Raw genomic sequence first — 72,089 nt, forward strand, 5'->3', positions numbered from 1 at the left:
GAGCTTTGCTCATGGTGTATGCTCTGCGGGCTCACAGATGCCTTGGAACGGAATGCATGGCTTCCTTCACGCTCCCGCCGTAGGCCCGGCGTCTCTATTTAAATTTTATCTATGGGACCAGTAAGGTGATTTTCCCATCTTGTTTTCAGGATACCATAAAACATATTTTTTTTCCTGTTTAATTTTCCTTGTATATTTGTTAGCTGGAATGAATCATACATTGTAAAATCTTTGAGGCAAGGGTCTGTGTCTTCTAAATTTACTAACTCTTCCCAGTGTCTTTTATATACTACCTTCTCATACATCTCTGATATCCAGTGGTCATATGAAAGTTGAACAATAGATAAGAAACATTTGCATAATGAGAATATTGATCAGTCCTGTTAGTAGTAGACATTTCAAAGGAAGTAATTAGAAAGAATTGCCCAACATTGCCTTATCAGCCTTTTCCACCTGAGTGGTTATAAAGGTAGACTAACATAGAGATGGGGGAAATTTCTTATTGGAACTTAGTAGCATTGCTTTTTCTCCTTTACCAGTATGGTATAAAGAAGAATCTACTTGGCTCAGTTTTTCTGAGGAAAACAATATTCTTTTGTGATTGGATATATTCCAGGAAAATAAACTCAAATCATATAATGAAGAGTTATATATTCAGTTTCTCCCTTTGACAGATATTGCAATCAGCAGCTCTTTGTACTTGCCAAATTTATTATTAGTTATGTCTAGCCCTTGTGATGGAGATAAACATTTCAAATAATAAAAGTTGTAGCGTACCCTAGTGAGAAATAAGAGCTAGAAAAGTTATCAATATGTTTTCATTTTAGTTTGTGGTAAAAAATAGACCTACCAAATGTATAATGGTAGAATACAACAGAACTTTATTGCTTGTATATGCAAGAGTTTGAAAAGGGTGTTTTTCCCTGGTCTGGTGGGTTTCCTTTACAGTGACCTGGGGACTCAGACTCCTTCCGTCTAATGGATCTGCCCTTCCCACCAGGGCATCACTGCATTCACTTGCTTGAAAGTGTGAGGGGGAATAGTGGGGGATTACCTTCTTTTTTTAAAAGTCTGAGCCTGGAAATAGCACACAGCATTACTGCTCATAGTCTGTTGATTAAAACTCAGCCACATGGCAAAACCTGACTGTAAAGGATGGTGGGAAATATAGAGTAGCCATGTGCCCAGGGAAAAGATGTCATGGATATTTTTCATGATTTTCCTTCCTCCTTTCCCTTTTCTTTCAATTTTTATTTTGAGATAATTTTAGACTTTAGAGTTGCAGAGATATTCCCTGAATAACTTTCTTTCAGCTTATCCTTATGTTAACATCCACATAATGATAAAAGAATTTTCAAAACCTGGCACAATACTATAAACTATAAACCTTACTCAGATTTCACTAGTTTTTCCTGTAATGTCATTTTTATGTTCCAGGATCCAATTCATTTAATTGTCACATTTCCTTAGTCTCCTCCAATCTGTAATAGTTCTTGTCTTTCTGTTTTTTATAATCCTGTCACTTTTGAAGAGTCAGTAATTACTGTTCAGTAGTTTGGTAAAATGTCACTCAATTTGTTTTTTTTTTTTTATGTTTTCTCATGATTAGATTGAAATTAAGCATTCTAGGGAAGGCTACCATAGACTGGATGGGATCTGCCCTTCTCAGTGCACCAAATTGTGGGTATGTGATGTCAATGTGTATTATAGGTGATGTTAACCTTGATGACTTGGCTAAGGTGGTATCTACCAGAATCCTCCACTATAAAATCACTATTTTCCAGACAGGTGCAGTGGCTCACTAGAAGTGCCAGGCATGGTGACACTAAAGTGCCTGGAATCCCAGCACTTTGGGAGGCCGAGGTGAGAAGATCACTTGAGCCCAGGAGTTCAAGACCAGCCCAGGCAACATGGCAAGACCCTATTTCTACAAAAAGATTTTTAAAATAAAATAAAATTACTATTTTCCCTTGGCAATTATCAGATATTTTGGAGAGATAATTTAAGAATATGCAAGTATTGTTTACAGTTTACCTTTCAATTAGTAATTTTAGCACCCATCAAGGGATCTTGCCGCAGCAATTTTTACTGTGATATTCTAATGATAATTTTCTGTTTCCTTCATTAAAAAATAAAATTTTGGTGGCTATCTGACAGTTACATAGATATTAAAGATCCTTGCCCTCCTCTCCATGCCCCCCATTTTGGAGATTAAAGGGACTGTGGTTTAAATGATGTTAAGCCATCATTTAAAGATGACAAAAGGGTTAAAGGATAAGGGACACTGCCACAGCTCTGTAGTGCTTAGATGTGGTCCAAATGGGAAGCTTCCTGGAATGGCAGTAAGAAAGCCAGGGTTTCAGTTACAACTCTCTTATTAGCTGAATGTAAGGAGCTGTTTTTACTCTAATTTTCTAATTTGTAAAATAAGAGTAATTCTATACATTGTCCAAAGTAATGTGTAAGGATGCAGTACTTTGAATTACTAGGAAGGGTAATATCTGTTTTATGAATTTGGAGCGTCCTTATTATACCAATTAAAATATAGGTATTATCGAAGTGGAGCAAGCCTACTTGTGCTTATTGAAAAGGAACAAGACTAACATTTGTTGTACATTTACTATATGCAGGCCCAAGCTTTGAATCCATTAACTAATTTAATCCTCTCAGACTTTTATGAGAGCAATGTTATTAGCCCCATGATATAGATGAATAACTTGAGGCCCAGAGAGGCTAAATAACATGCCCCAGGCCACACAGTCACTAAATGGTGGGGTTAGGAATTGAACCATGGTGGTCCAGCTCCAGAGTTTGGACTCTTCACCACTTCACTATGTACTTGTGCCCTGGTTGCAGAACGGATGTTCATCTAGTACATGCTAGCGTGGCCATATCAGCTAACTGCTTCTGTTCTGAAGTATTTAAGTTCTTGAATATTTAAGTAAATATTTTGTTAAAAATTTATATTTAACAAGGTTGTTAAATAGGTTGTTAAATATTTTGGGCATAAGCCTGGGTACTGGTAAATAAAAATATTTGTATGTCCTAGTTATGTTTGAACTGAGCATGTATTCCATTTGAAATAAGTGAACCTCAGGAAATATTTTTGGTGTTTATGATTGGAAGGACAATAATTTAAACATTGAAGTGAAAACAGAAGTATTGGACATGTATTTGTTAATTGTTCTTCCCAATTTTGAGGCATTAGTCCACGTTTGTCCATGGCCACAGCATATAAGTAGTATGGCTCTTGTTTAAAGGTAATTATTAGGTGGGTGATTGGATATGTTACAAGGAAATCTAAGTAGGGTCACCAGTTTTCTATTCTTTCTGTACATCTGGCACTTGCTTGGTGATTTGGCTCCTATTGTAGAATCTGGTTCAGTTTACAATTCTGCCTATTTTCTTAGCAGCCTGCCAAGCATTTCTGAGTGGTCTAAAGAACTCACTGCATTTCTCTGGTTTATGTGAAGAACTGGTGTCCCCTTTATTGGTGGTGGTGCAAGAGTCCTCTGCACTACACCATAGAATTAACTTCATGTGCATTAAAATGATTTAAAAAATATTCCTGCTTTCAGCTGTATGGCTTCAATTCACCATGAACCATTTACATGTATGTCAAAGGCATGAAGTTCTCCTGCAGCAAATAGAAATTGTAGGGAAAGCTCTGGCTGACAGTGGGAGAGCTGGGCTTTTGTTTTGGCTCTGCCAGTGACTTACTTTGTTACCTTGGGGAAAATCCTTAGCCTCTTTGGGCTCCTTATCTGCAAAGATCAGCCAGGCACAGTGGCTCACACCTGTAATTCCAGCACTTTGGGAGCCGAGGCAGGCGGATCGCAAGCTCAAGAGATTGAGACCATCCTGGCCAACATGGTGAAACCTCATCTCTACTGAAAATACAAAAATTTTCTGGGCATGGTGGCACGTGCCTGTAGTCCCAACTACTCAGGAGGCTGAGGCAGGAGAATCGCTTGAACCCGGGAGGTGGAGGTTGCAGTGAGCCGAGATTGCACCACTACGCTCCAGCCTGGGCAACAACAGCGAAACTCCGTCTCAAAAAAAAAGAAAAAAAGATCAAAATGACCTTATCCAGCTGCAGCTTTCTCTGATTCAGTGCTTCAGTGAGTTTTAGTGTAGTTTAGTTAATGATTTGTTTGTCTTGCTATTTAAATGAATACTAAGCACAGCCCCCAGATAATGCTTATGACAGAAGGCTGCATTTTCACATTTCCAAGAAAGAACAGTAAATGGTGAAGTTGTGTTAAACTTGTTTTGAAGATTCACATAGTACTATTGTCAGATAAGACCAAAGAAAAGTGGTCACACTATATTTCATGGAGTCAAAAAGACCACTCACTTTAAAACATATCTCATTTTCAGAGATATTAAAATGTGGAAAAATATGTATTTTAGATTTGATCAAATATGATATGAAAGCCCCAAGGTCATCTCTCCATCACTTGATCATAGATTAACCTGCAGCCTTTCTTGGAGCCTAGGCTGCCTGATACAGATAGGGTCTACATTCTTGCCATATGGTCTGTCATAGAGCTGCTTAGAGGCAAGTCAGAAATTTGGACTAGAATGTAATTGACTAAGTGTGCCCACCTAGTGTGGCCATGTTGGGATGTGAAGGCTCAGCTCACAGTTGCAATTTCAGTGAAGACTTGCCTTCTTACTTTCTCGATACAATCAGTCTTCTGTATACTCACAGGACTTTGTATATATTTCTACATAACACTTAGCACATTTTGTTGTAGTTATTTGCTTTCTTTTCTGCTTCTCCTAAATTATGAGCTACTCAAAATTCTCTTAATGTTGTACAGGAGTGGTGTACAGCCTGCAATATAGTAGGCACACATCATGTTTATTGAAGGAGTAAAGGTCCAAAGGTATGAAGGAAAGAAGGGTGGCTGACTGTTTTGTGGATTATAGTAGGGGTTTTTAGATTACTCAGCCACCATTCATCACCAGGAAAAAAGATGCAAAATGAATTTTATGTAAAGATTAACTTTTAGGTAACAGGATTATTTCATAAACTATTAGGAAAACTACATTATTAAGAAATAAGACTGATTTGAGTAAAAAAGAAAGAGTTTACTAGGCTAAGCCCCCACCATCAGATGCCAAAAAGAACCAATGTCATGGAAGAATATTATGACAAAAGGTGCTTTGCTCCAACACTAAACTGGCTCTGTCTGTGATTTGGGGCAGTTACCACACCTCCCTATACCTCAGCTTCCTCTTCTGTAAAATGGGAATAATAATAGCACCTGATAATCACTGTAAGAATGATATCACATAATGTTTGTAAAACACTCAGGACAGTACTTAGCACATAGAGAAGGAGATAAGTGTGAGTTATGATTGTTACTATCTCTATATGTGTCATCAGTGGGCAAAGAGTTGGGAACCAAAGGATGTGTTTTATTGGTCTTTCATTTGGCAATTCTTTCAAGGATTTTTTTTTAACCCAAGATTATGATTGAATAGATAGTTTACTTATTTCATGTCCTTCACTTTCAGCTCTATACAAGTATGCCCTTACTTAAGAATCCTCATTCTTCTCCTCTGGGATCTCCCAGTTTGCTAGAGCTATCTTTTCCTCTCCCCTCCTTTCTTTTTCAGTGAATTGATTGTTCCTCTTTGCCAATGGACAGCTCAGCATTTGAAATGCATGAAGATGCAACACAGAATAGTTTGTCTATGGGGACGATAAACACTATCTCTAGAACGGTAAGGTGGAGATTTATATCTTGTGATTAGTTCCCTCCAAGACCTTACACAGAGCTCAGGCAAGAACCCCTCTTTAGATCAGTTCTTCTTAAGTGACCCTCTTCAGAAAGATAGGCTCTCCTCTTATGAACATTTCTTGATTTGCCCCCTCTCATAAACTCTAAACTCACACCCATTTAGCTCTTTTTTAAATTTTATTTTATTATTATTATACTTTAAGTTTTAAGGTACATGTGCACAATGTGCAGGTTAGTTACATATGTGTACATGTGCCATGCTGGTATGCTGCACCCATTAACTCGTCATTTAGCATTAGGTATATCTCCTAATGCTATCCCTCCCCCCTCCCCCCACCCCACAACAGTCCCCAGAGTGTGATGTTCCCCTTCCTGTGTCCATGTGTTCTCATTGTTCAATTCCCACCTATGAGTGAGAACATGTGTTTGGTTTTTTGTCCTTGTGATAGTTTACTGAGAATGACGATTTCCAGTTTCATCCATGTCCCTACGAAGGACATGAACTCATCATTTTTCCTGGCTGCATAGTATTCCATGGTGTATATGTACCACATTTTCTTAATCCAGTCTATCATTGTTGGACATTTGGGTTGGTTCCAAGTCTTTGCTATTGTGAATAATGCCACAATAAACATACGTGTGCATGTGTCTTTATAGCAGCATGATTTATAGTCCTTTGGGTATATACCCAATAATGGGATGGCTGGGTCAAATGGTATTTCTAGTTCTAGATCCCTGAGGAATCGCCACACTGACTTCCACAATGGTTGAACTAGTTTACAGTCCCACCAACAGTGTAAAAGTGTTCCTATTTCTCCACATCCTCTCCAGCACGCATTGTTTCCTGACTTTTGAATGATTGCCATTCTAACTGGTGTGAGATGGTATCTCATTGTGGTTTTGATTTGCATTTCTCTGATGGCCAGTGATGGTGAGCATTTTTTCATGTGTTTTTTGGCTGCATAAATGTCTTCTTTTGAGAAGTGTCTGTTCCTATCCTTCGCCCACTTTTTGATGGGGTTGTTTGTTTTTTTCTTGTAAATTTGTTTGAGTTCATTGTAGATTCTGGATATTAGCCCTTTGTCAGATGAGTAGGTTGCCAAAATTTTCTCCCATTTTGTAGGTTGCCTGTTCACTCTGATGGTAGTTTCTTTTGCTGTGCAGAAGCTCTTTAGTTTAATTAGATCCCATTTGTCAATTTTGGCTTTTGTTGCCATTGCTTTTGGTGTTTTAGACATGAAGTCCTTGCCCATGCCTATGTCCTGAATGGTAATGCCTAGGTTTTCTTCTAGGGTTTTTATGGTTTTAGGTCTAACATTTACGTCTTCAATACATCTTGAAATAATTTTTGTATAAGGTGTAAGGATTAATACAATAACAAATATTGTTTTGTGAAACTTTTGTTTCAGTAGTGTGTATTTACATGTGTGTGTGTTTGTGCATGTATATCTGTACATGTACTGGATCACGGGGGAAATGTATTTCTTGATGTGAATGTGGTAAAAAAAAAAAAAGTTTGAGAAACACTGATCAAGGCCAGTGATTAAGGAAGAAATACTAATGTCTAGCAAAGCATTACTCTTAGATATACAAAGTTATATGCTATCATTTTCTTTTAAAAATGTAAATGTGACCTTACAGTTGTGTGTAAATGTAAGCTTTCCTTTGAGAATGCTGGATCATGAGTATTACATTTTAATGATCTGGTTTGGTGTTGTGCACTTATATAGTCCCAGCTACTTGGGAGGCTGAGGCAGGAGGATCTCTTGAGGCAGGAGTTTGAGGCCAGCCTAGGCAACACAGCAACACTTGATTTCTAAAACAAAAAAGAGAATTTAATGATCCTGAAATGATATGTAGTGATAGTACTTTGATTTAGTGGAATAACAGAGGAATCAGGAGAAATTCTTTCTACACCTACAATTACAGATAATAGTGTGGCTTTCCACAAGTCATTGCTCCACCCTGGGCTTCAATTTCCTCATCAGGAAAATGAGACATAGAAGCTAAGCTGGAATCTTTAGTATTCTTTACAATGCAGCATTTCGGTGTTTATATCTTGAGGCTAGTTCCCCTTAAGACCCTTAACACAGAGCTCAGGAAAAACTCTTTAAGCCAGCTATCATCTTAAGAAATGTAGTACCCGCTGCTCTGATCATGTCCTGATTTAACGTGAAATAATTAAAAGATACATTTTAAGTATACTTTAAAAAATAGCTCTTTTCATCATGTTTGTCAGTGAATTTTTAGTTGAAGTTAGTATAAAGAAAAATTTAAGAACCGAGAAAGGAGGCAATATTTCTAATGTGTCTTAAGTAGAGAATAATGGCTTTCTAATTTTCCCTAGGCAAAGAACAGGCTGTGGTCACGGGTGAGCATTTTCCTGGTGTGTCTCTTGGCCTGCATCATTACCACAGCAGTAGGAGTGCTCATGCTCTCCTTGGTCTATATTAGCAACTCATGCAGACATTCATTTCAAACCTGATGCCTGGCCTCTGCAAACGATGATTCCCATAGTATCAAAAGCTATTGATCCAGAATTTCAGTTTCTTAATCACTTACCTAAATCTAAAGTATGAATTACACACATTAGGAAAAATAATTATTCTTAATGGCAACTTTAAAACCACCTTCTCATTGTATGTTTACTAAGCTTTATTCTCTATTGGAAGGGATGAACTGTGAGCCAGGATGAAGGAAGGTGAGAGATAGAGAAGAGGGGAGAGTTGCGTTGTTGTTGACCTCAGACAGAAATGTTCTTCAGTAGACAGTTCCATGTCTGACTAGAGTAGAGAATTGCACGTGGACAAATGGAAATTCCCCTATTCTCTTGCCACCCTAGGTGTCTCTTTAAATGTCTAACAGGGTCTAGACTGATAGCACTGCATGTGTTACTATTGCCATTCCTGGACTCTTACAGACCTATTCCTCCTCTTCCTTTCTGGGACTCCAAAACTCACCTCACCACCATTGCCTTTTCCCTTTTGCCTCCTTCTTACTCTATAGGCCCCATGCTCTTAGGAGGTGGCCTCCATGCTTATGGTGGCTTGTTTATGGTTTTCCGGGTGTTTGACTTCCTTGATGGTACAATCCAGTGGGCCTGGTACAGGAACAATGTCAAAGACTATCTCAGCAATGAAGAAGAGGCCTTTGGCACCAGCTTGAACAGTCAGAGATCACAAATGACTCTGGGGACACTTAGGATAAAAAGCAATGGCCTCCAGGCCCTTCACTGGCACTTCAACGCCAGTGAACATGACTGTCTTGCTCAGGTATAACTAGTTTGCCCACACTCTCCTCTTAAGCATCTATGTTTTTTGTCCTGAGAGTATTATTTTAGTTGTTACAAAATCTGCTTAACTAAGAGATAGACAAACATGTAGGCTTTGGCTATATATTCAACTAGATTAGTTAGCAGTGCCTATAAGCATTAATCTGTTTGTTTAAATTATTTTTGGCATCACTTTGAACTCTTTTCTTCAGTATGAAATCATTTTTCACACACTATTGTTAAAATAAGATCACTGTTTGGTCCTCTGAGCCAAAGCTAAAACTGGCAGCTCTGATCTAATGATCAAAGAAACAGAAGCTTTTCTCTAAAGAAAATAACAGCAACCAGAATAACAAAGTAGTTTGCTGTGTTCAGTCAGTCTGGAGTCTCTGAGATCAGGCCAATTGGATGCCCTTTTGTGGTTCAGACTTTTCAGAATGTTCTTGAAGTCTAGTGAAATAGAGATAGCTGGAGGTAAAATGATTGTCCTTACTTGAATTTCAAATAATTCATTAATTCCCTAAAGTATTTATTGGTTTCCTTCTGCATTCCAGACACTGGGGAAGCAGTAGTGACTAAGCCCTCACAGAACTTTCGGAGTTTAGTCTTTCCCTGGTGATCTAGTTAAAGACACATAGCCAATTTTACGTGATGTTTTTGTTGTAGTTAATAAAGCCTTCTTTTTTATTCTTGGACAGTGCATTCAATTTTAGAATTTACAACAGAGAGAGAGATTAGAGTTTCCTTTATATGAGACCAAACTATTCTTTTTTTTCTTATAAGAGAACAGGAAGTCAGAGAGATTAGTTGGGTTTTCTAAAGATAAACTGTAGTCATTGGATTCACTGGGACAAAGCTCATGTTTTCTGACTTCTTGTCTTTTTCCACATAGACAAAATATGTGAAAGAGGATAATCTCTAAAACATTCATTTTCATGGTCTTGACTGAGCAGTGGCAGAGCAGTAGGAAAAAGAAAAGGCAGCTCAGTGGACTTTCCTGGGGGGAGACCCCTAAAAAGAAACTGCAAGCTAGGGAAATTGATCTGGAGCCTTCTCTAGTTGAAAATAGGCCCTGGGACCCAGCTCAACCTGAGAAGGTTGTTCCTGAGAGTTCATAATGTGAGCTATATGGAGTTGAATATTCTCTAGATACCCAGAAAATTGTGGGATTACTGTTTCTCACAATCAGGGTAAGAAACCAAGCAACAGGATGTGAAGAAGTCCATCTATTCCAGTCGTCCAGGGATATTGCTTCTGCTTCTGAGTGTCTTCGTGGAAGCTTTGGAAGGGACCCTGAGAGTATGGTGGGCAAGCTGACTGGTGTGCCTGGCTTCACCACAAAGATCACATTGACTCCCATGCTATCTCTGCTTTGTATCTGGAGTAATTGGTGCCCTGATATGAATAGGTACACATTGCTGCCGCTCCCTGCTTGTGGATGAAGAGAGAGCTCTTTAGAGGGCCACCTTTCCCCTGTATATTTAATACCCATCTGGATTCGAGTTATACATGTCTATGCAGACAGAACGAAAACTTCTTTTTCATCAGCCCCTGTGGCTGCTCCACTGTGTGACCATGAGTCTCTGGTAAAACAGAAATAATGGTATCTTCTCTGCCTACCTCACAGGGTAATACTGAGGAACAGATTAGAGAAAGAGAAAGTATAGAATTTTATAGAAGCAGAATCAAAATATGGGTTAGTATGAATAAAAAGTATAGACTTTGGAGCCAGACTGCTTAGGTCCAAATCTTGGCTTTTCCATTGATTAGCTGAGTAATCTTGGGAAAATATGTTCTCTCCATAGTTTTCTCTTTTGTAAAATAGGGATAATAATATTACCATGCTTCATAGGACTGATGTAAGGAATAATCAAGCTGAATCAAGTAAAGTGATCACATGAATACCTGACATATATTAAAGGCACTACATGTTAGCTGTTATTGTTAAAATTGTATGCACACTTTTTCTTATCTGGAAAGCACACACATATCTGTATATATACATACACACAAACACATACACTTGTACCTGTACAACCAACTAAGAACATGCACACATCCTCCCCAAGTGGCTTCAGTCTTTTTAAACTTTAAAATATGCAGTCTTTGTTTTTGTTTTGTTTTCTAAGACGGAGTTTCGCTCTTGTTGCCCAGGTTGGAGTGGAATGGCACGGTCTCCACTCACTGCAACTTCCGCCTCCCAGGTTCAAGTGATTCTCCTGCCTCAGCCTCCCAAGTAGCTGGGATTATAGGCATAAGCCACCACACCTGGCTAATTTTGTATTTGTAGTAGAGTCGAGGTTTCACCATGTTGGCCAGGCTGTTCTCGAACTCCTGACCTTAGGTGATCCACCTGCCTCAGCCTCCCAAAGTGTAAAACATGCAGTCTTAATAGGAGGTGATATTGCCCCCAAGGGGGCAACAACTTTTGAGGGAGACAAAAGTCTTACCCTTTTTATGTATAAAGAATAGATATGCATAGAGTATATAAACAATGGATTTATACGGTATACTGATCTACAGTATATGTACAGTATTAAAATTGCATAGGGTGGTAATAGAAAAAAAGTCTAAAAGCATACCTTAAAGGGAAAGTAATGAAAAGATGTTGAGAAACATTGCTCCAAAGTGATGTTGGTTATGTTTTTCTGCCTATATTTTAGGGAACAGCATAGTTTGGGGTGGTTGATGATGATGGTGAAGTAGTTACAAGCACAATGTTATAGCTGGCCAAGTAATCTTCTTCCCTAAAAATATACTATACTGGATAAAGAATGTGGGGAATGAAGATTGTTTTTTCTTGCTCTTCTTTTCCACACATGATGAACTTCAGACTTTGAATGTTGATGATGTATTTTTTTCTGTAACTGAGACATTGCTTCCAGGTAACTTAAAGTAGGTACCATATCTGAAAACACGTATCGCCCTGAAGGTATGTGTTATGTACCATATCTGAAAACACATATCACTCTGAAGTTATGACACAAAGAGAGCATGAGTATTTGTGTTTCTGGGGCAGCAGTCAGATAAGTCCAGGGAAAATTGACTAATAGGTATATATAATAAAAGTTGGATAATGGACTCAAAAGTACATCTTATATTCTTCCTAATGACAAAATCTTGTTGAAATTGAGTTGTTTTTTATTTCCTTTAATTTTAGTCTTCCATAGGAAACTATAATGTATTGGCAGAAAGATTATGATATAATTAACAGAAAACTTGCTGTAATTTGTATCTCTCAAGAGTCATAAACTCACCCATTCTTTCTATGGGAAGAAATTTGCTGCAGATAATGCAATCATGTTTTCAATGGTTGATTGAGGCTTCAATGTGGATTTAGGAACTAAACTTCTCTGGTATAGATAATTATATTAATGAAAAGACTGGATGCCTGTGAGAGTTCTCTTTTCATTTGTTTTTAAATGCTCAACTGGTTATATTGTATCATTGCCATTTCTTAGCTGTGAGGACCTAGGTAAATTCCTCAACCAACTTAGATTTGAATTCCATCATCTGTAAGATGGGGAGAATAATGCCACTGATGTTATAAGGTTGTTGTGAGGAAGAAGTGACATAATAAATGTAAAAGGCATAGAAAATTGCATGTTCTTGGTGAGGGCTGCATAAATGTTAATTATTATGATGATTGTATGAATTGCTAAGTTGCTAAGTAGGATGTTGGCTAATGGGGTTTCTTTTTCCTTTTTCTTTTGTAAGCATCAAAATGCCCTTACCTTTAGTGCACTCAGAATTTGTAACGGAATTATAATGGATTATGACAGCCACATTTTCATTTTAAAGCAAATGAAATGCACTATGTGTTAAGTGGATGTGGAAAGGTAATTTATCTCTAAACTTTTTTTTGGGGGGGGAGGGATTTACTTTTTAATGCAAAAAGAAGCAAATGGGAGGAATTTTTCATTAACATAAAATGACTCAGTCCTAATGGCTTTCTGGGCACAGTTGCTACAGAGAAAACCATGAAGATCCTGCAAGGTAGTTTCTGAGTTTAATGAGACAGAAAGATTCAAGATGTGCATGAAAAGAGGCTAAGAATATTTCAGAAGTGGTAAAGATGTTATCACCATGATGGAAGATCTGGAATGCTTGCTTAGGTTTTCAGTTTTGCATCCTCAGGTAATGCATAGTGAAAGGTGCCGCCCTTGGCAGAGTGTGAAATAAAAGATTGCCTCTCAGTGCAATGTGAATGTGGGTAGCTGGGGAGACATGGAGCATCAGTAGGGTGGCCATATTCCAGTTGGTCCAGGGTATCCCTGATGTATACTTGTTTTCTTGGCGAAATTATTGGTCACCGTCTTTAACTCTCCAGAAAACCTGGTTTGGATGATCAATTATATGGGCACCATAAGAAAAGACAAGCTGTGTAGCATGTTTCTCTAATGATTTGACTGTGGTTCTTCCGGAGTTTCATGGGTTTCCCTCGGGAAATCAACAATAGTATACACAGATGGAATGAGCTTAGCTCTAAGAAGCCTGTACCTTTCTCCATCTTGAAAGAAAGAACTAAAGCCAGACTGGAATTTATTCATTATGTCATCATAGCAAAAGTCTTGTTTTATGTTTTTAGAAGTGAAAGCTATAATAAATCGGAAAAGGGCATTGTGATTTTTCACAAATTATATTTCAAGGATTAGACTTTACTTTGTCATGTTTGTGTGTGAGCATTTGTGTACAAATATAGTCTTTAACCCTTTTAAGGAAGATTGTTAGGATGTTGCTATCCTAGAAGGATGATTTTTGCCAAGCAAGTGCAGAGGAAGGCATGGGGGTAGTGAAACACTGAAATGTAAATCTTCTACCTGTTGTGTTAGGGAACATCATTTGTAACCCTTAATTAGAACATGGCGATTGATGCCCTTTTTCATGATGCCTTACTCACTAATACATTTTAAGGAGCACTTACTTTAATATCTTTTGATTTTTGTGGGGCTAGGAGATTTTATGTGAAGGAGTGAAGGATGGCCTCTACCTTCCACTCTTACCCTTATAAGGAGTTCCTGTATAACCATGTGCTTTTATTCATCTGTTCTTCACTATTAATACTTATTCTTAATGAATATTTGATTGAATAATAAATTGGATTTTCTGATGGTATCCATATAATTGATCATCCAAATTAGGCTCTCTGGACAGTCAAAGGGGTGTGATCAATAATTTCACCAAGACAACAAGTGTACATTTTATTTGCTTAAAGTTAAATAGATAGCTTTTTCCTCCTTAGGTGGGGATTATTGGCACTCAGGGTACCATAGAATTCAACACTCACATTGGAGATGTGATATTTTTCACTATTGGAATCCAGCATTACATCAAGAGCACATGTGATTAGGATTTGCTTTTCATTCTTGCCTACAACCCTGAAGACCGGGTGAGAATAAGCCAGCTTGAGAGAGATTGCCAAGTATCAGTGTTCTGCACAATATTCTGCTAAGCAATGTGTCTGGACCAAAGGGAGCCCTCAGTAAATGTGTATTAAATGAATGAATAAATAAACTGGATGAATCAACATGTGACCAGGAGAATCAAATAGTCTTCTCATCTGTTTATAAAGGGATCCAATATATCACATTCTCTCTTAATGCTCCAAATTTTGAGCCCTGAAAGAAAGATCAAAAAGTCAATATATAGAGATCCAAATCACTTTTATTAGTAATAAATCAGGTATTAGAGAATATACTAATACTGTGGGCAGGTGGGTTTCCTAATAGTGGTACCCAGAATTGGATAGGCCTCCCCGTGTTGAGGCAGGTCTTTGTATACCTTATGGCATAAAGTAAAAGTGCATGCTCTTGGAAGGTTTGCCAGCTCCCAAGCAAAAAGAGGGAGGAGATGAAGTGAGCATGCCCAACTTATTGTTTTCAAGTATACTTGAGGGGGAAAGGGTGGGGAGAGAAAAAAAAAGGAGAGAGAGAAATGGAGTTTATTCTATATGAAGAGAAACTTCAGGAGTAGTGAAGTAGCATTTCTTCCCTTTCATTCTTTGAGAAATCTATGATGACCTGTGTATACAAAACATAGACTAAGATAAATTGTTCACTGCATTAAATAATTATTTGCTTAAAAAAAATTCACCCCTGGGTTCCTTGATGAGATGAAACGATGGGTTTGAGAGACAGAGATACATTGTGGAACTTAGATTTTAAAAATTCTTAGGACTAGGTTGCCTTTTGAGACTGGGTGGGAAGTAAAACAGTCTGATTGGGCACCCCTGGGGTGAGTCCGGGAACAGACAGGCATTTCTCTTGGCTGTGGTTCTTCCTACAAGGAGACCCAACAAGGCCTCCACGGAGAAGCACAGATGAATTCTGCAGTCTCCTCAACAGGGCCTAAGCCCAAAGGTGGATCTGATTCTGGTGACACTCATTTCCCAGGATGACCCCCTCCATTCTTTGAGGGAGACTGGCAAATTCTAGCACCTGGGTCTCAAAACCTTCCTGGGCCTACCTGGCGAGAGGTTTATGGAGAGCTATATGAGAAAGAGTGGAAGTTGGCTGTAGATGTTATTGGCAGGGGGTGGCAGGGAAGAAGGATTCTGGTGACCCCGAATTTCGGTGTGGGTCTCACTGCTACTGCCACCATCTTGGCCATCATTCTCAATAGTCATTGTAAGAACAAATCATAAAGCAAAATCAGATCAAATAAAATATAAGTAGGAAAATGAGGGAAAACTCAAATTAAAGATAGCAAGTTAAAGTTTCAAAAGCGAAGAATAAGAAAAGAGAATAGAAAAATCATTAGAATTAAAATGTTATATATGTGCAAAATATGACAAAGGTAAAATGTTAAAAATCAAAATTAATATGGAGGCAAAATAAACAAGATTTAATGTGACACGAAAGGCTAATACCAACAAGTTAAAGCTCAAAATTATAAAAGATAAAAATGACAACTGAAAACCATTAAATACAAATCCCAAATTAGAGAGTACAAAACTTTTAAAAAGAGAATAGAAATATGGAGTTTTTAAATGAAAGGAAACAGGAATCGACTTACAACAGGAAAGAAATAATCAGAATTTGGGAGGCAGAAGGAAGTTTTTCACTCCTCACCTACCCTCAGGAATACCTGATTTGCATCTTGATGGAGGATAGTCCCCCAGCCCCCAACCCCCATCAGAGTAAGTGATGGGAAGTGCTTCTGATGGGGATGTGTTTTGTATCGGGAGTGTGAAGGGAAAAAGGAGGGAGGGAGGATAGACAGGCAGAGAGAGGGAGGGAACATATACCCAGAGAGAAGCACAGAGAGAGTCACACACATACAGAGGGACAGAGACACACAGAGAGAGATACATGGAGAGATGCACAGAGAGGAAGAGACATACATACACACACAGACATACAGCCCCCAATAAAGAGAAAGACACAGAGAAACAGACATGAAAAGGGAGTGACACAAAGAGAAAGAAACAACACAGCCATACACAAATAGGAGACACACAGACATGCACACAAAGAGGGACAGAGACCCGTAGAGAGGCAGAGAGATAGAAGGAAAGACACACAGACACACACATGCCCACATACAGACAGACCTATACACAGGAGAAAGAAAGACAGACACACAAAAGGACAGACATACATAAAGACAAATGCACACAAACATAGGCACACATGCAGACAAGACAGAGATTCAGAGGCAGATGTGCACAGACATGTGCACACATAGACACAGGAAAGAAACACTCAGTGAGAAAGGTAGATGCACATGCGTGCACACACACACTCACACACCAGAAATTGAGAGGCAGAGTGAGAAAGAGAGATAATGTCAGAGAGGAGTGGGGGGAAGAAAGAGAAGGACAGCAACAGCCATATAGGGGACAAAGGCAGACAGAGCATCAGACCCAGCCCACTGGACATCCAGGCCCGGCAGACTGTGATTACTGGCCCCAGCAGAGAGAGGCCATCAGCCTCTGGCTGCAGAGCACCAGGACCAATTACTTGGCAGCCTCTGGGCATGGAGTTCTGAGAAGCCCTTTTGTCTCTAGGTCCTGTCATGGGAAGACAGATGGTCCTGCTCCATCCTTAAGGAGAATCACCTACCCCGTAGGACAGAGGTCCCTTCTAAAGAAAGTTTCAGATGCTTCAGTCCCTCTAGTTATCAGACTCTCCCTACCTCTCAGAGTTGAAAAGGTGAGCTCCCCATGGCAAGGCAAAACTGGTACACAAGGTGACCATTTGCAGGAGGTCATAGCTGTGCAGGTAGCCAAGTACCGTGCAGTATTGCAAATGCCTTGACAGTTGTAAGACCTCTGCAGGGATCTGGGTAGTTAGATGCTGACATATCTTCTTTTGGTTTACACTATCAGCTGCAAACCCTTGACATGGACAATTATATCTAGGATACAGCAGACCCCCTCTTGGCCCAGCTTTCTTCAGGAAGCAAAGTGAATTTAACAAGAGCCCCCAGTTTAAGGAGCACCAGGTAATCAACCTGCCTTAGAGTTGCTGATGAGTTCCTATCTATTCTTCCTTCCCATTTATTGTTATTGCTGTTAAAGAAGGACCACTTGGTTAATGAACTTGGAGCTCTTTACAAAGTGGAAGTGGGAAAGCAGGTTCAAAGCAGCCTGAGGGGCTCAGTTAACTTCGTGCTAAGGGAAAGTTTCAGTACACTTTGTAGATGAGCAGATCTATGTAGGAGACCCAATAAATTAAATTAATAGATTTTTATATGGATTTTAGCATGTGTGTATATAGTTGTTTACTTTCCTTTTATTACTTCAAATTTATTACTCCAAATGTAAGTCCATTCTTGTTATGTTCATCAGTAAAACTTAATACATTGCAAGTATTTTTGTTAATAATCTTTGTGAAAGGAAGTAAAGAGGTTAGCCTACATATATACACATTAAGGCACTGGAACCCAGAAACTCAAACCTCCTCTGCAGAGTTTATAAAGAACCCTAGACTAGCAATTCTCAATCCTTTTCTTGGCACGAGATACTTTTAATAATGCCAACATTTTCAAGGACTCATTAATACTTATTTTATATTAGCTAAGAAAATATTTAATGATAAACTGATTATAAATTCAATACCATCTTTAAATGTATTTGGATTTTATTAATCATACCATCATCTATTTGTACTTGACAAATAGTCATCCCTGTGTTTGAGAAGCATATGGTTTGTCTATTGGCAGTGCTGCCTGTAAATGTGAATTCAAGGATACCTTATTATGATCGGAAGCTGGTGGTTTTCAAGTTGGGGGATACTGTCTTAAGTAAAAAATAATTTGATTAGACCTAATCTGCACTTCATTTTTGTTTGCAATTTATTTTATTTATTTATTTTTTTGAGACAGAGCCTAACCCTCTTGCCCAGGCTGGAGTGCTGTGGCCTGAACTCACCTCACTGCAACCTCCGCCTCCCAGGTTCAAGCGATTTTCACGCCTCGGCCTCCCAAGTAGCTGGGATTACAGGCATACGCCACCATGCCCAGCTAATTTTTATATTTTTAGTGGAGTTGGGATTTTGCTATGTTGGCCAGGCTGGTCACGAACTCCTGACCTCAAGTGATCCACCCACCGTGGCTTCCCAAAGTGCTGAGATTACAGGTGTGAACCACTGCACCTGGACTTGTTTGCAATTTATTTCAACAGGTATTTGGTACCCTTGCAGTATACTGGGTACCACCATAGTTTTGGGCTACTCTATATAAAATTTTAAAGTAGGTATAGCTCGGTTTTAATGCCTTTCCAACCCCTTTCAGTCATTGCCTTGATATCTAGTGGGATATTTAAAAAGATATTTTAGGCTGTTTGTTCCTAGGCTACAAAGAATCTGTGTCTATCTATCTATCTGTCTGTCTGTCTGTCTGTCTGTCTGTCTGTCTATCTATCTATCTAATCTATCCATCCATCCATCCATCCATCCATCCATCCATCCATCCATCCATCCATCCATCCTTCCATCCATTGACCCATCTATCTCTGTCTCTGAATGGTTACTTCTCTTGACTACAAGTACAGAATGTAGTGAAAATCAGGAATGGCTCACTTTTTGCAGCAGGAGGTGGCCACTTCCATAATGTACTTTAGGAACAGGACAACCTCTCCCTGCCCTTGACTATTTGTTTATCTAGCTATTCATTTACTAAACATTTACAAGCAATGACTATAAGTGAAGCATTATGTTAGATGTTAGGGATATAAAATTGACTGTTAAATGATCTTTGCCCTGAAATAGCTTTCAGCCTATTGAAAGACACAGTAAAAACAGTGATACATTGTAATAGTGCTATGATAAGTATACATTGTAATAAGTGATATATATGTATATACACACATACAAAGGATATATCTGTACATGCATACCTAAATGAGACACCACACCCAGCTATGGGGTGTGAGGTAGACGGTGTCAAGAAGTTTTCCTGGAGTCTCTCTGAATGAAGATTAAGAGTTAGCCAAAGCATGAAGAGGAAGAGGGAATGTATGTGTGTGAAGGCTGCTCCACGGTGAAGGTTGAAGGAGCCAATCATGCCAGGCATGGAAGTGTGAGAAAGCAGTTCACTGTGGCTGGAAAGGAAAGGCCCAGTGGTGAGAGGTGAGGGTGGAGGAGAAGGGAGGAATCAAGTTGGAAAAGACCTGTTATCCCTTAGATCCACCTTATTGTGAATTTAGCTTATTCTCCTTTTCTGGGAGAGCTAGACAATCTGAGAGACTGGCAGCAATGGGAAGTTTGTGGTGGTGTTGGTGTTTTAAAGAGATTTTGTAGCGAATGTTCACAATCCAGGAGGAGGAGTGTAGTTGAGAAACACAGTGAAAAGCATAGGGCAATGGGTATACGGAAGAGGATGTCCACATAGAAAATAATCACAAAATTTAAATGATAATGTATGCAGTTTATCTACTAGTTTTATTTTACCTTGGGTTTTAAAAAATATGTTATAAACCAGTTCATAATTCATTCTCTTTTATCAGGAAATATTGTATCAGATTATAGTGTGGTCATTTAATAAAGATTTTTGCCTCTGTATATTATTTTGTCATTGTAATTTTGAATAAAATCTGTTCTAATAGGTTTGTGCATTTGAGGCATTATTGGATTCCTTTTAGGCATTCTTCAAATATGATTTATCATTACCTAAAGAAAATATGGGCCGGTCGCTGTGGCTTATGCCTGTAATCCCAGCACTTTGGGAGGCCGAGGGGGCAGATCACCTGAGGTCAGGAGTTTGAGACCAGCCTGACTGACATGGTGAAACCCTGTCTCTACTAAAAATACAAACATTAGCTGGGCGTGATGGTGCACGCCTGTAATCCCAGCTATTTGGGAGGCTGAGGCATGAGAATTGCTTGAAGCTGGGAGGTGGAGGTTGCAGTGAGCCGAGATTGTGCCACTGCACTTCAGCCTGGGTGACAGAGTGAGACTCTGTCTCAAAAAAAAAAAAGAAAAGAAAAGAAAAAAATATATATATATATTATAGTGCAGGAACTTTCTGTATTTTCTGATAGTAATATACTTGAAGTCTGATTTAGAAACTTAATCCACCATGAAATTAAAAAAGAAAAATCTTAAAAATAAGAATAACCTAATAAAACATCCCTCTGAAATATTTTTGGTATATTATTTTACAGTGGGAATGCATTCTTTCATTTCATGAATTTTGTTTTATTTTTCCCTTTCTTGGGATGGTATCTATTTCTTCATACTACTTTATTATTCAGGGTAAGTTTGTCTATTACCCTGTAAGTGCTTTTAGGGGTTTTGGTGTATCTACTTCATTTATTAAAAAATCACTGTATTGAAGTGTGAATTGCTCAATCAGATTGATATTTGTTATAATGTAGATAAATAGACTTTTAACAGAAAATCTCCTTTAAAACTGAATTCACCCTAACAACTTTATACACACATTCTATGATATAGCCACACTTGATGAATTTGAAATGGCATAAATTATAGTACATGAAATATACTTGGATGTTGAAAAAGATTTTTAAAAAGAATTTTCTTTTTAGCAGCAGCTTTGACTGAGTGGAATGAATTTAATCTGAATAGAGGAACTACAGGTTAGGTAAAGAACCACTGCACGCTCCTTATTTCTTCTAAATAATGGAAAGTGGTTATAAAAGTTTCTTTGTTCATAGTCTCATCCTTACCTATGGATGGAGGAGTCACTGGGCTGCTTTTTATCACCCAAATGATCTAAGGAAAGGAAAATAGTTACTGTTACTATATAACTTGATTCTCAACTACCGTAATTTATCGATGGTCAAAAATGAGCCAGCAGTATATTATTGCTTAAAAAACTAAAAAAGAAAGAAAGAAAAAGTTACAGTGATTTTGTGTTAGAATTTACAAGTGATGTCTCCTCCATATTATCCACTAATCATAAAATTATGAAACTGCTATATTTACTTTGGATCACTGTTCCTCTGGGGAAAAAAAAAAAACAGGAAGAAACTGGAGAGTTCAGAAAATAATAGTGATGGCTAAAGAAATGGGAAACTATTTTCATTATGTAATTAAGTAGAAACTATTTAGAGGAAAGCAGTTAAGGGATACCTTTGAATCAGAGAATTGTAGAGCTGGTAGAAGCCATGTAACATCTGGTCCCATTACTTTAACTTGCAGAAATGGTAACTGAGGCCTGAGAAGTCTAAATTGCCCAGGCAGCAAGTAAGATATTTGAGACCAAAGTTCAGGTCTTCCCACCTCCACCCCATAGTATTTTGGGGCTAGTGTCTTCAAGTGTGTGAAAGATTGCTTCACAGGAAGCGGAAGTCTGTATTAGCAAATACACCATCTTCAAGTGGGAGAGACAGCTTCTATTACCTACAAATCAGCCAGCCCCAGTACCAGCACTGCTGCTCCTTTGCAGGGCTTCCCACACGCGGGGGTGCTTGGGTTCCAGAGGCTTCCGTGAAGAGGTGGCCAGAGCCTCCTGAGAAAACAGTTCACTATTCCTGTCTAGCCAAGCACTCAATGCTTGCTATTTTTATTTTTATTTAAAAATTTCAATGTAGTAAAATATATATAACGTGAACTTTATCATTTTAACCATTTTTAGATGTTCAATTCATTGGCATTATGTACATTCATGATATTATGTAACCATCACCACCGTCCATTTCTAGAACTTTTTCATTATTCCAAATAGAAATTCTATACCCAGTAAACAACTCCTCATTCTCCCCTGCCCCATCCTTGGTAACTTGTATTCTGCTTTCTGTTATTATGAATTTGCCTATTCTAGGTACCTCATATAAGTGGAATCATACAATATTACTCAGTTTGTTTTTATTAAGTTCTTGCTAGTTTAAAAAATTGCGCCTTTACTATATGCTTAACATCGTGCTAGGATTCTATGAGAGATGTAGCATGTGTCCTTGGAGAATTTACAATTTAAATGTTTTGTATTCAGTTCTGTATTTCATTTCCCTCCCTACCCCTGCCCTGGATAAACCCAGCCCTTTGCACGTCATGAGCATCAAAAAGAATGTTTGTTCATTTAGACTTTGTTAGGGAGTTTGCACTAACAGATATGAAAGAAATTAAACAGGTGGGTCTATACTAAGCTTTAATATCTCCAGAGAAGGCAACACACACTCCTTCAGTGATTCCTATTCTAATGTCTTAACAGTCCTTAGTCCTCCAATTTTTTATAAATCACCTAACATTTCTTTGCTCCTGCTTTTTTGGAGGGGGGCTTTATTCTAATCCCTAAAGTTTAAACATCCAGATAAGAGTGTTTAAAATCTTGTATTAGTTTTTTTTTTTTTCAACATTAGCAAGAAACCCAAATGGCCTAAACTGGTGTCTTTCTCATCTCTCATGTTGGTTCAGTATGTTCAACTTCATCCTGCTGCCAATAAAGCTGTCACATTATTAATGGAGCCTGATGTATTCAGATTCTTTCTCAGTTCAGAGTGCAGGAGTAGCTCATGCTGAAAAGAAGCAAACTGCAGTGTTCAGCCTACATACATAGAATACTGTACCATGTGGGCTGCAGTGAGGAAGCCACTAGATTCTTTGTAAGCCAATGCATTAGCACATATTCAAAAAGCCCACTTTTGGTGTCAGTTAACAAAAAGACTTAAAATTTTAAATCATCATCCAGAAAAAAAGTAATTAGTAAGCATGTATTAATTTTTGTACCTTTTTTCAGGAAATTGGGCAGGTATGAAGAACGGATTTTTATTTGTTTTTATTCTGGTATTAAGGATGCAGTGTGCTGTAGGTGTTAAAGTGTCAGGTATAAATTAAATGAAAAATAGAACAATGGCCAGTAAAACTGGTCTCAAGTGATTCATGTAAAACCTTTAAACGTCTTCTGTACCTAGATAACCTTCTCCCCAGTATCAGCACTTCTCAAATGATTATTGTCCTTGGAGACAGTTTTGTCTCTGTTCATAAAGAGTTTTAGATAGTAAAAGCCAACAAGAAAAAATTTCTGTCAACCAGGATGGATTACCCTTTCAAGTATACTTTTTCTTATCTTGTAAAATAAGCCATTGTACATGGTTTTACAAGTGTGTAGTACTGAGCTCCCAACTAGCCTGGGTATGGGAATGAGTTTTTAAATACATACTTACAGAACAGAGAGAAGCAGGAACACACAAAAGGGAAAACTGTAGATCTGGTTTTTGTTTTAAAATGTCATGACTTGACCAAGGGCTGCAGTAGAAATCTTCAACTTTCTTCCAAATGAAATTTTTTGACTTGTGCATTTCTCTATAAAATATTTGCTTTTGGATGGGACACTTTTCTACCCAGGCATGATCTATTTCAGCCATATTTTCAATGACCACCCCTTAGGTTTTTAATGTTTATCTTATTTCAATACAAACATCCATGGAGAAAAGTGCACACATCCTAAGTGTACAGCCCGATGGATCTCAGCTCACTGAACGTGCCCATGCCCATCTAAACAGTGACTTGAGCCTCCATCAAGAACCATGATATTAACTCCAAATCCTCTTGTGCCCGCTCCAGCCACCACTTCCCAATAGGATAAAAAGACTTGTGGCCATTTTTGAACTTTATGTTCATAAAGTCATACTAAATGTGTTTTTTCATATCTGATTTCTTTTACTCAACATTATGTTTGGGAAATTCATTAATTTCTTCACTTTTATGCTTCCTCCTTCATTTTTATGCTTCTCATTTTTTTCTTCTCTCTTCTCTGATAAACAAACACTTGGATTTTATCTGTCATCTACTTGATTCGGTCATGACACCCATTGCATATACGTAGTATAGAGTGACTCGAAGCCATGTCCTCATGGTGGCTTTGATGGCTGAGGTTGTCCCTGATCTATCTCCTCTGCAGTTATCTGGGGAGAACTGAAAGCTAAGAAGAGAAAGGAGGAAAAGACATGGTCAGCTCTCCTCTGCCTTGTGGCATCTTTTCCTTCAACACTCCCCTTTTCAGGTCAGGCATAGTGGCTCACGCCTGTAATCCCAGCTACTCGGGAGGCTAAGGCAGGAGAATCACTTGAGTTCAGGAGTTTGAGAACAGCCTGGGCAACATAGTAAGACCCTGTCTCAAATAAAAACCCAACCAAACAACAGCAAAACCTCCAAACCAGTGCCTAACACTCTCCTTTTTACTATAACCCAACCTCTCAAGTGGGAGGAGTTTGTAGATACCAGCTACACTGGCTATGTCAAACTCCATGGCAACTTTTCCCAAGCAGGAGAGAGGGAGAAGTAGAGGAGGGAATTCTGGAACAGATTACTAGCTTTCATAAAGGGATAATTTGCTTAGGTGATAATTTGTTCATGATTTTCCCCCCTCTTCTGGTGAGTTTGACCATATTAATACTTTATGAAATATATCACTAAATTTACCTTTAACAACGTGTTATATGGTTTGAGAGAGAGAAAGAAAGAGAGAGAAAGTGATTTAAACTGCATAGGCACATAGCATAGATGAAGCAGTCCAAGGGCTCTGATCAATTCAAGTTTGGGCAATTTTATGAAGATTTATTTATTCCAAGACAATTTGTGGTACACAGTTGATATTAGTAGCTCTGTAATTTTTGTCATGTTTTTATGAAATACTAGTCAAATTCATTATTTTCATGCACTATTCAAAAGGTAATAGCTCTCCGAATTTGTCAACTTCAATTCCTAATGCGATATCAAGAAAATTAATAGGATGTCTAACCACTCTTTCAACATACTCTTTTGGCCTTAAAGGTGAAGAATATTTATCGGAATGCAGTCAACTTAGATTTTTAAGTTATAGTCAAAGCGGTTATGAAAGAAAGTATTTATAAGAGAAATATGCATTCTTTTCTGAATACTTCTTTGTATGTTACAATTGACATTTGCAGCACTGGGAAAAATTTTAGACTGAAGCTGGATATTGGAGGAAGTGGGAGGAAACAGTTATGGCTGTTGTGATTTTAGATGCTACAGAAGATATAGAGCTTCCTGTAACTGCAGTGACAGCAGGAAGGGGAGTCAGGGTGGTGGAGTATGGAGTAGGGGCTGGTGAATCCTCTGGAAAGTTTCCTCTTAGGCTACTTGACGCTGGTTATCTCTCTGGGAAAGCCACTGTAGACATGATGACTCATTCAGAGAGGCCCCTTCCGTGCTCCTCTTCGTGGGGTATGAGAACTATTCTGACTTACAACATAAAATGTTGAAAAACCTGTATATACAGGCACTAAAAATTCCCCAAACCCAACATATAAAGGACATAGGGAATCAGAAACTTCTTTCTAAAGGACTTAAGAGTAGAAGATGTGTAGAAAATTTGACTTTAGGTATTTTGGGACACACACTGATTAAGGGCAACTTGATCTGCATGATGACTTTCAAGTAGGACTCGGGCTTCATCAGTCATGTATCCACAATAGTCATATAGGAAATTCGTATGGACTTGAATTACTAGCTGAAACTCTTCTCCAAAGTGTCTTTGTTTAAAGGAGAGAAAAACCACTGTTCACTAAGTGTCCCAGCCAGATTACTCTGTCACTTGCTACAGCATCTCAGTGTCTGGAATTCCACATGGCTTCCTGCTTGTAGTAAACCACTTCCTTTGCGAGTACGTCTGCTACTGTACATGTCTGCTACTGTACTTGCAGCGTTCCAGACCCTCACTGTCACTTTGTTACCCTACAACTATATTCAGTTTAACAAAAAGGGACCCTCAGAGCTGGGAAGGGACCATCTGGACCAGCTAGTCCAGGAAGCTCAGGGTGTGTTCCTAACAGTGTCCAAAGCGGACTCCATAGAGTTGGGCTTGGAGAATGGGTGAGTCAAACTGGGGTGCTCAATGCCTCTACCAGCTTTCACCCTGCCCTGCTCCAAACAAAACAGAAAAGGGCTTGAAACTCAATGACCTAGTCCAATCCCTTCCTTTTTCAGGTGAGAAAACTGGGGCCTGAAAAGCTGCTTTTCTAGATACAAAGCACATGAGAGTGATAACGATGTAACTGCTCTAGAAATTGATATTACCTGGTTAACTGAACCTCCAGTCTCACTGTGGAAGAGAGAGGTAAAAGGTAACACAACTTCGTAAAGCTTTGGTTTCATTTAGAGATTTTAACCTACCTAGAATGTGCTTGCCACTTCTTTTGATTCTCTTCATTATCGGAACACAGCTTTGGAGAGTTGTGCATGCTGTTGTAGGATTTTTTTTTTTTTTTAAGAGACAGTTTTGCTTTGTCACTCAGGATGAAGTGCTGTGATGCCATCATAGCTCATTGCATCCTCCAACTTCTAAGCTGAAGCCATCCTCCAGCTTCACAGCCTCAGCCTCCCATGCAGCTGGCTCTACAGGCATGCACCACCATGTTTAGCTAATTACAATTTTTTTTTTTTTTAAGAGATGGGTTCTCTCTATGTTGCCCAAACTGGTCTCAAACTTCTGGCCTCAAACAATCATCTTGCTTCAGCCTCCCAAAATGTTGGGATTACAGATTTGAGCCACTATACTTGGCCAGGAAAGAATTTAATGTCAACTTTCATCTAGTGCTTCTCATGGCAGTGTTAGGCTGAACACTGGATACTATGGTGAAGACTGTTAGTTACTTTAAGCTTACCCGTAGTGCACAGCTCTCCTTTTACATGCCGTAAAGAAAACCATGATGAAATGATATACATGCCTAATCCACACTGCACAGTTCCTGGATGACTTGTGATGACGCTGGAGGTCTTTGCTTTCACTCCTCCACCTGGCTAAGCCCATCTCTCCCTTAGACCCTCTCTCTAAAACTCTAGACTCTTGTCGGCATTCCCCACTTGACATTTCCACTTGCTTGTCTGATAAACATCTCCAACTCAACAGGAACGAAAGTCAATTTCTAATCTTTTGTTCTAAGCCTGTTCTCCCTGAGCATTTTTCATTTTGGTTCCTGGCAATTCTATCCTTCCAAATATCCTATCTATTCTATCCTCAGGTAAAAATCCTTCGAGTCATTTTTGCCTTTTCTCTTTCTCTCACATTTTCTCTCTACTCTGAGCTAATCCTGAATTTGACCAGTTCTTGCTACTGCCACTGTCGCCACCTTGGGCAGAGTCATATCATTTCTCTCTCGACTTGCTTCAGAGGCTTCCTAAGTTGCCTTTCTACTTCTGCCTTTGCATCCCACTTTCAGTCTATTTTTAGAAAAGTAGAGGGATCTTTAAGTTAAGTCAGATCATGTCATCTTCTTGTCAAAACCATCCAGTGGCTCCCTATGTCATCCAGAGAGAAACTAGAATCCTACAGGGTCCTATGTGATCTATCTTCTATTCTCTGCCCCTTTCCATGTCCCATCTGTCCATGGTCCACCACAACTCCCTCTCTGACTTCATCTTTACTACTCTTGTTCCTGGTCACTCACTGCTCTCCAGCCACATAAGCCTCTGGGCTGAGCTTCCAATTCCCTTGGCACACTTGTGTCTTACAGCATTTGCTCTGGTGGTTCCCTCTAGCCGGATTTTGAACCTCCCACACCTTCAGGACTTTGCTCAAATGTCACTTTCTCAATAATCATCCCAATGAAAATGGAAAAATGACTGCCACTCCACACCTCATCCCATGCCTCCAGTTTTTGCGTATGGATCTCGTAGAAATATTTCTAGATGTGGACTAGCTGAGTTCAAGTTATACACATTTAAAATGTTGCTGGCTCTTGCCAAACTACCATCCAGAGAGTCTTTACCAGTTTACATTTTCACCAAGAGCACATTAATTTCCTTACTCCAAACCCTTAATCATACTCTGAATTATCATTTAAAGCCATATTTGCCAATCCCATAGTCAAAGAATAATAAATTATTATTGTTTTAATTGTAGATGCCTTAGATTACTGTTGAGGATGACCATCTTTTTACATCTTCATTCATAATTTGTGATTTGTGCTTCTATAAATTATCACTTGCCTATTTTTCTTTTTTAAAATTGTCAAATTATTAAAGCTCTTTAAGAATTAACCATTTGTTAGTATTGCACATTGTACCTGGTTTACCTTTTATCTTTTTTATGGTGATTTCCTGATTATGCAAAAGTTTTAGATATTTAGATGTCAACGAGGTCAATCTTTTCTTCCTTTTTTTTTGAGATAGAGTCTCACTCTGTTGTCCAGGCTAAAGTGCAGTGGTGCTATCTCGGTTCACTGCAACCTCCACCTCCCAGTTCAAGTGAACCTTGAATGCCTCAGCCTCCCAAGTATCTGGGATTACAAGTGTGTGCCACCACGCCCAGCTAATTTTTGTATTTTTGGTAGAGATGGGGTTTCACCATGTTGGCCAGGCTGGTTTTGAACTCCTGGCCTCAAGTGATTCACCCACCTCAGCCTCCCAAAATGCTGGGATTACAGGTGTGAGCCACTGTGCCTGGCCTTAACCTTTTCTTATGTGGGATCTAGTTTTCTTGTCTTGCTTAGAAAAGTGTCTGCAGTCCCACATGTGAATAGTCACTCATATTTTATTCTAAGATGTTTATGATTTTATCAGTACATTAACATACAGAATTTGCAGTTTATTTAGATTTAGTATGCCTGATTGATTAGAAAAATGGCTACAATTCTGCACGCTTTTGAGTATGAACCCCCATTTGCAATGTGACTTTGCTCTTCTGTTCATCAGGAGGTGGAATTTGTTTTCCTACCTCTTAAATCTGGGCTGGCCTTGTGACTTGCTTTGACCAATCAAATGTAGTGAGAATGATATTCTGTTAGTCCCAAGACTAGACCTTCAAAGGCCCTTCATGCTCTGCTTGCTCTCTCAGAACCTTACAGTGCCATAGGAATAAGCCTGCTAGGCAGCAAGAGGCATATGACCCTGCTACTCTCATCATTTAGCTGATAGCCAGCCAACTTTTGGAGACATGAGTGAGGCCATCTTAGACCAGCCGGCCCTCAGCCAAGAAGTCAGCTGGACAGTAACTGATGGCAGACCCGTGATGAGCCTGGCCAAGTTCAGAGGAGGTTCTCTGCTGAGTCTAGGCCAAACTGATGACCCATAGAAAAGTAAACTAGACAAATGGTGGTGTTTTTATACTCTGAGGCTTGCCTTATTATGAAGTAGAAGTTAACTGGTATCTGAAGTAGGGAATTTCATTTATTTATCCAAGGGTTAGTCTGTGGTCTAACATCACTACTACATACATAGTTCATCTTTTCTCCATTGATTCAAAATGTTGCTTTTATTTCGAATATATTGTCTTGATTTGTCTGTCGTTTGTGGTATGGCCTCGCTCAATGATATGTTTCAGTATCTGGAAGGACAAGTCTCATTTCATTACTCTTTTCTCCTACAGTCTTAGCTACTGTTACATTTTTATTCTTCCAGATGAACTTGATATTATTTTTTCAAAAAGGGAATGCTGGGTTTTTGATTGGGGTGGTATTAAACATATAATTGAAAAAATATTGACATTTAAAAAATATTGAACCATTTCATCTAGAAACACAATATTTTGAATCATGTTTTAAGTCACATTTTATATAATTCAGAAGAATTTTATAGTTTTTCTCATGTGGCTTTCTCACATTTCTTATAACATAGTTTATATAAAAATGGATTTTTAAATTTATATTTTATTATTTTTGATATTTTGAAAAACCATTAACTTTAGTATATTAATATTATAACTGACTTCCTTACTGAGCTCTCTAATTATTTTTAGAAAATATTTAAAGTTGAGATTTTTAGCTATACAAATCATATCATTGCAAATAATGACAATTGTTCCAGGGTTTTTTTGTTTTTTTTTTATCAGCTCCTGTACAAGGATGGGGGTGGAAATGTGATTGCTGTGCACATGGGAGGTGAGAAAGGAGAGGAGAGCTCTGCAGCAAGTGCAGAGGAAAGGGCCATACTATTAGTTGGCTTGGTGGATGGTGCATTGCTCAAAACCAGGCAACATCTATTGCTGGGGTTCAGATGTGTCTTTGGGGAAGTCTTCTGTACTAGCAGGCTGGCTACCACTGAAGCCCTATGTCTGTTAGAGGCTGAGAAACTTCTTTGGCATGGAGCTAACAGAGTGTAGCCTCCAACAGAAAAGAGGCTCTCCCCACTTGCTGAGGGAATGCAACATGTCATCCACATGCTGAGGATTCCAGAGATTGCAGAGCAACTTTGACTTCTTCAGGGCTCTAGAGCAGCAGCATGGTGGACAGTGTGCTTCTCAGCAGCATAGGCTGCCAGGCCTGGAAAACGGGATAGTACCTGGCAGAAGAAGCACTGGTTGCAGGCATAATCATGATACCTAGTGGCAGCAGCAGGGGCTGGAGGATGCAGACCTCCCTGGAAGAAACGGTACAGGTGCTTGTCATGAAGCAGCTCCCAGTGGGCATGGCAGCACTTTATGGCACCAGAGATGGTGGCTGGGGGACTTCATGTGATACCTAACTGAGCTTGCCTGTGTGAGTCCATTTGAGGCAACCCTTGGGTATTCTAAAAAGTATACAAGGGGACCTGTGTGGCAGGCAAGGGTAAGAGCCAGCAAAATATGGGGAATGAGTATTCCTATAATCCTCTGTACCCATGAGTGAAGGTGTGCTCTAAGCAACATGGGTTACCAAGTGAGGGGATTATTCCCAAATTGGCCATCAGAGCACTAGAAGAACAAGACCATTTGCTACTGCCTGTAGGGTTATCTCTTCATTTCAAAGTTGTTTTAGTAGGACAAACACACATACACACACACACTCATACACACACAGAGAAGTAATCTGGGACACGGGGTTGAAGAATATTGAACAGGTTTTCTTTCTTACATAGACCCTGTCATACAGGCATACAGGGTCTCTGGTATCCTGACTCATTCAAGTCGTGGACATTTGGCTAGGGATAGAGAACCTGTAAGCCATGAAAATTACGCCATGGCTGGTTCAGGTTCTAGGGCTGTAAAAATGACAGTAAGACAGGGCTTAAGTAACTTTCACTTTGGTTTTCTAGTGCATTGCTTTCCTCCCTTTCTCCTTCCTTCGTTTCCTACATTTCTTTCTTCCTTCCTTCCTGGCTTGCATCACCTCCAAATAATTTGAAAACTTATATATTTCCTCTTACATTTATATTTTACATAGAAATATTAAAAATTATAAACTTAAATAATTGCAAATGACACAGTTATCAGATTATTTCATATTACATCTGTGCTTCAAATAAATTTTTTGGAGTTACAGAAGGAAGCTACAAGGAAGGCAGGCATGCAGGAAGGAAGGAAGGAAGACAGGAAGACAATGCATTAGAAAACCAAGTGAAAGTTACCTGTTATGTCTTCATAGAATGTGCCCACCACATAATTAATTGACAAAACCATTCCTCATCGTCAACCCAAACAGCCAAATTAAGCTTTCTTTCTGACAAAAAGTGGCTTCCTTGATGTTTTAAAATTCCATTCAAATGCATTCCTGGGATAACCATCCCACTTCTCAACTCTCATCCTAAAATAGAGGGAAGAAGAGAGAGTACAAGGAATGGGAATACAAACAGGCTGGGAGACTAACCTGAGTTTGTCATTTGGGTGCAATAAGACTTTGCCTCCTCCATATTTTCTATTTCACTGGCTTCGTTTGCCCTCACAGAGCTCTTCCTCAGGGGTCATCCTTTTTCAAATTGCCCATGGTTTTAGTGACCTGGGGGTCTTTCTGGCCTGAGGTGATGCTCCACAGTAAAACTGGGGAAGGCCATGCCATTCTTCTGTGAGGAGGGAGAGGAGGATTGTAACAGGGGCGGTGACGGAGGGGACCCTGCCTCACCATCAGAGGCTGTGCCGGGACAATCACTTTTAAGAAAAGACACAGATGTCGAGGACCCGGACCTTGATTCCTTCCACAGTGTCCAGCCCATGTATTCCCCTCACAGCCTTTGTGTGCACCAGAATCTTATGTCAATTAAAAGACCGATAGGGAACTAGCAAGAATGTAATGGAAAGGAGACAGCTCTGATTAAGTCATGGGCAGTGCAGAGGGCCTTCGTTCTTCCCCCGGGAGGCACTCCTAAATTCAAAGCCCAATTTTGGTGTCTCAGCAGCCCACAGGGAAAGAGATCTGCCACGTGAGGAGCCTACAGCCGGAGCTCATTTATCTCATCTATTTGTGCCATTTTAAGTGTTGGTCGGCCGGTCAATCGGTCGGACACACATCATCAACACCTGGAAGTTCATCCTTTTACAAAAGAAGGAAGTTCTCGTTGTGCCTGGGTTGCATTCTTCTGCCTGATCCTTCTCTCTGTGCTATTGGGTCTCCCTTACTACTCCAGCCCCCAGGTTTCAGTAAAGAGGCCAGTCTTCACCTACCACAACCCACCCTTGCTAAGCCACTGGCCTCAAGGAGAAAAGTAATCCTCCCCAAGTGCAGTATCTCCCAGGTAATCTCTTGCCCACATTACACAGAGCCTCTATGAGTCTTCTCACCTCAGACAGCGAGTCCTTCTCTGGATGTTCCCTGAGCTTTTTCCAATCATAACACTTAGAATGTTGACTTATGCTGACTTTTCTCCCTAAGTCATCAAGATGTTTTATTTCTCCTGCAGAATGGAAACTCTTTGGAGGTGGAGATTTTATTTTTCCTTTTTATTCATCTTTGTTCCCTCTGCAGCATCAAGAATGGGGTGTCTTACATAGTAGATGTTCAACAAATATTGGTTGAATTAATAAACTTAGAGGTGACATAATATACACATAAAATAGGAGATGCAACTCAGGCCCCAAGTACAAATTCATATAAAGACAAATATTTACAACGGACGTTTTAAACAGTTATAATGGATGTTATTGGCTCCATGTTATTGACAAAGAATTTCATGGAATCCAAGTGGATGGCCTCGCGTTTTGATGACATTTTGTGGTTAGGATATCAAGCCTGTAACCAGGTCTGAAACTGAAGCCACCCTGTCTCTGGGCGTCAGGTGGCGCTCATACACCACCAGAGAAGTTTTTGCAACTCAGACTGAAGTTTCTGTTTTACAAATGGGATAGCTGTGGCTCTCAGGGAAATTCTGTAAAAAAAATAGATTTCCTGTGGACTACTGGGCCATAGCTCTAGTCTCCAAAGGGGAATTTAATACACATGCATGAAAACCTTATTATAAAGCACCAAGCTTTATAATAGCTGTATTGAAGGGCAAATCCTCTTTCTGTGAACACAGACACTCTTTTCTTGCTTGGTCTTTGTGCTTTTTAAATAGCTTCCTTACAAAGAAAGAAAGACTAAAGGAAAGAGCAGGGAAAGAAAGCTAAAGAAGCAGAGTATTTTAGACTGGAGAGTTACTGATAATCTACAAAGAAATCCAGGGCAGAAGCCTGTGAGTTTGGACAAATTACTTTGGGTTTTTCACACAGGAATGAGGACACTTGATTCAATGTTTTCTGATCTTTAAAGGGAGGTGAATTTTTACACTGTACTGTCAACTCTCATCTCTTTGCTGTGCAAGTATGATTGTGCCTTGATCCCTCTCCGCCTGCCTTCTCTCCTCTCTTATTTCTTGTGTCTAAAGGGGGAGATTAGGGGTAGTTTATCAATCTGCAGGAAGCAAATGGTTAAAGAGAAACAACAGGCTTGGCGATTTACCAATGATAAGACCCTGAGTTAGTGTCCTCCTTAAGCCTCAATTTACTTATCGGTAAGACAGGGTTAAAAATACCTATTTGGAAAGGTTGTTTTTGTAAGTATTGAACAAAATAATAAGTATACGATGAATCCTTTGCTTTCTTCTACCTTTGAATAGACAACAAATGCAGACGAAGGCTAAGAATTTGAGTCTACAACTTTCGTGGATTCATTTTCAGTCTTACGATTTCCAAGGCATCATATCTGTTTTGCTTCAATTGAGCTGACTCTTTGGGACATGATTGTCTATCCATTCATTCAGGTACGGAACAAATATTCATTGAGCACCTACTATGCTCCAGGTATTATACTAGGTACTAATAAGAATAAGTCAACAAGAACGAAATCCTTGACCTCATGGAATGCATGTTTTGTAGCAGAAATAAGCAATAAACGAGTACACAGACATATAATGTGTAATTACAAATATTTGCTGTGAGGGAAATAAACAGGTGCCATGGTTTTTTAAAAAAGTAACAGTGAGTGGAGGAATACCTCAGATACGATGGCCAGAGAAAGCCTCTCTGTGGGAGGTCAAATCAAAATACAGTGGAAGTGGAGATAAAGTGAACCCTTCCCTGTGGAGTAGGTTGTGAAGCAGACCATGATCTGCTGAAAGATCTTTCTTTTATCATTCTTTTATTTTATTTCATTTTACTTTAAGCTCCGGGATACATGTGCAGAACGTGCAGGCTTGTTACATAGGTATACATGTGCCAGGGTGGTTTGCTGTACCTATCAACCCGTCATCTAGGTTTTAAGCCCCACATGCATTAGGTACTTGACCTAATGCTCTCCCTCCCCTTGTCCCCAACCCCCCGACAGGCCCTGGCCCTGGTGTTTGATGTTCCCCTCCCTGTGTCCATGTGTTCTCGTTGTTCAACTCCCACTTCTGAGTGAGAACACGTGGTGTTTGATTTTCTCTTCATCATTCTTAAATTGCAATTGCAACTATATTTATAACAATGTAATGATATCATCCATTTTTCAGTTTATATTAGCATATTTCTTTGGGAGATTCTGTCAAATTTGTCTTCTTAGCCTAACACTTTTTATTCGGCCTGGCCCAGAGTAGGTGCTCAATAAATGCTTGTTAAATGAATAAATGGTTACAACAATCCCCTAATGTAGGCAAGGCAGATACCCTAATGTAAGCAAGGCAGATATTATTGACCCATTGCAGAAATATTAAATCTCTGAATTATAGGGACAAGTCATATGGTTCACAAGGGAGTGGAGTGAGAACAAGATTTTTTATTTTTTTTGAAAAATGTTTACTCCAGTGTTCTTTTATTTTCATCTTTGGAACCAAAGTCTCATCCTTATGTTTGTGGGAGTTCTCTTTCCTATATAAGAATTTCTGGGTGAGATACAGTGTAAATATCTGACAGAAAGTCTGTGTAATCTTGAACAGAATGAATTGTTTTTAAGTAACACTGGCATTAATCTGAGTGGGGTGATCCACACCACTTACACTCCACCCATAACATTCTGGGCAGGCTTATACCTGCCTATTGCTGATTGTTGGCCATGTTTCACAAACCAATGATTAGCTCCAAAATTGTAATGCTTCTATGAGTTGTTATTGAAGAATGGCTCCAATATTCCTGAGGAAGATGTAGTGGCAGCATCATACATAGTGTAGAAAATCAATCAATTTTAGCAGTGAAGGATGGATTCCTTCACATTCCTGTCTATATTCACCTCTCCTTTGTAAACATTTTTTTTTTGGTATGAGGTAAAGTTCAGAGAGATCTGATGTGTTGGAAGATTAAATAGATAACTACCGAGATGCTTGAATAGAACTATTTGAAGAGAAGATCTCTGGCCAGGAAAAAAAACCTCTCCTGAGCATTTAGAATGCTACCCTAATGACTTTGTTTCCTCCTTTCAGTGGGATCTTTGTCTTGCAGCCTTTCTCGAAATACAAAATTTGTTAATCAGTCACTGTGCTAGGCTCTGGGAGAGATGCAAAGAAAAATATGTTTCTTCCAAGAAATTTATTCATTCATTTATTCCAGAGTATTTCTTGAACAACACCCTCTATGTCAGAGACTGGACTAGGCTTTAGGGGAGCTAAATAGCTAACATATTTTGAGTGCTTACTATGGGCAGGCACTGACTGTTCAAAGTGTGTTTCATGTGTTAACACATAGTCTCACAATCTCCCTTTATAAACCAGAAAGTGAGGTCCTTTTTCTCCACAATCTCACCAGCATCTGTTGTTTCTTGACTTTTTAATAATTGCCGTTCTGACTGGTGTGAGATGGTATCTCATTGTGGTTTTGGTTTGCATTTTTCTAATGATCATGTTGAGCTTTTTTTCACATGTTTGTTGGCTGCATTAATGTCTTCTTTTGAGAAGTGTCTGTTCATGTCCGTTGCCTGCTTTTTAATGGGGTTATTTGTTTCTTGGAAATTTGTTTCAGTTCCTTGTGGATTCTGGATATTAGACCTTTGTCAGATGGATAGATTGCAAAATTTTTTCCCAATTTGTAGGTTGCCTGTTCACTCTGATGATAGTTTCTTTTGCTGTGTAGAAGCTCTTTAATTTAATTAGATCCCATTTGTCAATTTTTGCTTTTGTTGCAATTGCTTTTGGCGATTAGGTCATGAAATTTTTGCCCGTGCCTATGTCCTGAATGGTATTGGCTAGATTTTCTTATAGAGTTTTTATAGTTTTGGGTTTTACATTTAAGTCTTTAATCCATTATGAGTTAATTTTTGTTTAAGGTATAAGGAAGGTGTCCAGTTTCAATTTTCTGCATATGGCTAGCCAGTTCTCCCAGCACCATTTATTAAATAGGGAATCCTTTCCCCATTGCTTGTTTTTGTCAGCTTTTTCAAAGATCAGAAGGTTGTAGATGTGCGGTCTTATTTCTGAGTTCTCTATTCTGTTTCATTTGTCTATGTGTTTGTTTTTGTACCAGTACCATGCTGTTTTGGTTACTGTAGTGTTGTAGTATAGTTTAAAGTCTGGTAGCATGATGCCTCCAACTTTGTTCTCTTTGAATAGGATTGTCTTGGCTATATGAGCTTTTTTGCTTCCATACAAATTTTAAAACAGTTTCTTCTAATTGTGTGAAGAATGTCAATAGTAGTTTAATGGGAATAGCATTGAATCTATAAATTAATTTGGGCAGTATGGCTATTTCATGATATTGATTCTTCCTATCCATGAGCATGGAATGTTTTTCCATTTGTTTGTGTCCTCTCCAATTGCTTTGAGGTGTGGTTTGTAGTTCTCCTTGAAGAGGTCCTTCACTTCCCTTGTTAGCTGTATTCCTAGGTATTTTATTCTCTTTGTAGCAATTGTGAATGGGTACCTCCACTTTTTTCTAGGTTTCAATTGTTATTGAAACTCATAGCTGAGGGTGAATTATTTTTGACATTACATTGAGTACTGTGATTTTAAATCTAAAATTTAATAATATGAATATTACTACTATTACTACTACTACACATAGCTAACACTTGTCAAGAACTTACTATATTGCCAGGCACTATTCTAAGTTCTTTACATAAATTGACTCATGCATTGAAAACATCAATTACCATCAATGTGCAGAGTAGTAATTTATATCTTTCCATGAAGTCAGGCTTCTAATGAATGCAGATATCTCTTGTCTTCCCCTTGGGTTGTTTTTGGGCCATAAAGTACAGGTATTATAGTTGTTACGGGTTAAATAGTGTCCCCTCAAAATGTTTACATTGAAGTCCTAGCTCCCAGTACCTGAGAATGTAACCTTATTTGGAAATAGAGTAGTTGCAGAGAGAATTAGTTAAGATGAGATCAGACTTGAGTGGGGAGAGGGCAGTTAATTCAATATGACTGTGTCTTTATAAAAAGGGGACATTTGGACACAGGCACACAGGGAGAACATCATGTGAACATGAAAGCAGAGATAGGGTGATGTTTCCATAAGGCAAGGAACGCCAGTGGCCAGCTAACCATGGGAAGCTAGGGCAGAGGCATGGAACAGATTCTTCCTCATGGCCCTCAGAGAAAACCGTTTCTTCTGACACCTTGTCTTGAACTTCCAGCCTCCAGAACTGCGAAACAATAAATTTCATTTGTTTTAGCTACTTAGTTTGTGGTAATTTGTTCTGGAAGACCTAGCAAAATAATACAATAGCTTACAAAATGTAGATGACTAGCAAAATATACTAGATAAGCAATTCCTTGAATTACTTATTTTTGATGACCCAAGTCTTACTTAGCACATAAATGACTGAGAAAGAAATTAATGAATATTACTTTAGTAAAGGCAACAAAATAACAGCATCACGATGGGCTTTAAAATGGCAGGGGAAACAGCTATGAGTATGCAGCTAGAACTACCTGCTGTTAGGGAGGGAACTATTCCTGTCATGAAAAAATTTAAAGTACATGCTATTGGCTTCGCACATGATTGCAAATGTCAAAATTCCATTAATTTGATTTTTAAAGTTTAAGGTATTCTGCCATTTGGTTACCCAGTATATGAATAGAATGACATTTATTCTACTTGGCTCTCTGTAAGCCACACATGCACATTTGTTTGAAGGGTATCATTTATCCCTTTAATGAGTATTTTGGGAGCACACCATGTTGGATTAAATAGGATGTGTGATCAGAAGGAAAAGAACATACTCTGAAACTTTAGACTCTAATGGAAGACAGACCTAACGAACATGAATGTCTTCAGTTACAATGAAAAACAGTGTGGGATTAAGTGGCAATGAGTGACACAGACAAGACAGTACATCTATAGACTTCAGAGAATGGAGAGAAAGAGCAGGTAAGGCCTTGTGAAGGAGGTAAAATTCTGTTTAGACTTTGCAGGGAGGGGAAAAGAAGGGCCTTTTAGACGAGTGGAGGGAAACTGTGACCCAAAGCAGGAATGAATAAGGTCTGTATTTTGAGGAAAAGTAATGATTTTCTCTTAGCTGGAGTGGGAAATTTTTTTAAAAGGCTATATATTCAGCACCTACTATATGCCAGGCATTCTACCAAGTATTATTTAACTTAATTCATAAAATAGCCTTGGAAATTAGCTGTTACTAACTCCATTTCCAAATGGGGAAATCCTGGCTAAGAAAGGACAAGTCACTTGCCCACGGTCATATGCTGGCCAGTGGTAGAGTAGATGCTTAACCTCAAATCTGTCCCATGTCCCTCACGTGGGTTTGTGTGCTGACCCATCTCCTCCCATCTCAATTTGTCCAAATTTAGATATAATCCAAGTGGACATACATGTTCAAGGAAGATTTCTCTTCCTTCAGTCTATTTAGGGAAAGGTGGGTTTATACCTTTATTTTCCTGAGCTATTTCTTGGTGTCACACGTTCCTATCTCTGGGAACATGAGACCCAGATTGGCTCTGGGTCTCTGCTTGTTTCATAGGTGACCGCTGCGTGGACCCTATGGCCATTGTCCTCATGATATGATGCTACTACTATAATGTTGGCATCAGTGAAATGGTGGTGTTGAGAAGAACACAGTATCTTTTACTACTCTGTTGTGCAATTCTGTACCACACCACCAATACAAAACATTACTGAGGGAATTAACTGGAGGTTATATTCATTAGGATATAGGTTTAGCTATGGAAACAGAGAACCAACATTTGTAATGGGTTAAATAAAGTGGAAGTTTGTTTCTCTGCCATATAAGAGTCTGAGCTGTTATGGTGGTGCTTCTTCATGACAGGGACAGAGAAACTTCCACCTTGTTGTTCTACTACTGCAAGGCAGCTGCATGCAAGATCCAAGATGGCACACCATTGTGTCTACATCCTATTAAGGTCTTTCTAAGGACATGGCCTGGAAGTTGCGCACATTGCTTTCACAATCAACCTATTGGCCACAACTTAGTCACCTGGCCCCATCCAGCTGCAAGGGAGGCTGCTGTCTATATTCTGGGCGGCCAAGAAGCCAGGTAGAGCTCAAAGGCTCCCTGACTATGGAAAGAGGAGAATGAATATTGGGGGATAGTTAGCAATCACTGCTATAGAAGGAATTCTAAAAACAGAGAAAACTATGAAACTTAGATGACAAATATGGCCATCTCCAGAGTCTAGTAAAAGAGATAAAATTATTTAAATCCATTTGTGAAGATATTCTATCCTATAAAAGACATTGTTCAGTTACAGTATTTCCTATTTCAGATGTGCCTTTTTCTTTTAGAGAGAGATGAAAAGATAGAGGATGGGGTTGGGGGGAAAGAGAGAGAGAGAGAGAAAGAGAGAGAGAGAGAGACATCCAAAGGTACATCTTCAGTCTTTTTTTTTTTTTTTTTTTTTGAGAGAGAGAGAAGATCTTGCTCTCTCACCCAGGCTGGAGTACAGTGGTGCAGTCATAGCACCTTGATCTCCCAGGCTCAAGCAATCCTCCTGCTTCAGCTTGCCAAGTAGCTGGGACCACAGGTGTGCACAGCCATGCCTGGCTAAGTTTTATTTTTATTTTTTGTAGAGACAGGATCTCATGTTGTCCAGGCTGCTCTCGTACTCTCAGGCTCAAGCATTCCTCCCATCTTGGCCACCAAATATTGGGATTACAGGCATAAGCCACCAAGTTTAGTCTCATCTCTAGTCTTTTAAAGGAAACTATATCCTCTTCTCACTCTTGGATCTCTCCCCGAGAACTATTCTTAGACACAGTAACGTGCAGCCGCACCTTTGAAAATTCTGAGTTATCCTATCCAGAGCTGGCCACAAGAGACATAAAGCAGAAAACCCCAGGGTCACCTCTGGTTGACGTGAAGTTATGTTGCTTCATTCTCTTGTGTACCATGTGGGTGGTTAATGGAATACGTGTGTGTATGCACACCCACAGATACACACTCATATCCCAGTCACTGGGACAATAGTTATCTTAGAGTTGATGCAGTCTAAGTCCAAATTAATGAAGAAAACACTTTTTAAGTGTATAATCTGCACAGATATGCAACCCACAGTATGGAGAGGGCTTGATGCTCTACATGGAGCAGTGTGAATTTCTTCTTGATTACAGGAGATCTATTCTTCTTTACAAACATCAGAGCCATCCACCACTAAGAACTGCTCTTCAGCTATTCAAAGAAGCATTGAAATTCCACTTTTTTTCCCTTTGGCTCAGATAAAAGTTTCACTAAAACTATGCTTCTGTCTTTCCAAACGAATCTATGAAGTTCACAATATAACAAAATATGAACATGTATTTGCCTCTTTTCAAGGTAAACCCTAGTGTTTGTGAAGGTGTGGTAGTTAGAGTTTTACTTCTAATTACATTTGGTTAAAAACTCCTTTACAATTTTTAAAGTAAATTTACACATTTCCTTAAAAATGTGAGACTTCTCTGAATTTGATCATCCTGTGATGAAGGTAAGTTTTTCTGGTGTGCTGAGTTTTCTTTGGCATGTCTCGTCTGTCTGGCTGTGCCTCCTTTGATTCCTAGCTCTACTTTAATTCAGGATGCATTGCATCCTTTCTGTTGCTAAATACAGACACATGTCACTTAATAATGAGAAATGTGTCATCAGGTAATTTCTGTGCAAACATCATTGTGTACTTAGGCAAATCTGGATGGTCTAGCCTGCTATACACCTAGGCTATATGGTATAGCCTATTTCTCCTAGGCTACACATCTGTAAGTATTGTCACTTATTGAATACTGTATGCAATTGTAACACAATGGCAAGTACTTGTGTATCTAAACATATCTCAACATGGAAATGGTCCAGTAAAAATATGGTATAAAGGATAGAAATGGTACACTCTGGGCACTTATATGTATAGAGCATTTATCATGAATGGAGCTTGTGAGATTATAAGTTGTGAGTAAGTCAGTGTATTGGTCTATTTTTATGCTGCTATAAAGAACTACTTGAGACTGGGTAATTTCTGAAGAAAAGAGGTTTAGTTGACTCACAGTTCCACAGGCTTAACAGGAAGCATGACTGGGAGGCCTCAGGAAACTTACAATCATGGCGGAAGGTGAAGGGGAAGCAAGCACCTTCTTCACATGGTGGCAGGAGAGAGAGAGAGGAGGGGGGAGTGCCACACACTTTTAAACAACCAGATCTCATGAGAACTGACTCACTATCATGAGAACAGCAAGGGACAAATATGCCCCCATGATCCGATCACCTCCCACCACCCCCCTTCTCCAATTTGACATGAGATTTGGGCAGGGACACAAATCCAAACCATATCAGTCAGGGAGTGAGTGGTGAGTGAATGTGAAGGCCTCAGACATCACTCTACGCTAATGTAGACTTTGTAATCACTGTACACTTAGGCTACACTAAGTTTATAAAAAATTTCTTTCTTCAGTATTATATTAACCTTAGTTTGCTGTCACTTTCTTACTTTATAAGCTTTTTAGTTTTAGAAAACTTTTTTACTCTCTTGGTAATAACACTTAAAACACAAACACATACAGCTGTACAAAAATATTTTATTTCTTTTTATCTTTGTAAGCTTTTTTGTATTTTAAAATTTCTTTATTTATTTTTTACCATTTAAACTTTTTTGTTAAAAACAAAGAGACAACACACACTTAGTCTAGGCCTACACAGGGTCAGGATCGTTAATATCACTGTTTTCCACCTCCACGTCTTGTTCCACTGGAAGGTCTTCAGGGGCAATAGCATGGATGGAGCTGTCATCTCCTATGATAACAAGGCCTTCTGGTATCTCTCCTGAAGGACCTGCCTGAAGCTGTTTTATAGTGTTTTTTTTTTTTATGAGTAGGAGTGCATTCTAAAATAACAATTAAAAGTATAGTAAATATATAAACCAGTAACATAGTCACTTATTATCATTATTAATGATTCTATATTGCACATAACTGCATGTGCTAGACTTTTATGTGACTGGCAGTGCAGTAGGTTTGTTTACATCAGCATCACCACAAACAGGTGAGTAATGTGTTACAGTACAACATTAGGATGGCTATGACATCACCAGGCAATAGGAGCTCTTCAGCTCCATTATAATCTTATGGAAATACTGTCATGTATACTATTCTGTCATTGACCAAAATGTCATTATGTGTCACATGACTGTAGTTATTTTTAACTGAAGAATTGTCTTTTCCCAACAGCTCTGTTCTTCAACAGTTCCTCTCCAAAATCAAAACAAGACAGAAATGTTACATGGAAACACTAAATTTGTAAGTGAGAACCATTAGGGTGAATAGCTTTTATTTTTTCTTTCCTTCTACTTGTCTCCTTGCATCTTTCTTTTTAAGCAAATGAGACATTTGATTACAATGAAGTTCTCAGAACTTAAGGATCGTTTAGGTCTCAAAGATCACTTTATGTTACCAAAAATTACAAGTTGAACAGACATAATAGAAGAGTGTTACAAAGGCAGATAAAATGGTTTTTTTATTCACAGCATCAGCTATTTCCTTTTCAGAAGCTAATTAGAAGTAAATGTCGACCCAGCCTAGTTCCTGGTAGTAGGTCATGAGTCTCCACATGGTGGATCTCAAACTTGACTATAAAAATGCCAGTGTCTGAGTCTCACTCCCAGGGATTCTAAGTTAATTGGCCTCGAACATGGCCTGGGTCTTATGATTTAACAGGTGATTTTAGTGTGCAGCCACTGTTGGAAATCTGCTCTCAACCTTTTCACAGAGCTATTTCTGATAGGATGCCATTCTGAGCAATGATTTATTTAAATTTTGTTCTAAAGCACTATATCTGGCTGGTAGAGAGAATAAGTTGATGAGCTGCATTGAGGATCAGTAGAATCTAATTCTACCTGATATAGAATTTATATCTATATAAAGTGGAGATTCTAAATCCTCTGGATCCAAAATAAAGTAAGGTCCATGTGAAGCAAGACACGTGTCATTGTGGGGATAGTAGACAAAGGTGACTGAGCTGGGCAGGAGTCAGCGAGTATACAGATGCAGGCAGGAGAGGGTGAGGGGTAGGCTTTGCTATTCTAGCCTTTGGAGTCAAAATTCTGACCATAAAGATTTAAATTTACTGTGTGCTTTGGGAAAGTGCACAGGAAAGGAGGAATCCCAGGCACTGGGTAGAGTTAGGATTCCCTTCTCTAAAGTGTCCGTGTTTCAGAGTTGCTTGGCTGGGGCTGAGGCAAGGCAGGCTGGACCCACTCTGCCTCTCCTCACGACCTCTTTTCTATGTGCTTTCCCACCTGGGGACCAAGGACAATTCTTACTCAGCCTAGGGGGCATTTAGATTTGACCTGGCCTTTTAAATTCTCCTAAATCAATTTTACATCCTTACCACCTGGTTCTGTTCACCTCTGAAATCCAGGGGTTTTAGAAGGCAGTTTTTAAAATGAGACAGATAGAAGAAATGGATGAATAGGAGAGGGAATTCAAATTGGTCACGTTTAGCCTATGAAAATTTTGGAGACATGGAGCCAGCTGGTGATGCTTGGATGAATAGCATTGGTATTGCCCTAGTTTATTCCTCAAAGGTATTTTTGCACTTTGTAGGCATTTATTTGGTGTTTTCTTTTTTTCTTTTCTTTATTTTTTTCTTTTGAGACGGAGTCTCACTCTGTTGCCAGGCTGGAGTGCAGTGGCATGATGTTGGCTCACTGCAACCTCTGCCTCCCAAGTTCAAGCAATTCTCCTGCCTCAGCCTCCAGAGTAGCTGGGACTACAGGCACACACCACCATGCTCAGCTAATTTTTTTTTTTAAGTAGAGATGGGGGTTTTACCATGTTGGCCAGGATAGTCTCGATCTCTTGACCTTGTGATCCGCCCACCTCAGCCTCCCAAAGTGCTGGGATTACAGGTGTGAGCCACCGTGCCCAGCCTGGTGTTTTTTTTTTTTTTTTTTTTTTTTTTCTGTTTTGCATTGACTTGCTCTTCAATGATTTCATGTATAGCCATATAGAATAACATTAAACAATTACATTTTGGCTCATTTTACATTTCTGTCCTATAATAATTTGTTTTAATGGGCCATTCATTTTTCATGCATATGTAAGGCAAACTCTGAATTTGGCCTTTCTTTAGTTTTTTTCTGCTAATCACTGGAGACAATGGTGTATAAAATTTATATTTGCCTTGGAGTCTTGTAATTAAGGGTTCAAATCATTCTTTTTTGAAAATTATTTAAGATCTCTGAGTCTCAGTTTTTCTTTTTAAAAATTGGGAAAGACTAATCTTTGTAAGATTGACTTTGCTGTTTTAAAAATCACTCATATATTTTTTTAAATTTCATAATGCTGGAACAATTTGGGCAACAAAATAAATAAAACAATGTTGGATTATAACCCAAAGTATAAACAAAAATCAATACTGATATAAATAAATGATCAACTAAAAAATAAATGGCGTGAGAATAGACAAATCTGAGCAAAATAATTGCAAATAATTCCAAGGTGTAGTTCATTTTTCAATACTAGGTCAAAGCTTAGTGCCTAAAGGTAAACAAGCAAACATTAATGACAAAGAAATCCAGTAGTACCTCCTAAAGAAGTCTTAACATTAGCCTAATGGTAACGAGTTAAACATTGGAGAAGTTAAGGAGGTTGGAGAGAGATAGTCTTCAAAAAGCTACTAATACGATGTCGATAACTTTCTGTCTTTGAAAACTTTGGAGCCCTTGTCGTTCTTCCTATTTAAGTGATTTTTAAGCTTGCTAGTTGGTAATATAGAGTTCTGATGATCCCTTACAGTTCTTTTACTTTTATTTTTTCTCCTCATTCAGAAAAATGAGGCTGCAGTGGTTATGTTTTGCTGATGTCTAGGATAATAGGCTTTGAAAGTTTCATTCTTTCTTTTTCTTTCCATTTTTACCTGTTCTCCGGACCCCTGATCCCACCAAATATTATTTTATTGGTACTCAAAAATGTGAAAGACAAATATTTTTGGAAAAGTTTAAAAAATCTGTTTCTTATTCTCCAAGGGAAGTTTCTATTTCCCCTTTGGTGAGCCTTGGAAGAGATGGATAAATGTGAAAGTGTGAAGGCTCAGGGAGCATCTGAAAGGACACTGGGTGTGTCAGGGATTTCTACTTTTGTTAAGCAAGGCTCAGCCATGATGGCATCACCTACTTCCCTCCCAGAAGAAAGATTATGGTTTATCCAGCAGCTTTGCACCATGTCTGCAGGACCTGTTGGAGGTTTATGTTTGAATAATGCTTCTTAATGCATGCTTTCAACTGTGCTTGACTTTACAGTTTTGAGGAGTCAGTCTTGTTAAATCTTGTCTCATGTGAAATGATGTTGTGACAATGCCTTACTCATTTCAGAGACCTTCGTAGTGTGGCAGGATTAATACTGAAATATTATCTGGTCCTATTTTCATGGCTCAGGGATTTTTGTGGGATGGAAAAGGGAAGCAGCCCTACCTTTCTTTCTCTTTTCTTTCCTTTTGTTCATAAAGATTTGAGGATTTAAGAGCTAATGAAAATGTCCTACCAGGAAAAAGGAAATGGACAAGGTCTTTGAGAGTCTGGAGAAAGCTAGGAGGAAGATTCTTCCCAGACTGATAAGAAGGGAGGTTTGAGTGTTCCATGGGAAGTGGGAGTGAAGGCATTCTGTCAGGGCAATGACTGGGGAGGTGGGAAGATTCTAGTCATTCCCATTTTTCTAGTGCCAGAAAAATGGCACCTAGGGGAGGAGAGACCTTGGACACAGGGATTTCGGGACCAACAGAAGATCCCTAATCTCTGGAGATGGCATGGAGGCCAGAGTCTCTGGCCTTCCAGGAACACTCTGGGCTTGGAGAATGAGGATGTCAATGGTCATCGAAACAACTTATTGGCTAGAGGCTCTTCCTACCTTTTCTGCACTCCACATAACCCTAATTGATTCTGCTGCAGCCTGAGAATGGAGGGAGTTCTCATAAGAACTGGGATGAAAATGCAGGCTTGGTGCTATATTAAGTTGATTAAAAAGCAATAAAATGGTAATATTTCTTGAACACCTGCGCTTGTGCACTGAGACTCATATCTGTTACACTAGAATTAATTCATGGCTAATCGATTTGAAGGGAAAATATTGATCTTTCACACCAAAGGCAAATGTCTGAGTAAGTCCCAACAAAATCAGAAACTGCATATAACCTGTATCAAGGGAGATGAGAAGTACAACATGTGAATAAATGTATAGGGTTTGTTTTTCTATACAAGCTCAGCTCAAAAACCCTAGGCAAAGTTTCTTTTAAAGAATATATATGTTAAAATTATAGGGATTTGCAAATCATGTGGCCAAAATTTTGGATGTGAGTGCAGGGGGTAGTCATCAACTTTATTATCTCTTCTATAACTTACTATTTCTTATCTGTTGAAAGAACACTGTGCTGGGAGTCAGGACACTAAATCCCAAACTTTGGCCTTGGACAATCCATTTTACCCCTGAATGTGTAAAATGAGGGTTTTGGCATACCTGAGAGTCCCCTGGTTGTGGAGATCCAGGATTGGAAACTGGTTCTGGGGAATATGTAGTGCAAACAACGGTGGGCTTGCTCTGAGGACATGGGCTCAAAGTTTGGTTTTTATCACTCACTGGCCTTTGTGATCTTTGACAAATTAATTTTCCTCAACTTCAGTTTCCTAAACTGGAAAATGTAGATACTTTTTCAGGTGAATCGATGCAATACTATAGGTGGAAGTGCTTTGTAAATTATCAAGTGCTATACAAAGTTAAGGCCTTACTAACAATCGATCAACAATGCTTTATGAGAGCCTGATATACGGTGGTTGGATTTGAAGGAAAAAAGAGAGAAGTCCTTAAGATATGACTTCAGGCCTTAGTGAACTTTCAGTTCAGAAGGGAGTAAGGCAATTAGAGGACAATAAACAATTAGAGAATACTAGCAAAATAAAAATTTTAAGAAAAAATTTCTTGGGGCGGGACATGAAGAGCTGGGGCCAGATGTTTGCATATTTAAAGAAATTGTGAACTTAAATAAAAACCAATTACTCACCAAGCCTTCTAAAATCTACAAAACAACCAAGATAGATGTTACTTTTTTTTTGTTTTTGTTTCCTCCCCACCGGAACTTAGTATATGATAACCGTAGGTAGTTCCTATCGAAATCAGAAAATGTGGATGAACTTCTCTAAATGGGAATCTCCATGCCTGTTAAATCCTAGATCAGTGAAGAATCTTATCACTTTGATTTCTTCAAAGTAGTCTATCATCAGTGTGTGTTTTAGAAAGAAATGATTGTTAAGTGCTAGGCATCATCATTCTTTATGTAAATTAACCCATTGAATCCTCACAAAGATCTTATAATCGTACTATTATTATCATCAACATCCTGATTTTTTAGAGAGAAAACTGAGGCACAGAGATATTAAATACCAACAGCCAAGCCCAAATTTGAACTTAGGCAGCCTGACTCCAGGGCCTTGCACTTAACCAGTGCCCTATGCTGCCACCAAAACACAGAGTCATCTTTTGTTTCTTAACCTTTGCTTTGCTAACAACAAAATTTGTACACTGTCCAGTATAGAACACTTAGAGTTCTCAAGGACAATTTTGTTGGGAGAAACATTATTTTATTTCATTGAAAATGAGTGTATCTGCGACAATGTTTGTTTTTGAAGCAATTAGTGAAAACGATATTCCAGGAAAGCTAGTTAATTTATTTTTTGCTAATAATTCTCAAGAGTGATAATACTGGGATCTTGAGTCCTAAACTCATTCATAAGTAACTAATTAGGAGAAAAAGAGAAAAAGAAAAAGGAAGCAAAGGAGACAAGAGGATGAGGCCTTGAAAACACAGAGTAGAAAAACAACATATGTCAAATTTATTTTAACACAACTCACTCAAATTCAGTGCATATTGTGAACCGTGTTTACCAAGATATTTGAATTTTCAGAGAATTTTCTTTCTTTCTATTAGTACCTTCTTTCAAAAAATATTGTCAGGTATTTATACATTTAGATATCATCTTTAAGGCAAAAATAGCTACCAATGTACTTTAAAATAAATCATTTGTACAGACAATATGTTGAATAAAAAATATTAGCTTTTTGGGCCAAAAATTTCTATTTATGCTTAATTCTTATTTATTAAAAAAGTTACATGTAAGTATAAATCAATTGAAAAAATATAGAGAGCTATAGTAAAGTGATTACATGAGCAACAATAACAACAATTTACAGTTGTAATGGTTGGGTGTTTTATTTCTCCAGTAAAACCTACACACCTTCAAACATTTAGGGCACCTTTTGAGGAACAAGGAAGAAGTTAGTGAACACCTAAAGGTAATTATATTAAATTGCCAACACATAGTTGGGTGTAATATTGAAAAAAAATTTTAATACTAGGTGGCAAGTTTAGATGGAGAAAAGGGACCTTGCTTAAAGAGAACTAGACAGACATTTCAAAAATTTGAGAAGTTTCACAGTAAAAAGTCCCAGCGTATAATGGCTGTTTACATCTTCCCTCCCTGCCTTCCTTCCCTCCTTCCCTTCAATCCTTCCTGCCTGCCTGCCTTCTCTCCTTCCTTCCTTTCCTTTCTCCTTCTCTCCCCCTTCCTACCTCCCTTTATCTCTTTCTTTCATTTTTAAACAGCTTTATTGGGATATCATTGACATATAAATATTATATATATATATATTTAAAGTACATGACTTGGTGTTTTGATATACATGTACATGGTGGGAGAAGGAAATGGGGAGATGTTGGTGAAAGGGTACAAATGTTCAATTATTCAAGATAAATAAGTTCTGGAGATCTTGAACATGTTAAGATCTCCTGAACATGTTAAGATCTCCTGAACTTAATAAAAATTGGCAACTATCCAGTATGGTGACAATAGTTAAAAATGCCATATTGTTTGCTTGAATTTACTAAGATGATAGATCTTAAGTAAAATCTTCTTACCACACACACATGCAAAGTTGCAAAGTGATAACTGCATAGAGGTGATAGACATGTTGAGTAGCTGGAACAGAATGATTCCTTCTTTCTTTCTTTAGCACATATTCATTGAGTGTCTACTCCAGGTATTGCTATAGGCAATAAGGTTCAGTAGTGATCAAAGCAGATCAAAGCAGATGTTCCTGCCCTCCTGAGGCTTACATTCTAACATAATACATCTCTAATATTGTTTCCATTTCCTTCTTTTTTGCTGCCATCCCTCATTAATAAACCTGGGCTATTGTAAATAGACTTCTGACTGGTTCCCTGGACTTCAACTTTCTCCCTCTACTCTGTTTAGCATAGTGAGAGCAATTTAATTTTTCTAATATGTTGCTTAGCTAATTTCTTTATATAATGAAAGCCATAATACTATCAACTTTATATGATTATCCTGACACTTAAATGAAACCTACAGGTAGAAAGCACAGTAGATCCTCATTAAATAGTGGCCCATGTTGTCAGCATTGGCTTCTTCCTCTCCCCTAGGGAAATGTTAAGCCCCTCATCCATCACTGGAGCTCTCCAAAGTTTTGGTTAGGGTGTGGCATATGACATGTTAGTGCAGTTCTGTTTGGTTTAGAGTTTATAACATAGTTGGGTTCACATATAAAAATAATTCAATCCTCAAAGGGATCATCTTTCATGGGTAATAAGGAGAAAGTATTTTTCTCTAGAATGCTTTTCAGTATTTCAGATTCTGCCTTGTCAGCCTACATCCAGCCTGTCCAGATGTGGGATATCATTATTACAACTAAATTATGATGATAACCTCTACATGTCCATCACCATCACTGGTGGTGATGGTAAGGCCATCGCCATTTTTCTAGATCCCTGACTCAAACCTGTTCTTACCTACCCCTCCCTCACCCTTGCTCTTACAGGTTCCCGCTCAGGGCTGTGTTCCCCATATTGATAAATGGTACTGCTAAGCCTTCACTGGCTGAGTCCAGAGACCTTGAAATCATGCTTGTTTTTTCCCTCTCTACTATTCCATACTGAGTTCCTAAATTAAGCTTTGAGACTCTAATTTCCACCCAGTCCAATCCTGTCTCCTCTACCCTGGTCCAAAGCATCATCTTCTCTGCCCTGGGTTACCACAAGAGCCTCCTACCTTGCCATCCTGCTTCCACTTTTGCCCCTAAAGTCTATTCTCATACAACAGGCACAGTGATTCTTCTGTAACATTAAGTCACTTTAAAAATGAGTCCCCTATTCCCCGAGTGACTTGTCATCACCCTTCAAATTGATACAAACACTTTTACAGAGGCCGTCTCTGACCCAGCTCTCTTTCTACCCCTCTCATCTCTTGCTCACAGCCTTCCAGCCACACTGGCCTTCTTCTTGTTCCCCTGACTCACTGTGCATGCACTCTGCTAAGAGTCTTAACTCCCTATGCTTTAGTTTTCTTTGTACAACAGGGATATTTGTACAATGAAAAGTTTATTTTTATAGAATACTTGGGAAGATTACATTGGATAAGGCCTGTAAAGTTCTAGGCACTGAACATAGTATATAGTAATTTCTCAATGAATGTTTATGCTTGTTTCTATTCTAATGCTAGTCTCATTTTTTCAATGGTCTAATTGACCTACATATCCCACTAGCAAATCAAATTTAATATTTCCAGTCTGAACTCACAAACATCTTCCCATAAATCAGTTCATTTGATTGGCATTCTTATTCTCATAAGGCCATCACCATTTTTCTAGATCCCTGACCTCGAACCTGTTCTTACCTACTCCTCCCACACCCTTGCTCATATTCCACCTCTAACCAGTCATCAAGTTCTATTGATTCCATTTCTGAAAATTTCCATCTATCCCTCTCTTTCCTTTCTCAATGCTGCCACACTAGGCTCTTATAGTAGATTCCTAATTGGTCATCCTGTTTCTGGCCTGTCCTTTCTAAACTATACTGTACTCCACTTTCAGATTCCCACAGCTCAGCATAGCCCTGGTCAAGTCACTTCTGTTCTTGGAAATCTTTGAAGTCTCTCTATTACCTACAGGAGAAAGGCTCTGCTACTTGGTCTGCTATTTAAAGCCTCTGTATCAGTCAGAGTTCTCCAGAAAAACAGAATCAATAGGATACATGTGTGTATATTGTGTGTGTATATCGTGTGTGTGTTTGTATGATGCGTGTGTGTGTGTATATATATATAGAGAGAGAGAAAGTGTGTGTGTGTATATATATATATATATATATATACACACACACATATAGTTGGCTATGCACATCCATGAGCTCTGCATCGCAGATTCCACCAAGCACAAATTGAAAATATTTGAGAAAAACAGTAAAAACTAACAATACAACAATAAAAAATAATGCAAATAAAAATAGAGTATCACAACTATTTATATAGCATTTAGATTGTATTAGATATTATAAGTAATCTAGAGATCATTTAAAGTATATAGGAGAATGTGCATAGGTGATATGCAAATACTATGCCATTTTACATAAGTATTGTGGCAGATGCCTGAATTGGGTGGGTCCAAACATTAAAAATGTTATAATACATAAAATAAAAAAGTGAAAATGCCTTATTTACTACTATTTATTAGTGGTTGATTCATTTCATTAAAAAAGTACAAAGAAATAAAGAATTGCAGAAAGTAGGCGTTGCTTACCTCAAATAATGAAAACAGAATGTTTTGAAGGGGAATATACAATAGCAAGGCAAATTTCCACAGTCTACCCAAAGTCCTAAATAATCATATTTCCCATTTTAAAAAACAGTATATATCTGCAACTTCTAAAGTGAATGTTACCTATTCCAAGTTACAAAATATGCATTTAGCATATTTAAAACAAAGACAGGATGACAGATTCTATATATAAGAATTTTTAGCAAGACTACAGAATTCTAACACTGCTTTTTGCATATGAGGGATTTTTGGGCAACAAAGAACACCATGACACAGGAACATGTTAGGGGATTCAGCTACAAAGTGACTGCAGTCTTGCACATGCTAACTGCTTACTTAAGGTATTTGATATTTCTCAGAGCTGGTGAAAGAATTTTCTTTCTTTCTCTCATTTCTTTCATTCTATCCCTTCAGTAAGCCAGCTCCTCAGAAGTCAAAATATGCCAGGCCATATATTCTTTTATTTTATCTCAATTCTCAGAAATGGTCTTCCTGCATTAATAGTTAATGTTTTGTCTTCTACTTTTATAGAAGGCAGATAAAAATATTCATTTGAAGAATGAATCAGAATAATTACAAAACTGTGGTCAAAGATATTTTAAAAAATTATATTCCATAGGCATATTGGAAGGATTAATATTATTTTTGTACTTCTGTTTTATTGTTTATTATGGATACATAGTAGTGGTACATATTTATGGGGTACATGTGATGTTTTCTACAAGCATACAGTGTGTAATGATCAAATTACGGTAATTGGGGTGTCCGTCACCTGAAGCACTTATCATTTGTGTTACAAACACTCCATTTCTACTCTTTTAGTTACTATAAAATATGCAGTAAATTTCTATTAACTGTAGTCACTCTGTTGTGCTACTGAATACTAGATCCTAAATAAGATTTAGTATTTAATGGTTGTATTTCTTAGGAGATTATATATAAATATATATATTATATATATATAATATACATATATTATATATAAAAATATATATAGATATACATATATTTATATATAAATATATATAGATATACCTATATTTTATATATAAATATATATAGATATACCTATATTTTATATATAAATATATATAGATATACCTATATTTTATATATAAATATATATAGATATACCTATATTTTATATAAATATATATAGATATACCTATATTTTATATAAATATATATAGATATACCTATATTTTATATAAATATATATAGATATACCTATATTTTATATAAATATATATAGATATACCTATATTTATATATAAATATATATAGATATACCTATATTTATATATAAATATATATAGATATACCTATATTTATATATAAATATATATAGATATACCTATATTTTATATATAAATATATAAATATACATATATTTTATATAAATATATAAATATACATATATTTTGTATAAATATATATAAATATACATATATTTTATATAAATATATATAACATATAAATAAATATATAAATGTATATATACACATATATAAATATATTTATATATTTATATATATGTATATATACTACCAAGCCCAGAGCCTAGCTGAGTGGATACTCACTAAATGGTAGCTATTGTAATCTTAAAAAATTCCTTTTAAGATTTATTGCCAGACAAATATTTGACTATTCTAAGAAATTTGTTTGTTTTTCAATACAACAAAAAACAAGAATTATATGCTCACACATATTTACCTATTTAATACAACTGATAGAAACTCAGAACTAAATTTTGTGCCTAACTTCAATAATTATCTTATTTTGGATACTTAACACATCTATTTCTAGTCATTTTATAATTGTAAAAGATTAGCTGTCTTATTTTACATAGGTTTTAATATTCCGTTCTGTTCAAATTGGTTTTTGGAAGGAGGAGAACATAATTAAAACACAATAAAGCAAGATAGTTCCCTGACCCCTTCATGGGCAGGAACTGGAGTGCAGGGGCACTGAAACTACCCAACAGCTTTGGACCTGCTGTGCCTCACCCCTTGCAGGAAGGGGAGCATGCAGGTTACTGGGTACAGGAGCTGGAACAAGTGCTTTTGGGCACTGCCAGCAGGAGCAAAACTCCGTACGGGCCCTGTGGCCAGACTCCTCTTTGAAGCTATGCTTTCAAGCCATCCTTCTGATGTCAAACCCCTTCTCTCTGATGCCCAATCATAGTCTCCAACATCCAGCTGTTTCTTTCTCTCTCTGCTTGCTGAGCCTGGGGTTTTTATGGGCAGCACAAGATAGAGGGCAGGGCAGGCTATGGGTGGTTTTGGAAAACACAACATTCAAGTGGGAAAAGAGAGATATAAGTTCTCACTATGGGCTGCAGTTCCAGACTTGAGGGTGGGGCCCTCCCTGGGGACCTGCCCTCTTCTGTCCAGAATTTTCCTGCCTCCTGTCCCTAGCAACAACAATAACAAGAAATAATGCTGCAAGGCCTCCAACTACTGACACGTTTCATAGACATTAGGATACTTCAAACAAAATGTAGAATACTTATGTCTTGGAAATAAAATTGATCTAGATGCCAACAATATGCAAAAAATTTTTTATTCTAGAGTTGAATGTTTATAATATTAAAAATATCACAGTAAAAATAGTCTGCATAATGTTTATGCCCCATTTACAGGACAAAACAAAATTAAGAACATTGCCATTTTCTAAACAGAATTCTGAGAGAAGAGAAAGTTTTACTGTGACTAAAATATTAATTTATGCCATGTTGTAACACTTGAAAGCAGTGTGCTATATACATGGGCATGTTATAGAGAATCCCACACACTCATACCTGATTCTGCTGCCACTGCTCCTATTGGGTGATCTTTGCAGAGTTACTTAGCCCCTCTGAGGCTCTATCCCTATTTGTAAAATCTTAGAAAATAATTTTTGCCATTCATTGTTGTAAGGATTTATAATAATTTATGCAGACAGCCTAAGATGGAGCCTGGTACCAATATTCCATAATTAGTAGCTGTTAAAAATAATAAGATCAATGATATATACCTGTGCTAGCCTAGAATTGTGCAGAACATGAACCCTCAAAGGACTTTCAGTGACTGAATGGGGCAAACAGAGTAACATCTGCAACAAAGCAGGCTAGTTCTTCCTTCTAAGGTGATGCTGGCTTGACTAGCTTTCTCTCTGTTTGATGAAACTGGAAGTGAAAATGGCAAGAATTGTTAACTATCGGTTTTTGCTTATTTCAAATATCTAAAGTAACAACACTGAGAAAATAACAGCGTATTATTGACAAAAAGTTACACTTCACCTCTTTTTTGTAAGAAAGAGAGAAAAATAATCCCTTATAACAATCATGACTAAACATGTTTTTCAGGCTGTGGGTTGTTTCCTGTAACACCCTGGAATAATTATTTACTTTTATCCGTAACCTGTTCTTGGTTAATTGCATATAATTTCTGTTGATCACCTTACAGGTATGCTAAGGTTCTAAAAAGCTGAAGTTTGCACGTAACATAACACATAAATTGAACCTGGAAATTGTGCCCACTGGAGACTAGATACTGACCCAGATGGTGACTATAGCATGACTACATATAGAACTGCCCTTTCATCATGTATAGTTTCTCATGCCATAATTGCAATTGTTTTGCTGTAAAAGAAACTGACAATATGCGTCTCAATGTTTTAAGGTTTTGTATATCTATTATTATAACAATTTGATTTTGGTACTCAACATTTCGCAACTTCTTGGATTGGTAAGAATAAACTCAGTGGAGAAAGTGGAGCTAAATGTACATCAGTTTTGACTCCTTAACTTTATTTCTAAGAAAATATAAACACAAGTAAACAGAAGTCTTTACCTGTTAATTTGGTCATCCTCTATGAAAACAAAAATAAACAAAAGCTACTATACATACTACCTAGGAAGGCAGAGAGGTGTTTTAGCACAGTGTGGCTATAAAGTCTAGAAACACACCTTATTTGACTTAGTCAAGACGTGAAATGTAGGCTGGGCACAGTGGCTCTTGCCTATAATCCCAGCACTTTGGGAGGCCAAGACAGGTGGATTGGTTGAGCCCAGGAGTTCAAGACCAGTCTGGGCAACATAGTGAGACCTCATCTCTCCAAAAATTACAAATATTAGCCAGGTATGGTGGTGTGCACCTGTAGTCCCAGTTACTCGAGAGGCTGAGTCAGGAGGATCACTTGAGCCTGGGAGGCAGAGGTTGCAGTGAGCTGTGATTATGCCACTGTACTCCAACCTGGGCGATAGAGTGAGCTGGGCAATAGAGTGAGATTCTGTCTCAAAACAAACAAACAAACAAAAAAGACACCAAATGCTGATTGCACTTGACAGGCTGGGGGAGGTCTCGTGAAGTAGGGCCTGTAGGGTGGTGCATGACCCCCCATCACACCATCCCACACCTGGTGGGATGATGTTAAACAAAACTTATTGAACGGTGTGGCTGTGTGGAGTGAGATGCCTACTTCCAAGATATGAAGCCCTTGGTTATTTCTTCCAGGGTAGGCTAAAGGCATAGGTTTATGTAGTGAACACCAAAGACACAAATCATCTGAGGCAACACATTGCAGATGCATGTACAGGGATTGATGGTAATGCTGCATTAATGCATTACATTCATTGTCATTTTGCCCAGCATAGGGAAATATGCATTGATAATGAGAAACAACACATTGAACTTTCATGTAATGTCATTGAACACCCATGTATTTTAATGTAATGTCACCAATCTGTTTGTTATGTCTATTTATGTTTCCAAAATTATGGTCATCCTATAGGTCTCTGATCTCTGAGTAGCACACTGACTAGGGTGACAAACCATCCTTGTTTGCCTGGGCCTGAGGAATTTCTAAGAATGCTAGACTTCTAGTTTTAAAATCAGGAAAGTACTGGGAAAAGTAGGATGAGTTGATCACTCTGATGGTGACGTATCAAGATATGAAAAACTTGGTTAATTTGTGCCACCCCGAATACTAGCATAGTAAGTGTGGAATCCACCTAACATTAATTTCTAGACCTAAAAGATGGGTAGCCATGAACCTGTGGTTGCTTTGCATCTCAGAAGTATTTTATCACTATCTTTTGAATGGCATTTGTAACATACAAGAGTGAAAGATAATGACCAACCAAGAATTAATGGACCAACTCAGCTACCCACATCAAGTCCCAGCATGGAGTCAGAGAGGTACAATGTAGAAACAAAAGCATAGTTAACCAATCCTGTGAGCATTTGGAAACCTTTTCTTCAGAAGTGAATAGATCTCTTCAGGAAATATTAAACTGAATGGGCTGAAAGAAAAGGAGGTGCAATCCACTGCAAGGAATCCTCCCAGTTTTGTAACTGCCTCTCATCTCTCAAGCAGTCATCTTAATAAGCAGTACCCCCACCCCCGCCACACACAAAAAATAGAAAAAGAGAGAAAGGGCTCTGGGGCCAGCAAGGATTGTGAAGGAATCCTACCTCCATTCCTTCTTGGCTGTGTGACTTTGATCAAGTCCCATAACCTCTCTGAGCTTCTATGGCCTCATCTCTGAAATGAGGGATTCCTGGTCTATGCCACTTTCCTTTGTCATCTACTCTTACAGAATTACAGCCTTTTACATCAGAGCACAGAGCTCAGTGATGATTATTTGCTGTCAAGTCCCTGTAAGCCCTTTGAGAGCAGAAGTAATATTTTTTTTTAAGTTAGATTGTGTTCTTTTTCTTTTTTTTTTTTTGAGATGGAGTCTTGCTCTGTCGCCCAGGCTGGAGTGCAGTGGCACGATCTCGGCTCACTGCAAGCTCCGCCTCTTGGGTTCATTCTCCTGCTTCAGCTTCTCGAGTAGCTGGGACTACAGGCACCCCCCACCATGCCTGGCTAATTTTTTGTAGTTTTAGTAGAGATGGAGTTTCACGGTGTTAGCCAGGATGGTCTTGATCTCCTGACCTCATGATCCACCCACCTCGGCCTCCCAAAGTGCTGGGATTACAGGCGTAAGCCACCGCGTCCGGCAGATTGTGTTCTTATAGGGGCACTCAATCACTTTTTGTTGAACAGAGTAAATTGTTGGAAGATTTTTTTTGAAGATTGTGTGAGATAACTTATCTGTAGGGTTCCTAGAACCTTCTTTCCTTCATGTCTCCCAGTCAACCCCACTCAATGCCTAAATGTTCCAGTTTTGCTTTTATATTTGTAGAACAAGGTTTAGTTAAAAGACATTTTGTAAATATATAGAGAATCTGAAAATCAACATATCAGATGCCATATCTGCATGTTCATCAAATCTGCATATTTGGTTGGAATGCCAATTTCCATCCAGTTATTTGAAAGTACTGTACATGCACACTTAGGATCTGGTCGAGGAATTGTGACCAGGGAGAGCAGGTGTTTATTTGTGATAACTAGTGATCTCTATTTCTGTGGTGAGGCTGAACTGATTATCAACAATTTCCATGGATTACATAGACTTTTGCCAATTTTGAGCCCTGTACTGCATCCTAGACAAGAATTCTGTCTGAGCAGGCAGTGAAAAGTGAAGACTTGTGGGCAGTTTATTTCATTTTATCCAATCAACTCAATATTTCAGCTGTATGTGATTTTTGTCCAAATTATGTAGTTGATTGCTTCAATTTTTAACTTCCTTATGCATGTCTAGACACATCATTAGAACTGACAAAGAAGATGAGAGAATTTAAGAGGCATGCCCATCTCCGCAGTAAAGGGCCTTATGAGATAGATAAATTTAGGAAGTTACTCCTTTCTAAAAAAAATTCATATGAAACAAGCCATAAAATTTATTTGTACAAGGAAAACTGCTCAGCTCACCAATAAGTTAATATGGGACAGATTTGACAAATGCAGCTGTATCTGCAGTTTTTATGGTGGGCTTAAGGAAAGTTCCAATACCCTTTCAAAGAGCCTTTTAATTTTGCTTGTCATTTTACAGGGTTATCTAGGTATAATAGTCCAAAAACTTAAACAGTTGCTCCATGATATGGTCCCTAAATATCCACAGTGGGTGGTGCATGCTTACCATTGTTCTCCAGAATGGTTTTGTTATTGCCAATCTCTTGCCTTACCACATCCTCTGCTCTTCTTGAGTATGTCACTCTCAGCTATACTTCCTTAAAGTCAGGAAGAATGACAGAAATTAAAAACATGGAAACCAAAATCAAATACCCCCAAAATAATTGTTTTATGCATAACCCTAGTAAGAATGCAAAATCCAGGTTGTTGCCAAACACTTAAAAACATTTGTGGTTTACCACAAATGCTATTTTCTTTTTTCTTTTTAAAATTTTTTAAAATTTTACTCTTTTACTTGACAATTAATAATTGTCCATATTCATAGGATACATAGTGATGTTTTGATACATATAATGTGTAGTGATCAGATCAGGGTAATTAGTATATCAGTGTCTCAAACATTTATCATTTCTTTGTGTCAGGAAAGTTCAATAGCTTCCTTCAAGCTATTTGTACATTATTGCGATCTGTAGTCATCCTACAGTGATATAGAGCACTGGAACTTGTTTCTTCTGTCTGGCTATAAGTTTATATTGTTTAATAAATCTCTCTTCTGTCCTGTTCATGTGTTTTCATTGTAAACAAAGGTGCACATGCTTGTTTGTTTTGTTTTCTCTTTAAGCTGTAAGATGAAACTGATGGAATTAAGGGCCCATATGGTAGCAATCTCTACGTATCACTCATTGGCGTATTCAGAGTTCAAATTAGATATACTTTGTAGAGCTCAATTATGGACATGAAATGTGAAATTAGTGACTTTTTGAAACAGAAAAACATACTAAGATCACTTCTTTTACCAATTGTACTAATTTATACTCATAATTTAGGGCTAAATTTAAATATAGTGCTCAGCAAATAAAATGTCTAGAATAAAAATTTGGAAACACTGTTCTCCCCCAACTCCAGCGTCTTATAACTACATGGCGGGGGTCAGGGAGTGCATACTATGACATGCTTGTATGTGTTTTCCAGCAGAATTTATTCTCTCATTCCGAACGTTTACTGAGTACTTCCTGTTTCCCAGGCACTAGTGCTGTGCTGCTAGTTTTAGGAAACAGAAAGTGAACAAGACATTGTCCCAGCCACGGGGGAGCTTTCCATGAGTGAGACAAGTGGATGGGTCATTCTTCCATGGTGTGATGAATGCTTTGATAAAGACAAGTCCAGCGCTGCCTGTCAGTTCTCCTTAGAGATAGATCTTGGACTGAAGTAATGGTTAATGAGGCTGATGAGTTAGTCAATGATCTTTGAGATTAATCATGGGAATGGGCTAAGTGGGATCAAGAAGGCATGCGATAATAAGAATGTAGCTTAGGAGGACGTAACCTTCTTAACCTGTAATTGTCAAAAGGTGCTCTTCCCTGAGTTTTAGAGAGTACGGATAGCTATGATGGAGATGAGTTACTATGATGCGCACTTTGTGAAAAATAAGAAAACAAATTTCTGGATCTCCTCCCAGGTCTTCAGTGCTCCTTTTACACTCTGTGCTACACTTACATATGATGTTTCCTGTATGCAGGAATTCATTTGCATTTTACCACCTATAAAGTTTATATAAAAGCAAAAAGATAAAGAGATTTGCAGAACCCCAACTATGTTGTAAGTGCTCCTGGAATGAAACTCACCTTTCCTTTATTCTTTTTGAGCACATGGGCAGCTTTCTTGCACTAGAGTTATTCATTAACTCAAAAGTCTATACAGTCCTGTTGTCAAAAAAGTGAGTTCCCAAATTTTGAATTTGTCAAATTTAGGTCACCTAAAGAAGTCAGGTGATTTTTCCTACTGTATAATCCCCTTATTAATGTTGTAAAATATCTGAAGATATATATATTTAAACAAATTGTGGAAGAGAGAGAGAAATTAGAAAATCGGATTGATCATTAAAGTTGAAAAGATTGAAATCAGAAGAAAATAACTTCTTTTATAAAAAGCAAAAGACATTTGGGTAAAGAATGATTTCTTCTGTCTTCTACGTGAAGAAGAAATAGATGAATTCTGTAGGAAGAGGAATGTAGCTAAGAATTCTTGGAGAGCAATTTCCTCTAGAAGGTCTAATGATAGTGGAACTGGTCTGTGTGGAGATTCCTATAATTTCCTTTTTGACTTTCAAATTAATGTTGATATTCATCTGACTGTTGCTGCATTTGTGTTCTTGTCTGAAAGGCTAGTTGGCTTCTTTCTTTGGGGCCTATTATTCCTTCATTTTATTTGTTTTATGTGTACAATGACTTGGACCAGTTTATCAACTCCTCTAAGCTTCTATTTCCAGTGAAGCAGGATGAGGATAATCATAGCCCCTACATTTCAGGTTGTTGTGAGGATTAAATGGGACAATGCTTCTAAGACTCCAACAGCAAAAGCCCTGGTGCATGGTAAGAATCCACAAATGTGAATTATTATTTTAATTATTATTAATAAAGGTGACACTCTGACCCATCATCGGCAGGCATGCATCTGAAATTTTTGTTACAGGAGTTTCCACTTGTCCTCATTTAGAACACTGACATACATTGTAAGCCTACTGATTGGGTAAATGGACATGTTCTCTAGGCAAAGAAAGCCAACAGGCACTTCTTTTTTTGCTTGTTTTTTATTTATTTTTGAGACAGGGTCTTGCTCTGTCACCCAGTCTGGAGTGCAGTGGCACAATCATGGCTCACTGCAGCCTCGACCTTCCAGCTCAAGCGATACTCCCACCTCAGCTCCCTAAGTAGCTGGGACTACAGGAACATACCAGTATGCCCAGCTAATGTTTTTTTAATTTTTTTGTACAGAGGAGGTCTCTCTGTGTTGCCCAGGCTGGTCTCAAGCTCTTGGGCTCAAATGATCCTCCTACCTTGGCCTCCCAATGTGCTGGGATCACAGGGGTGAGCCACCACTCTGGCCAGCACTTCTTAAAGGTAAATGTGGGGGTGGGGGGCTAACAAGTTGCACTAGGAAAACTCAGAAAACGGACAGCCCCCATAATGTGGTCTTACTTAGTAACTTCACAAAAAGTAGAGTAAGTGTTCTCCATTTTTGAAGTGATATAATATTTACATAAAAATATCAATTAGGTCTCTATATAGCAAAGATATCAGTATATTATTTAATTTTTTACATTCCCTGAAGGTAATTTCCCTCAAACATTTAAAAATGCTTAGAAAGCTTTGGAAATGAAAAAATTGTCCTCCAAAGAAGCCAAGATTAAGGCTTTTTGGAACAATATATTAATGATGATGAAAAATAATATTAATGACCAAATTTATATGCTGTCTATAACAAATTGATTTCAAATATACAAAAAATAGGTTAAGAGTAAAAGCATGGAAAAGATATGGCATGATAATACTAGTTGAAATAAAGCTGATGTGGCTATATTAACATCAAGCAAGGTAGAACTTCAGAGCAAAGAACATTATCAAGGATAAAGAAGGCTATTACACAATGATAGGGTCAATTCATCAATAGAACATAACAATCCCAAATATTTATGCAGGTAATAACAGAGCTTTAAAATATATGAAGCAAAACCTGATAGAAGAAATAGACAAATCCAAAATTATAGTAAGAGATTTCAATATTCAAACTTGATAAGTGATAGAACAAGTAGGCGGAAGATAGGGATATAGAAAGTAAGGATAGAGAAGACTTATTATCAATCAACTTGACATAATTGATGTTTATAGAACATTCCGTCTAACAATAGCAGAATATTCTTTTCAAGGATATATGTCTAATTTATGAAGATGGATAATATTCTGAGCCATAAAACAAGTCTCAATATATATATAAAGTGATAAAAATCATACAAAGTATCTTCTCTGACCAGAATGGGATTTAATTAGAAATCAACAACATAAATGTCTTTAGCAAACCTTCAAATATTTGGAAACTAAGTAACAGATGGGTCAAAAAAGAAATCATCAAGAAATTATAAAATATTTTCAACTGAGTGAAAATGAACAAACAAGATACCAAAATTTGTGGGATATATCAAAAGCAGTAATTAGAGGGAAATTTATGGAACTAAATTTCTCCTTTGGAAAAAAAGAATGATCTCAAATTAATGACCTTAGCTTCCATCTTTAGAAACTACAAAAAGAAGAACAAATAAAATTCAAGGTAAGCTGAAGAAAGAAAATAATGAAGACCTGAGAGATCAATAAAATAGAAACAAAAATTAGAGGAAATCAATGAAACAAAACCAGATTCTTAGAGAAGATCAGTAAAGTGGATAAACCTCTAGTCAGACTATACATGAAAAAAAGATAAAGACAAACTATCAATATCAATAATGAGAGAAGTGATATGAGTAGAGATTTCTCAGATGTTAAAATGATAATCAGAATAGTATGAACAACTTTGTGCCGATTCATTCAAAAACAAAGATGAAACTGACAAGTTTCTTAAAAGACAAACTACCAAACTTCACTCAAGAATAAATATATAACCCAAATAGCCCTGCATCTATTAAAGAAGATGAATTTGCAGTTAAACATATTCCTATAAAAAAAAATTCAGGCCCAGATGGCTTCAATGGTGAGTTCTAAAAACTAATACCAACTCTCTACAAAATAATTCCCCAAATAAAGAGGAGTGAACATTTCCCCACTCATTCTATAAGGTCAGCATTACCCTGGTTCCAAACCTAGAAAAGGACATTGTAAGAGAAGAAAACTGCAGCCTAATATGACTCATGAATATAGATTTAAAAATTCTTAACAAAATTTTAGTAAATAAAATCTAAAAACTATTAAAGGATAATATATCTTAACTAAGTAGGGTTTATTTCAGGAATGCAAGGTTCATTTGAAAATCAATTTTTTCGAGATTTGAAGATCAATCAATGTACTTCACTTTATCAATAGATGAAAGAAAAACAACCGTATGATCATCTCAATATATGTAGAAAAAGCATTTAATAAAATTTGACATTCATTCATGAAAAAATCTCTCAGCAAACTGCAGACTAGAAGGGACTTCCTTGACCTCACAAGGTGTGTGTATAAAATGACCTCTGGCTAACATCATATTTAATAATGAAAGATGGAATAATAAAGTGTGCCCCTAACATTTGGAACAAGGCAAGTATTTTTTTCTCACCACTCTTTCTAAACATCGTACTGGAAGTCCAAATGAGTGCAATAAGACATGAAAGTGAAATAAAAGGCATACAGATTGGAAAACTGTCTTTATGTAAAATTGTCTTTTTTACAAATGAAATAATCATGTATGTAGAAAATACTATGAAATCTACAAAGAAGATACTAGAATTATTAAATGAGTTTAGTAAGGTTGCAGAATATAATTATTCAATAATCATATTTTTATGTACTAGTGTGGTAGATTGAATAACACGGCCGTTTCCCAAGATGTTCATTACCTAATCCCTGAACCTGTGAATATGTTCCCTTCCATGGCAAAAGAGACTTTGAAGATATTACCAAGTGAAGGATTTTGAGATGGGGAGATTATCTTGGTTTATCCAGATGGGGCTAATGTAACCACAATGGTCCTTATAAGAAAGAGTAAGAGTTAGAGAAAAAGATGTGGTAACTGACGCAGAGGTTGGAGAGATGTGTTGGCACAAGCCAAGGAATGCAGGAAATTTCTAGAAGCTGGGAAGGCCAAAGAAATGGATTCCTCGAGGAGAAATGCAGGTTTGCTGATGAATTTTAGATTTCTTACTTTAAGAACTGTAAAAGAATACATTTCTACTGCTTTAAGCCACTACATTTGTGGTAATTATAGTGGCAACAAGAAACTAATACAAATAGCAATAAATAATAGATTGAGATTAAAAACAAAGCCATTCATAAAGGCACGAAAATATAAAGCATTCCTACACTAAAAATTCAAAATGTGAATGCAAGAAATTAAAAATCTAATTTAATGGCAACACATGTCACCTTTATGGATTGGAAGACTCAATATTTTAAAGATATCAATTCACCCCAAATGGGTCTATAGATTCAATGGAACTTCAATCAAAATTTCATTAACTTTTTATAGAAATTGAAAATCTTGTTCTAATATTTATATGAAAATGCAAAGTACATATAGTAGCACAAATAATTTTTAAAAAGTGGAACACATTGGAGGACTTATACTGTCTGACTTCAAGGCTTATTATAAAGCTACAAGAGTAAAGTTAATGTGGTATTAGTGTCAAGTCAAATAGATAAATGGGACAAAATAATTGAGAAGTAGAACTACTTATATATGGTCACTTTAATTTTCAAAAATAGGTAAAGTCTATTCAGTGGAAAAAGAAAAGACTTTAACAAATGCAAAAACAGAATCTAAACTTGAAGTAATACCTTGCACTATATGCGAAAATGAACTCAAAAGGACCACAGACCTAAATTGAAAACATATAACTGTAAACTTCTAGAAGATGACATAGGAGAAAATATTTTGAGACCTAGGATTATACAAAGATTTCTTAGATATGATGCCAGAAGTATGGTATATAAAGAAACCAAATTGATAAATTGGACATTGTTCAAATTAAGATGTTCTGCTCTTTAAAAACCACAGCTAAGAGAATGAAAGAGAAGCCTCTGTATGGGAGCAAATATTTGCAAATCATATATTACATAAAGGACTTATATCCAGAACATACAAAGAATCCCCAAAACTCAATATCCAATTAAAATATGAGAAAAAGACAGACATACTTCATCAAGGAAATATTTGATGGCAAATAAACATATGCTCATCATATTTAGTCATTAGAGAAAAACAAAACAAAATCACACGGAAATACTACTTTGCACTAATTAGAATGTATAAAATTGAAAACATCTACCATTCCAACTGTTGACAAGGATGTAGAGTAAGCACACTGCTTTGGGGAATGTAAAAAATGGTACAACATCTTTGGAAAACAGTTTGGCAGGTTTCGAAAGTTAAAAATACCCTTAACCATATGACCCCGTCATTCTACTCCTAGGTAGTTACCCAAGATAAATGAAAGCATAGGTCTATATAAAGATTTGTACACAAATATTCATAGCAGCTCTATGTGTAATAGCCAAACACTGGAAACAACTCCAAATGTCCATCAACACATGGATAAATAATTATAGTATATCCATACAATTAAATCTACTCAGCAATAAAAAGGAATTAACTTTGGATATATGTGATGACATGAATAAATCTTAATTATACTAAATGAAAAAAGCCAGATTACAAATGTATGTACTGTGTAACTATTTATATAATATTCTAGAAAATGCAAACTTATCTATAGCAACAGCAAGCAGATCAGTGGTTGCTTGGGGATGGGCAGTAGTGGGGAGGAGCAGGAGGGAGGTATTAGAAAAAGGCTCAAGGAAATTCTAGGAGAGGAGGGATATGTTCATTTTCTTAGTATTGATGATGGTTTCACCATTGCATATAAACTGTACACTTTAAATGTTGCAATTTGTTGTGTGTCAATTATATCTCAATAAAGCTGTTAAAAAAATGGTCGTTTTGACACATGTATAAAAATTACTTAGCTTCAGAGAAAACTTGTCCCTTGGTGCCGTGGAATACAGTAGCGAATGAAGCAGTTAAGTCCCTCTGAGTTCTTGTTCTGAATGGGAGTGTCTTTATGTGGGACCAGTGGAAGTGGCGGCAGATGTCCCTTTCCCAGAGAAGCAATGTTCTTCTTTCTTTCTTTCTTTTTTTTTTTTTTTGTTTTTGAGATGGAGTTTTGCTCTTGTTGCCCAGGTTGGAGTGCAATGGTGCGATCTGGGCTCACCACAACCTCCACCTCCAAGGTTCAAGCGATTCTCCTGCCTCAGCCTCCTAAGTAGCTGAGATTACAGGCATGCACCACCACTGTATTACAGGCATGCACCACCATTGTATTTTTAGTACAGACGGGGTTTCTCCATGTTGGTCAGGCTGGTCTCGAATTCCCAACCTCAGGTGATCCGCCCACCTCGGCCTCCCAAAGTGCTGGAATTACAGGCGTGAGCCACCATGCCCGGCCTTTTCTTCATTCTTTTATGTTCAGATTTACTGATATGAAGATGACCACCTGGGATAGTTTTGTCCTATATATATTCTTCTATTCCCTACCCTATCAAATATTAAGGTGCTATTTTATGCTGACTGATATTTGAAACTTTATTTTTAATTTATAAGTTTGGATATTTCTAATCTTCTATTAAGGGAAACCATGCAAGCAAGGCTGGTGCTCCTGCCAGTGCCACGTGGTTGGGTGTAGTTTCCAGAACAAGGACTTGGGCAGTATTTTCAGTGTTGGTCATCTACAACAAGCGGAAGAGGATGGAGCCAAAAACAAGGACAAAACCATGTCCGAAGAAGGCACCCAGGATCAAAACTAGATACTAGATTTGATGATCATCAAATGAGGGGCAGTATGGTGATGGGGGCAGATATGGGAGATTTTCCAGAGTTCAGTAGCCTGAAGAAAAGGTGTAAAGCAGAAATGAGGCAAGAGGGCACATGTCTTTGGTCATAAATAGGGATGGGTTGCCTGGAACTTTCTTCCATTAGGTGTTGACTGCAGGATGATGTGTCCGTCATCCAGTTCAAAAGGCACGGGGTTTAAGGCTGGAATAATGAACATAAAGCATATTTTCACTTTAATACCCTCTGAGTAATTAAAGTTAATTGAAGTCAAAAGTTAAAGTTTAAAAGTAAATTAAAGTCATCCAGTGTGGAGAAGGGTGCAGCAGTCAATGGCTTTTTCAGTTTTTTACTTTTGAAAACTTGCCAGACAGGATGTGAGATTTTTCCTTCTTCTTTAAAAGGAGGGAATTCTCTCTCAAATATTTAACTTCACAATAGGAGAAACGAGTTGGAAATGGGAATGAGAACAAGAAGAAAAGGGGATACATAAATTACAGATATTTAAGATACATATGTGCATTGTGAAAAGTGTCATAGAAATGTGAAATATGTATTGGAAGAACATCACTCAGATAACTAAAGTGATTAAAGTGTCTTACATTTAAAATATTTCTGGGATCAGAGGACACATAAAATACACCTACTTCTTTACTTAGGAGGAAAAACTCGAAAAAATCCAGGGCCTTTTAGTATCTGTAAAATTTTGAAATGTAAAAATGATATAGGTTTCAAAAAGAATTTCTTCCCCAGAAAGTTTGACTTCAGTTTAACAGACATGAGTATAGAGCTTTCAGCTTCACAGGACACACCATCCTGGGCTTTGTTTTCTGCTCTGGTGCAAATGAAAGAAGATGAAGTCATAGAAAAATCTCAGCTCTTTCATCGTACAGACACATTGCTGTTCTAGAGACTCATCTGCATGAGAAAAGTCTGTTATGACCAATGGTTATTCTTGAGTAACATGTTCATACAACTTTCTTCAAATTGGAGACGTTTTATGTGGAGAACTTTTAATGGATAAAAAAACTCATAAACTTGGAATGTTGAAAAATATTTTTATTATAATGTTACTTGAAATGTACAACTATAAAAATACATATGCATGCCTCATAGTTTTAGCTAGGAAATAGATATGACAAAAATTAACTTGCAAAAAAATTAAATACCAAAGAGACTTTAAAACCAATAAAATTCAAATTGATACCATTAATTTGATGTGATGTATAATGCTATACTGCTAAAACTATATTTTGTCTTATAATGAGAATTTTCAGACCACAGGTGCACAGACCTCAGCTGACAAATGTTCTACAATAGCAATGTGACCCCTTTATCTCATCCTAGAGGCAATGGCAGTCTAGGCGATACCATGTGGGATTTAGGGACAAACAGAATTCATTTAAATCTCTTCTCTGATTTTGTTTGTAAGTGGTGTGAGTCAGGACAAGTTAACTTCTTATCTTCATTATTATCATCTGTGAAACAGGGAGGATGGTGAGGTGGATAATACCTTTTTGATGTTGTTTTGAAGAGTTAATGAAATAATTTAGAAGGTACTCCATAACAATTAATTCCTTTTTCCCTAATACATTTTCTTTTTAAAGCAGTTTTTGTAAGTTTGGCTTTCCAAAGAGAATTAAAGCCTATAAAACTGCATTAAAAACTAACTAGCTAAGAATTAATTTTGGGAAGCAAAGAATAACCAAAACTCCCTTCCTCCCATACACTATCATTTTTTCCTTTTTTCTGTGGTTGCTCTGCTTTTTTTCCTCTCCATCCCCAATGTCCTCTCAACATTCTGATGTCCAAATCCAGCTCCTCTCACTTGAATGTCCAGATGAGGTGCACTGCAGCCAGATAGCGTCTCCAAATTCCCTTGGCTAGAAGTGACCGCTTCCTTCTTATGATGCCCAAAGCACATTTTATATGTATGTCTCATGCGATACTCAAATTTGACAGGACTTGGAGATAACTTACACAATGGCAGGACCTTGAAATTGGGATTGGAGAACAGATTTCCCATAGCTCAGCCCAGCCAGAGGCTGCTGGGAGACAACTGCAAGTGGACTCGCCCAGTGGGAGCAGCCAAAGCTAAGCCCCTCAGCATGCAGGGTGAGGAGGCAGCATCAGAGGTGTGAAAGGGTGTTTTGTTGGGAGGATTACTGGCCTCTCATCAACCCTTTCAGCCAGTCATGAATGCATCCACACAGAACAGTCCTGTCAGCAGCCTAATTTCTTTGCAGGAAAGGAAACGATAGATTCATGTAGGTGAGGTGGGGCTACACTTCTTACATTCTTGGTTGTAAAGAAACTGCACTTCTGGAAGCTTCTTTGTAGGCAAGTAGGTACTGTTTAGTGGCTGATTTGCTGCTGACTTGCGAAGGAAACTGAATCAGCTTGTGGGTCAGCCTCTGAGATTGGAGCCGTGAGGAGTTTCATACAGTAGGTTTCAGGGAGGGATCTCAGGGTTTACCACTTGGAGTGGAACAGACCATTCCCCATGCAGAAGATTTGCCCTTGTCTTTCTTAATCTTGACATTTAAAAGTCCAGTAGGGACTGAGAATAAATATTTCTCTTTTTATTTATTTATTTATTTATTTATTTATTTTTAATTTTTTTTTATTATACTTTAAGTTTTAGGGTACATGTGCACATTGTGCAGGTTAGTTACATATGTATACATGTGCCATGCTGGTGCGCTGCACCCACTAACTCGTCATCTAGCATTAGGTATATCTCCCAATGCTATCCCTCCCCCCGCCCCCCACCCCACCACAGTCCCCAGAGTGTGATATTCCCCTTCCTGTGTCCATGTGATCTCATTGTTCAATTCCCACCTCTGAGTGAGAATATGCGGTGTTTGGTTTTTTGTTCTTGCGATAGTTTACCGAGAATGATGATTTCCAATTTCATCCATGTCCCTACAAAGGACATGAACTCATCATTTTTTATGGCTGCATAGTATTCCATGGTGTATATGTGCCACATTTTCTTAATCCAGTCTATCATTGTTGGACATTTCGATTGGTTCCAAGTCTTTGCTATTGTGAATAATGCCACAATAAACATACGTGTGCATGTGTCTTTATAGCAGCAAGATTTATAGTCCTTTGGGTATATACCCAGTAATGGGATGGCTGGGTCAAATGGTATTTCTAGTTCTAGATCCCTGAGGAATCGCCACACTGACTTCCACAATGGTTGAACTAGTTTACAGTCCCACCAACAGTGTAAAAGTGTTCCTATTTCTCCACATCCTCTCCAGCACCTGTTGTTTCCTGACTTTTTAATGATTGCCATTCTAACTGGTGTGAGATGGTATCTCATTGTGGTTTTGATTTGCATTTCTCTGATGGCCAGTGATGATGAGCATTTTTCCATGTGTTTTTTGGCTGCATAAATGTCTTCTTTTGAGAAGTGTCTGTTCATGTCCTTCACCTACTTTTTGATGGGGTTGTTTGTTTTTTTCTTGTAAATTTGTTTGAGTTCATTGTAGATTCTGGATATTAGCCCTTTGTCACATGAGTAGGTTGTGAAAATTTTCTCCCATGTTGTAGGTTGCCTGTTCACTCTGATGGTAGTTTCTTTTGCTGTGCAGAAGCTCTTGAGTTTAATTCGATCCCATTTGTCAATTTTGGCTTTTGTTGCCATTGCTTTTGGTGTTTTGGACATGAAGTCCTTGCCCATGCCTATGTCCTGAATGGTAATGCCTAGGTTTTCTTCTAGGGTTTTTATGGTTTTAGGTCTAACGTTTAAGTCTTTAATCCATCTTGAATTGATTTTTGTATAAGGTGTAAGGAAGGGATCCAGTTTCAGCTTTCTACATATGGCTAGCCAGTTTTCCCAGCACCATTTATTAAATAGGGAATCCTTTCCCCATTTCTGGTTTTTCTCAGGTTTGTCAAAGATCAGATAGTTGTAGATATGTGGTGTTATTTCTGAGGGCTGTGTTCTGTTCCATTGATCTATATCTCTGTTTTGGTACCAGTACCATGCTGTTTTGGTTACTGTAGCCTTGTAGTATAGTTTGAAGTCAGGTAGTGTGATGCCTCCAGCTTTGTTCTTTTGGCTTAGGATTGCCTTGGTGATGTGGGCTCTTTTTTGGTTCCATATGAGCTTTAAAGTAGTTTTTTCCAATTCTGTGAAGAAAGTCATTGGTAGCTTTATGGGGACGGCATTGAATCTGTAAATT

At 37.9% G+C, this 72,089-nt stretch overlaps 2 pseudogenes; one reads left to right on the forward strand and one right to left on the reverse strand.

Moving 5' to 3' along the window:
* Positions 1-44, reverse strand: part of LOC101132044 (small nuclear ribonucleoprotein G-like) — a 332-nt pseudogene extending 288 nt beyond the window's left edge.
* A 5,608-nt stretch (positions 45-5,652) lies between these two features.
* LOC115931424 (uncharacterized) lies at positions 5,653-17,487 on the forward strand (annotated as a pseudogene).
* Positions 17,488-72,089: the final 54,602 nt, after the last annotated feature.

The sequence above is a fragment of the Gorilla gorilla genome, chromosome 17, assembly GCF_029281585.2.
Source record: "Gorilla gorilla gorilla isolate KB3781 chromosome 17, NHGRI_mGorGor1-v2.1_pri, whole genome shotgun sequence".
NCBI lineage: Eukaryota > Metazoa > Chordata > Mammalia > Primates > Hominidae > Gorilla > Gorilla gorilla.